Genomic DNA, 72,089 nt, shown 5'->3' with positions numbered 1-72,089 from the left:
GATAAATTGGACGGTTTAATTTATTAATTATAGTCCATTAAGTAATTCTAAGTTCCTGCGTATCATCTCTCACGCTCTACCAGAGTATAGAAGTATTTCTCTTCTTCTTTTCTTTCCTTGCTTCCGCATGATTTTTTTTTTTTTTTAATAATTATATAAAATCTCGGACGTGAATTGCCTTTACCGGGCACAGAGATATTTCTACGCTCCTGTTGTCGGAAGCTGTCTGGGTCCCACAGAGATGGCCGTGATAAATCCACTCCGTCCATCGGTTTTGCAAGACCACAATAGGACAGGAATCTTAAAATCGGTGGATCCAAAATTCAGGTGGGCCATACCAAATAAGACAGAGGGAACGGAAACGTTCACCGTTGAAACCGGAGCTGACCATGACATGTATATGCCATATCCAAACTGTTCATAAAATTATTACCACTCACATAAACCGCAGTCACAAATATCATCCTATAAAAAAAACTTCCGTGGCCCCCACAAAGTTTACAATGGTGGGCCTTCAATCCCCGCTGTTTCGCGTGGTATGGCCCACATGAGTTTTGGATTTGCCTGATTTTGACGCGGATTGCGTTCTACCCCCGCCCGTCTCTAGCCCTGAACGGGCAGTTCTGTGGGAGGGCCCACCGTGATGTATCTGTTTATCCAAGCCGTCCATCCCTATTCTCATATCATTTTAACGCACGAGCACAAACATAAGGCAGATTCAACGCTCAAGTGGACCACACCGAATAATAAGCTCGGTTGCACAAAGTATTAAATGCCAGAGTCATCTGGAGTGTGGTCTATTTGAGCGTTGGATCTGCCTCATTTTTGTGCTCATGACTTAAAATGATATTAGAATAGGGATGGACGGCTTGGATAAACAGATACATCACGGTGGGCCCGCCCACAGAACTGCCGCGTCCGATTTTATGACTTTTATCCTATTGCGGCCTTGAAAAACTGATGGAAGGAGTGGATTGGTCACCGGCATCTCTATGGGCTCCACACAGCTTCCGCCAACAGAGGCACAGGCAATCCTCTTCCTGGATTCTCAATGCTTTGAGGATTGTTGTACCATACTCCGCTGACTACGGAAGATCATAAGCATGCATGCCATCGCAAGTGTGCATGTTGTACTTAGGCTCAATCAGAACCGTCCAAATTACAGGCCACAATGCATACTTGCCACGAGTCATATTAATCGACCGTCCATGTTGGACCCATGATTCCAACGGTACGAATGGAGTGATCCATGATCGCTTATCATCCGCAATTTGCAACCCAAGGGTACGTTACAATTTTCCTCAAGTATATATTTCTTTTTGTTTATATAAATTCTACTCTGCGCAAGTTAGCATAGGAAGATAAGAATGCAGATGGAAAACGAATGGGAAGGAAAGATCGGATTATTACAGTTTCTGCCATTGGGTGTGGATCTTGCTGTCACGCTCTTCTTACAATGCATGCTTTTTCTTTTTTTCGTTTTTGTTTTTTTCTTTTTCTTTTTCTTTGTCGGTTTCTTTGATTTGTTATTTTGTATGAACGATTTCGCAATAACAGAAGTCATATAATAAATATGTAGGGTACAGTTGTTACGGAAATTCGACGCCAAGGCTTATTCTGCTTTGAGGAGAACTTTGATACTCTGGCAGAGTGTGATGGTCAACACGCAGGCGCTTAGAAATTGCTTATAAGTTCCACACGTGGCATGCAAATAATTCAAATAAGCTGTCTCGATATGGACAGGTTGGTAGATATTTATTGAACAGGTCAGAATGAAAAATATCCAATGGTTGCATTCATTGTGAAGAATTCTTGTATATATAATAGTGACATACGGCCGAATAAAAAAATTGTCATCCATGTGGTGTAGGTGTATTTCGAAAAATAAAATAAAATTCTATTGTTGCTTTTTTTTTTTTTTTGAGACATCGTATTTTAGGGATAGCATGTTGCGAACTTGTTACACCTCTTGATGAAACGAGAGGCAAAAACTATCTCAAACAAAGGGATGTCATGCGCACCTCATCCCTGCAGCTCTCTAAATTTGTATAATTAGGTGTGGAGTATTATTTTTTTTTTTTTCAATTGATTCATTCTATTGAGATATTTCCTTCTGACATATGCGACAACATGTGTATCAGATGTAGGACTCATAATAATAGAAAATATCATCATTTTACATAGAGAAATAATTACTTTTGATTATTGGTATCACATTGTTGTACACGATTCGTGTTACTATGGACTAATCGCAATCCACATCCATGGTCTTGTTTTCATCAATCAGGTGTTGAGGAATCAAAGGCCACCCCTATTAAAGCAATATGATTTTAGCAGTTCCATAATTTAGTTAGTTTATATTGAGTTTATCTATTTGATTTTCTAATTACAATGGTAAATGGGATGATTTACTCTTGTAATTATGTGGTGAAATCACTTATATTTGACTGCAATGATAATTTTATTACATTATTTGTTTTATTAAGAAATTACTGAAAAAATACTAATTTTATAAGGTGAAGATGTTATGATTATCATATACTTTATCTACTTTCTTTACAAGTATATGACTCTTGAATTAGGAGTTATAATTCTTGTTTAACCAAATATCTGAAAATGTTAATAATGGCTTATTTACCTTGCATTTCATTGGAAATTAAATTAAAAACCAAACAGGTCTTTGATGCAATTTACATGCCCAATTTCTGACTGTAGAGGTATTAAGTGTGATGCCTTGCAAAAATACTAAGTAACTCACCTTTTTCTTTTTCATTGGATTCCTGTCTTATCATCATCTGTATCGTATAATCATCCTTTACATGATTGTGGGCCCAGAACTTGGACGGTTGAATTTGAATGACATGCCTGCTGCGTGTGCCACATCAGAGTGCATGGGTATGACATGTCACTCTCCAGCAGAGTATCAAAGTCCTCTCTTTGTTTCTCGCTTAGCTTTTCAGCATTTATAAGCTTTCAAAGCACGCTGTTTTCTTGTTTCGGAGTTATTTGATACTCTGGCAGTGTATGGCCTTTGATACGCAGGCACTTGCAAACGAGTAAATGTGGTCGATGTCAACTCAAACTAGACCGACTAAATTATGGAATCTACCATCACTTGAGTGCATCATTCAGCACATTCTGCCAAGAGCATTGAAGTTCTTCTCTTCCTTTCTAAATGAGGTCTGGGCGAATAGTCTTCACCTTAGGTTTGCTCCTTATTGGTGAGGGTTCAATTCTCCTCCTTGGCTTTACCTGATACAGGTGGTTGTGGGTGATTACGTGTGTATCCGCAGGGATTAGTCTCACTTCAAAAAGAGGTGGGGATGCCCTATCTTCAAAAAAAAAAAAAAAACTTTAAATGTTAGAATAATAAGCAATCACCGATGCCATGTTTTTGAAACTTCCAATGAGTTTTAAAAAGAAGGATGATTTATCGAGGGGAGTCTGGTGTATGATGGACCGATTCACATTGGCAGATTTCAATATGCTGATGGCAATTTTGTGTTCAAAATTGGTGGGCCTCAATTACGAAATGGCTGAGCTCAAAGTCGCTTTGATCAGACGGTCAGAACCATTCAACTGTTTTGCTCATTTTATATAGGCCAATCATTTGATTTTCGGATTATGAAAAACCTATATGGGCCCCAGTAGATGAGGGGTCTTCTTTGCATTGCAACATGCGACCAATGTAAATGGGCTCATTTTAATTTTTGCATAACTAATCTTATCGCCCTAAATGAGAGAGGAAAAGAGAAGTCGAAAACTGTATGTTTGTTTCAGTAAGGATAAGGCAGTTATTTGGCTTAAAACATAGCTTTATTCTAAATTACAAAAATCTTCTTTTAATTGCTTTAAAATCCTTGTCATGTATGCTCATGGTAGGGGTTACATGGGTTGGGCTAGGCTCGGGCCAAGATTGTCCCTAGCCGGGCCCTTGTCCTCTAAGCACCATCTGACGGCCCTATCAAGTTAAAAGAGTGAAATGATGGAAGGTTTCAAATGGGTCAATCTAAGAAATTTTGGGAGTACATCCTCCATCCATAACAAGCCCCACAATACACATGATTTTGATCATTGAAACATTTGTGGCACAACCAACGCATGTATTTTGCACAGGGCAGGTCGTGGAGTACTTATTAACTATTCATTCTTTTTGTATAGGAGTGAGTCACTTAATAATTACACCAAGCAACATTAGCATAATCTGGACGCCTTGGCCTAGATTTTTAAGCTTGGTATCAGCCTTCGGATCAGGTGTTTGAGCCCAAGCCATTATCCTTGAAAGCTAGCCCACAGCCCAAACTACTTCCAATTCTACCCCATTATTCACTTTACTAAACAAGCATGTACCGGAGAGTTACGATAGAATGCACCATGATACATTCATCCAACGGTACAATGTAATCATCTTTATGACAGTACACGGCATGTATGGGATGATACTGTGTATTAATAATTTCTTATACAAACGCAGTACCAGAACGACTCATACCTCCCAAAAGGACTTCAATGGTGCTTCAAAAAGGACATCAACCCACCTTATAGGGAAGCGGATTGCGTGGTGACCACCCTGGTATGGTGTGTTGACGTCACCAAGTTCTGGTGCCCCACCATGATGTATGTATTATATCTACACCGCCCATCCATTTTGCACGATTATATAAGGGTATGGCCCCATAGGTAGATCCAAAGCTCAAGTGGACCATACCACAAAAAGACGCCTACCATTGAAAAGTTTTTCAGGGCCACGGAAGTTTTGGACCAAGCTGATATTTGTGTTTTCCCTTCATCCAGGTTTGCGTGACCCTATAAACAGGTTGGATGGCAAATGAATATCATGGTGGGCCCTAAGAAGGTATCAATGGTGGGTACCATTGTCCCACTACGTTATGTGGTGTGGTTTATTTGAGCTTAGATATGCCTTATTTTTAGGTGGATTCTATAAAATGATCTCTCGAAATGGATGGACTGTGTGAATATAATACATACATCATGGTGGGACCCACAAAAGTTGGTGACATCAACGCACCACATAATTCACTTCCACCTTATTGGGACCCGTCTTAATAAACTCAAAAAATGTGACAATGAATTTGAATTATATTTAGGAACTTGTTTTGGACTGTCCACATGCAGCGAGCTATTTGGTATGAATAGTACTATTGTAGCTGATGGACAGGGTGACTTTAGGCACTTTAAGCTGTTTTCTCCGGATTCAGAAAATAAGGTTAGGACACAGATTGTGTGGTGAAGAGCTTACCCCCACCTAATCTGTTTTTGTACAATAGTTAAGAATTATTGATGGTATCGAGCTGGAACAACCTATTTTATGTGGTGAAATGACGTGGCGAGATAGTAACTGGTGGCATTATGTTGTTGGAAATTTACCGCCCTATCAATCTAATCTCAACGCATTATTTCGCCGCCCTTGGTGAGGTGGGTCATGCCCAGTCCATACCCAGTAGGTAAAGAAAACAAAAACTGGTACCATTTGGGAGGGGAACACGGATTTCCAGCTAAAGCAGCTTTAGCAGGAAGTTCCTGTGCAGGGATGCTGTGATGTTTGTGTGAAATCCACTCCGTCCATCCGTTTTGCGAACTCATTTTAGACATGCAATTAAATATAAGGTGGATTCAAAACTCAAGTGGGCCACACGAGAAGAAACAGTGGAGATTTAGTGAGCACCGTTGAAGCATTCTTATGGCCATAAAATTTATGTATCAGGCTAATTTTTAATTGTTTTCACTTAATTTTAGTGGGAATGACCTTATAAACGGTTTGGATGGCATATAAACATCAAGGTAGAGCCCAGGTAGGATACAACCATAGGAATTTCTTTAGCCAATTTTCCTTCTCGTGCATCAACTCATCTTTGGTTGCATGTCCTAAAATGATCTCACAAAGATCATGGTGGGCCTCACCTAGCATCCTTGCCCAGGAGGAATCTGCATCCTCCCGAGGGTAAACTGAGTGGCTAGGATTGTCCCATCACCCAAAGGAAGGTCTGGATCATCTGAAGGTGTACGTTCGTAGGATAGAGACATCTGATACTCAAGTAGCAGGAAAGATAAAACTCTACAAGATAAGGTTGAACTCTTGATTGGTGGGAAGCCGATTGGCTGGTGTACCACATACCACCTTACATGGCTGATGTGTTGACGTCACCAAGTTCTGTGAGTCCCATTACGATGCATGTGATGTATCCAAACAGTACATCCATTTGGTGAGGTTTTTTTGTTTTGTTTTTTTTTTTTTTTCCAAGAGTTAGCTTGTTAGTACACATCCATTTGGTGAGCTTATTCTAAGGCTAGAGCTAAAACATAAGACAGATCTAAAGATCAAGTGGACCACACGGTAAAAATCAACAAGGATTGAACATCTACCATTGAAACCCTTTTGGAGCCATAGAAGTTTTTGATCAATATAATATTTGTTTTTCCTTTTCATCCATGTCTGTGTGACTTCATGGACATCTTTCATCCCCACCGCTATTTGTAGTGTGGTCCAAGTGAGCTATGGATATGACTCACTTTTGGGCTGATTATCTAAAATGAACTCCCAAAATTGATGAAGAGCGTAGCTATAATAAATACATCATTGCGAGGCCATGTAACTTTGATGCTCTTTGAATGGTTGGTGCAACTCAGAGCTCAAGGAGGTCAGCACATATTCTTTGCAAGACCTTGTTGAAACGGGGTATCTTTCACTCAGTCTACCACTTGAGCTATGGTTTTGGGTGTACAAACAAGCTAACAAAAAAGACAAAAAAAGGCTAGCCAACGCATGTTCTTTGCACAACACATACAGGGGTATACCAGCCAATCCGCTACTAAATGGTGTAGACTCTATGCTAGATTATAACATTGTACTTCAAATAGTAAAAAAGTTATATTATTTGCTTGCTATAAATGGAAATTTTTTATTTTTTTATATTCTTTACTTGTTATAAATAAAATTTTTTTATTTTCTTATATTTGAGTTAACATTTTAATTATTCCACATTTTCACTAACCTTATCTATTGCCTTAATTGGAGTATGCGATGACATGCCCAGTCAAATTGCAGCGAACAAGAATCTCCCGTTTGTGACGGTCAGAGAAACCGGATTCAATGATGAAAAGTGTGTAACAAGGACAAAGCAGCGATGGGACTGAAAGACTATGGGAAGTAAAACAATCAGGTACCTACCCGGGTTACTTTCCCTAAAGCGGGGGAAACACCTTTTAAGCTACATGGAATTGTCTGACATGGATTGCAGGGTGACCCTGCCACTACCATCCTCCAAGGTGTCAGTATACACACTCCAAGTTAGCCACCCCCGCTAGGAATCGATACCATGACCTCGAGTGTTGCAACAAGGTGTCTCCAGTCAGTCTGCCAGTTGAGCTATGGATCTGGGTGTAAGGTGATACATACATGAGTGAAGAGAAAAACACAAATAAAACTTGTTAATCTCTATTATTTCTCGCAGTGGGTATGGGCTCAATGGTAAAGAGAATGAGAGTGCATTTCAAAACTGAGGTAATGGATTCCAACTCATGATCCTTTTGAAAAAGAAAAAAACAGCTATAAACCGCTGGTATGAACGCATACATGAGTCCTGCCACCACAGAGGTAAGTGGTGGTACGGTCATCATGTAATCCGCACCCGGGGTTGACAGTCCACGAATGCCACCCCATTTTGGGCATTGAATCCAGAATTCAAGATTACTCAACAAGCTCATATAAATTATACCCATATGTATAAGTTCACATGATATGGCCCTCCTAAGTTTCTGAATACCGTGACTTTGGTTAATGATGTACATTAGATGAATGAATGCGAAAGTGTATAAAAACCTGGGGGGTGGATTTGTATATAAAATTAAGGGTGAGCATTCCATCCCAGCCATTTCTTATCGTTTAGCCTACTTAAGTTTTGGATGATCATGATTCATTGATTCAATGTTTAAATATAGGGCATTCTACCTGATGGATCGAATGGATCTTTCATAAAATGGGGCATCCTACGTGATGGATTGAATGGATCCCATGAAAGATCCATGCCCGTGGCTTTATATTTGTGAAAGTAATATGTTTTTTTTTTGGGTTAGCTTCTTAGTTAGGGTGTACATCAGGCCGAACTAGGCTCAACCCGGCCCGGCCCGGTCACCAGCCAAACCAGCCTGAACCTAGCCTGGCCCGGTCACCGGGCCAACATGTCCAACCCAAACCTGGCCTGGTCAGCATTTGGGCGAGTTCGAGCTAGTTTTAGACCCACGTTTGGATAGCTTGGACTGCTGTAAATAATTAGGGTAATTGGATAAGAATTTAGGAATATATATATATATAGGCTGAGTCAGGCCAGGTCGAGTCGGGTTTCGGACTGAACTGGAACTTATCCTAACTCGGCCGAAGAAAATGACCCGTCCCGACCCGAACTTAGTTCCAGGTCGGGTCGAGTCGAGCAAGTTAATCGAGCTAGCCCAATTCGTGTGCAGTCCTATTCTTAGTACGCACTCATGTGAAAGTAATATTATATATATTCACCAAGTACTTTTAGATGATATGGTTTACATGAGTTTGCTAATTTTTAGGTTATCCCATAACTCGAAGGGGACCCATCAAATGCATAGTGTTAATGCTTGACACACATCACGGTGGGACCCACACAGCTTGACATCCCTTGAGGTTGACCTCGTATGATGAGTTCTCAAAAAATTCACATGAGCTCCATGTGAACAAGTGTACAGCTAAGCATTGTATATGTATATATATCCGAATGCAATGCCCAGCCATGCACTCATGGAAATTTTTTGAGAAATCATCACGTGATGTGATTCCATAAATTTGAATGGGTTCATGTGATACAGCATGATCATGAAATCACGTACAACTCAACTTTTACTTGGATCTAAATTTTTGGTGAGCCATGAAAAATAAAAATAATTTCTTCCTTTGATTTGTATCTCTTTATACTGTGGTACACTAGAGTTTTAGATCAAGCATTTCATGTGATTGCCCATCACATGGGCCATTCGAATTAGACAGCCAAGACATGTGTGCAAAAGTGATATGAGAGCATGCTTATATACACATGCGCACGAGGGAGAGTGAAGCGGATTCCCTGGTAGGCGCGCACACACAGAATCCGCTTCACCCTCCCTCGTGCTCAGTAGACATTTGAACCAGGATGCATCAGCACATGGATTTTGAAGGACTGGAATAGTCTAAGACCACCTCTTTGGGGCTCACGACACAGTATTTATTAAATCCACCCGTCCGTCAGGTCTTATAATCAATTATAGGTGCTGGAGCCAAAATTCAGACAGATCCACAACTTAAGTGGGCCACAGTAAGGGGAAATAGGTGGATTAGCCAATACCTATAGGTTTGGGTTTGGGGCACCATGGCGTGTATCTTTGATCAAACCTGTTCAACAGGTGTGAGTAGCCATGTGAAGGGAATAAAAAAATCATCTTGGTGCAAAACTCAGGTGGGCCACAGCAAGTGAGTTTAGAGGTTTAAGGGTGATTTTAAGTTGTTACCATTAGTGGGGCACTCCCGTAATTTTTATCAGGTCGATATTTTGAATGTACGGTGAACATAGGGGTTAACACATGATGGACGGAGTAGATTTTTCATATACAGCATGTTGGGCCCAGAGAGCCATAGAGTGAGTAGTTCACCTGAGATATAAGACTTCTTCAATCCAACTGGTTGGACTATATAAGTTACCGTACCGTTCACCTTGCAAGTAACTTCCAAACTATCTTGTTGTGTGTACAGTATCCATACTGTCCAATAGGTTGGCCCCACCATGGTAATGAGTTTATATAAAAATCAGTCCCATCCATTGATATAGTGGGCCACATCATATAAAACAATATATAGCCACAGATGAATAACAACAAAATACAAATGCAGTGCACCTAATGAGTGGATGAGTCTGATTCTTGTGTTGTGATGATCCTCAGGGTGAATGGATGGGGCTGATTCTCTGTGCCGTGGTGATTCTTAGGGTGAGGCAGCCTATTGGATGGGTTAGATCTTCCATACAAATGACAGTTTGGAAATTATCCACTGGTTGGGGATAGCTTATCCTCAAGGACTCGGTCGTAGACTATCCCTTGGATGGATGAGATTTTTTTATTTTGACAGGCCCAAGCCCGGACCATTGAAACCCCTAGCTAGCCTGTTCACCTTAAGGCCTGAAATCAGACCCGGCCCAAATCAGCCAAATTTGGAAGGAGATTGCGATATCGGTCTAGGCATGGGGTCTATGGGCTCCAATGTGATGTATGGGTTTTATCCATTCCATTCCATTCATTTTTTCAGATTATTTGAGAGTATGAGCCCAAAAATAATACAGATCCAAGGCTCAAGTGGACCCTATAGGAAGCATCGGTGATAATGATGCCCTCTATTGAAACCTTCTTTGGGCCCTCTATGATGTTTATTTTCCATCCAACCTGTTCATAAGATTAAAAAAACATGGATGAACGGGAAAAAGCAAGTTTCATATTGATCAAAAACTTCTGTAGCTCTGAAGAAGTTTTTAATGGTGGGATTTTAATCCCCACTTTGTGGTTCACTTGAGCCTTGGATCTACCTCATTTTCTTGTTTTGCATTCAAATGATCTGGAAAAATGGGCGAACGGAGTAGATAAAACCATCCATCACGGTGGGGCCCACGGAGCCCCTTACTGGACCGATTTGAGTCCAGGCGGGGCAGGACGCAACCCGCTTCCTCAAAAATTGGATCCATGTCCAATTACTGGGCCTGTAAGTCCAATGGGCAAGCCCAGTCCACTGGCAAAATCGAGAGACTGGCCGTTTCAACCGGAGATACATGTCACGAATGCCGTATCCGAATTCATCAGGTGGGCCCCAATGGTCCATGTTTTCTGAAAATTACACAAGTCATCGGGTGGGCCAAAACGGCGGGTTGAATCCGGACCGTTGGAAAGTGCCTTATTCAAAATTTTTTATAGAGTTGCCATGTAGGTGGCCCACTTGATGACTAAACAGCTTGATTCTCCTAATGGGCCCAACTGATCTTACCCACAAATGTTCTTCCTAATGGGACAATCCTGATCCTTCAATTGATGGGCCGCAACAGACGGTTAAGATTAAAAATATGCGGCAGCGAAAAAAATACAGCGGATGCCTACATTCAACTTGAAAGGGCCAAGGACTGGAAGGCCTGGATCTTCCAACATGGGAGACTCTTTGGGCATGGTCCATCCATGGTGGGCCCTGACACACCTTCCCTCGCGGCGGGAGTGCACCAACTTGTCTAGATTGTGGGACATCTGAGCCGTCCGTAACGTGATCCTCAACACGAAGATGGATGGTCCGCTTATCATGCCACTCGATAGCGGGTCCCACATTATCATGGCTTAGATGTCACACACGCGAGCTAGATAGGCACGTGTAAAGGTGTGTGGGACATATGTTAAGGGATAAAAAATATCTAAAGAAGATATGAACTGAAAGTCTGAAACCCAATATCATATGACTGACTGTACCTTATCCATTGTAACTCTCTCTCTCTCTCTCTCTCTCTCTCTCTCTCCGTATATAGATTTTCTACTCAAATTTCTCACATTACGACTTCCTAAGAAATGCTTCTGCAAGCTCTGCCAATGGATCTTCTAAACCCCACCAAAACCCTGAAACAGTCCCCACGTCTTCTTCAATCAGCACCGTTCAATTCTCCACCTCTCTTCCTCAACACCCATCATCTCCCCACTCTCACTCTCAGTAGCCGCAGTAGGAATAAGAGATATCTCCTTTTCAGGATTGGGTGCAAGCTCAAAACCTCCAAAGATAGGCAAAACAAGCCAATGCCCAAGAAGATAACCGTCCCCGATGCCGCCCCTTCAGTTTCCGAAGGGAATGAAGGCAGTCCCCCCGAATTCAGAATATCTGATGGAATTTCCTTCGTGGGTTTCTTTAGAAAGATGCCTAGAAGGATTCTATCAGGTCTCTCCAACCTCCCTTTGGCTATTGGAGAGATGTTCACCATTGCAGGCCTTATGGCTTTGGGTATGTTTCTCTTCTTCTTCTTCTACTTCTACTTTTCTTTCCTTTTGTTTCCATGGGTTTGATAAAAGAGAAGAAGACTACGACAATTGAATTGTGTTTTCTCTAGAACTAAGAAGAACTTAGCTTGACAAAATGAATGAATTTGGGTTGCTCTTGAATGTTTATGAAAGTTCTTCTTTTTAAAAGTTGGCTTGAATACATCCCAATGTACTGCAATGAGATACGTTTTTGCATTCTAGCCGTTGGATTTGAATTTTTATTAATGACCCAAACTGTTTATTTGATAGGCCTCCCCTTGAATGGGGGACACCCGAAATATATATATAAACTCGGATTTGAATTATTTTCAATCCATTTATTATTCAAAGGTTACGCGGTTCATATTCAAAGCCAAACAGCGAAAGTATCAAAGGGTTGAAATAATCCAACTGAGAGCTTTTATTTGTTGATTTTGCACCATAGAAGTTAAATCTTGTTGTATAAATGGTCTGGATCATTGGAAGATGCCCAGATTCAAAGACTGAATTCCTGACATATCATATTGCAATAAATCCGGATGGAATGGAGCAAACCTCCTCATTTTAAATGTTTTCTAGGGAATTCATTTATTTGGTTTGGTTTTGAGAAAGAAATTGAGAAAGCATTGGTTTTTCTCTTTCTTTTTCTCTTTTCATGTTATGGAAATTGAATTGTGCAAAAGAAGTGATTCGGGCTCTACTTAAGAGTGTTTGGATGACCGTTTCTTGACATGTTTTGATCAACCAAATTGCCACAGAAGCTGCTTGGTCTAAGATCTGATCAATCCAATCGTTTAAATTGTCTTTATTGGTGATTTAGACCAAATCAACTGTCTAAAGATCAATTCGATGGGATCAACGATCAACTTAAATTCTGAGGCCCATGGGATCAATCGTATGACCATCAATTTCATAGGGTGAGTTTATTTAATTAGTCTATAAGGCAAGATAGAATCGTGATTTGGTTAATAATTCTCTTTTGTATTTTCATCACTTTCTTGGTAGGCCAGTTTTGGGGCACCAAACAATGTCCGAATGACATGGAATTGGTTCCGTTTGATTGCCCATTAATTTAGCTTTCAAACAAGCCCAAGATCATGCAACTTTGTTTGAGTGAATTGTGGTCCATCTACATAAGGCCCATATGATAGTGATGGGATCTAGGTGTGGTTTGGTCATTTTATGTTTATGAAATAAAAGTTCGGTTTTCAGGTTTCTTTCTGTTATTCTATTTGGTAGAAGATTTGGAGAGGGGGTTGACCACGGTTCTAGCATTCAACTACAGTATTGTTGGGTTCTTTCTCACAATTTCCTTCTTCTTTTCTTTGATCTATTTGCATCTGCTTTTAGGTTTTGCATTAGTTGGTATTAAAGCAAGTTCCGCTCTTGGGAAATTGAAAAACAAGGTTGTTTTTTTTTTTTTTCTTTTCTTTTCTTTTCCTCCTAACTTCCCTATTCATTAAATCTTCCCTATATCCTTTTTCCTTCTTTCTTCCCATCCCAAAATCCTAATATTTTGTCTCTTTTCTTTGTTTACAAACCCATCAAATCCCTTTTTCTACCCTAAAACCCATCCCAAACTGCAAAAGCCTTAGATGTGGAGCTCAAGCCTAAAGTTCGACCCACATTCTTTCATGTTCTTTCTTAGAGTTGTCATGAACAAGAAGATGTTCACATGTCTCATATAATTATTTCTATTTGAACTCCATGCCCATCAATATTCGTCACATTATTCTTATTTGGGTTACTTTGATTGTCACGGTCATCCTTCATATCACATGTAACCATCTTCATAGGCTCCTTATGGCGTTTCCTTTCAACAACCGTCCCAATGTTATGAAAGATAACAACCACATGTCGGCTACTCAAAAGCATCCTCTTGCTTGGAAATGTCAAAAACGGCTAAGAATGTTTAGGAGATGTGGGAAGAGAATTTGTTGAAACTCAAGAAGGATACGAAAACATTGAAGGTAGATATTGCAAAAGAATTCAAGGAACTCAAGGAGGTGGTGAGAGCTTGCTTCAAGCGCCCCTTAGCTGGACGGGAAAAGTGCTATGGACTTCAATCCATTGTCTCTAGAGTTCCCAAGAAAGACACGTTTGAAGCAAGTGTGGTGGCTTGAGAGGAATCCACTGTTGGCTTGTTCGATGGATCTATGGATGCACCTACTGATGGATCAATGGCCCGATTGGAGGAAGCACCAATGAAATCGGACGATCAACCATCAAATGACACTGTAGAAGATATTGAAGGATCAATAGCTATGGATGATTTAATGGTCAAAGAGATGGATACTGCTATGATCTTAGTGTCAAACTCTATGGAAGTCGACAACATGGTACTGTCTCGATGTCAATCAAGGTACAAAGGTCGGAAGGCCACAATGGACGCTTAAAACATGGAGGACCACCAAGAAGTGAAAGAAGAGATGTCATGTATTTCAGTGTTGTATTATGCACAGGCTGTCCGTCTGGCGTGTAGGTCTCCACAGGCAACTGCCATTGAAGCTGAAGAAAACGCGCTACAAATGAGGATCTTCTCAAGAGATTCAAACCATCAGTTTAAACTCGAGGACGAGTTCTTTTCAAAATCGAGGGGAATTGATGCAACCAAATGGCCACAAAAGCTGGTTGATCTAAGATTTGATCAATCCAAAGAACTTAGTATTTTGCATTATGTTTCCTAAGAAGTTAGTATTTTTCATTCTTAAGGATTCGAGCAATTTAGTTGCAATGGATTCGGAATCGATGAGATAAAAAAAGAGAGGAAGTTTGCAACTCTAAAGATGATGCGTTGGACTTTGAGTTCCTTTCCATCCCTTGCCATCAAATTGGATTATTTGGATTAGTTTAATGAATTGGAATTAATGAAATTGTAATTTCCTTTCTCAACATTCAGATTGAGGGTATTGGTTCCAAAACTGCAATTGTGTTACTTTTGAAATTGTAGTTTTGATGGCTACTTCTTTAATATGAAGAACTGGAAACATCATTAACTTGATCATTTCCTTGTGATTAAACTGAATGTTTGCAATTCAATTCACACGTTCTTCCAAAAACATTGTTAAATTTATGTTGTTGTTGAACAAGCCCGATCTCCTCTTTCATTTTGTGAAATAAACCATTCACAAGAACCTCTTGTTTCTATTTTCCCATTTTCTATTTTTTTTGAGGGATAATGAGAATGTTATTGAAAGCAGGGGAAAAAGCAACTGCAAGGTGGGGCATCATCCCATTAACAAAAAAAGAAAAGAAAAGAAAAGAAAAACCTACAAGATCCCCAAAACAACTCAATAGCTCTATTTGCAAATTCTTTGAGTACATTGGGCCATTTAATGACCAAACACTTGGCCTTCAGGAAGAACACTCCTAATGATGCATACCAGAGTGGATTTCAGAAAAAAAAAAAAACTATATATTATCCGATAATTTATAAACTAATTGATGGATTTAAACTCATTTGAAGTTGGAAATGGGCCAGCCAATTTTCATTCTGGTTTTGGTAGATCGAACTTCAAAGTTTTTCCAAGCCTTTTGGCCCTGTATCTGTATGGTACTTGTGTTTTTCCATAGCTTGTGTAAGTAGATACTTTCGATTAAAGAATGGATTGTTCTGTTTTCTTTCATTTTTATTTTTATTTGAATATTCAGGCACATTCATAGATCAGGGCGAGGCCCCAGATTTCTATTTCCAGAAGTATCCAGAAGAAAATCCAGTCCTAGGATTTTTCACTTGGAGATGGGTTCTTGGGCTCGGCTTCGACCACATGTTTTCCTCTCCTGTCTTCCTTGGAATGTTGGTTCTTCTCGCTGCATCGCTCATGGCCTGTACTTACACGACACAGATACCTCTGGTTAAAGTTGCAAGAAGGTCCACTCCCCTCTGCAAAATCTCATGTCTTCAGATGGAAGTGAATCAATGAAGCTTTAGTTAACAAGACTCAATCGGTATATGCAGATGGTCTTTCTTGCATTCAGCTGATGTTATTCGCAAGCAGGAATTCTCGGACTCTCTGCCGCGGGCTTCAATTCAAGATTTGGGTGTTATTTTGATGGGTGCAGGATATGAGGTATAGAGTCATGCATTTATGGTTTATGCTATATATCTGCATACCCATGTTGCTTGTATGTATTTGCACACAGTTTTTGGTGGTTAGCAATCCTGCTGTTCTGCATGTTGATTGGAGGTGTCATGGTCTATTGACCGTTTATTTACATGACCGACTGTTTAATTACATACACTTTGTATTTTGGGCTTCAATCTCCAAAGTTGAAAATGGGCCCCTTTATTTATTTCTGTAGGGATTTGCTAACGTCCCCACCTTCATGGGGATGTTAGCAACGTCTGCAAACCTTTTTAATGACACATGGGAAACCCAATTGTCTATTTGAACTGTTCACTCTTTCATACAACTAAGGGAAACCTATGGTGCAAAAATCATGCCCATTGGATGATCCTAAGCATCCGATCAGTAGCATGGAAAATGGACAGTCAAGATTGAGCAGAAAAACAAAATAGGTCCAATCATCATCTCAAATCATCTGTCTGATGGATCCTACTTTGTATTGCTTATGATTCCAAATTAGCACTTTTGTTTGATGATTATTACCATTTGATTAAATCAGATGGTTGCTCATTCATAGGGTTAGGATCATCGGATCGGCATGATTTTTGCACCATGGCTTGCTTCCAATGGAACTATTGAATAAATGGTCATTAAAAAGGCTTGGGATGTCGCTAATGTGCCCATGAAGGTGGAGATGTTAGCAAAACCCATTTCTGTAAATAGTTCTTGTGTTCTCCTTACTCATTCAACCCATCTTTGCGCTAGAGTCATTCAGTCATTTGTTGTTTCCGTGCAAAATTCTTGCTCATCATCCATCATTTGAGTTATGTAGGTGTTCTTAAAAGGGCCATCCTTGTATGCCTTCAAGGGGCTGGCTGGTCGATTTGCCCCCATTGGAGTACATTTGGCGATGTTGCTGATAATGGGAGGAGCAACTCTCAGTGCTGTGGGAAGCTTTCGAGGTTCAGTGACTGTTCCTCAAGGACTGAATTTCGTTGTGGGGGATGTACTGGGTCCAAGTGGCTTCCTTTCTACTCCTACACCGGCTTTTGACACTGAAGTCCATGTTAACAGATTCTACATGGACTATTATGATAGTGGAGAGGTAAAAACTGTTTGAATTTTTAGTTGTTTGGTTCATCTTCAATCAATCATTTAAGTTATTAATACTATATATAAGCGAGTAGTGTTTGCAAATTTTTACCCCAGCAATTAGTTTCCGAATGTCAGATAACTTTGAATATTTTAAGGACTATAGGAGACATTTTAGATGAAGTTACGGGTATTTTAGGAACATAAATACATGTCTTGTTTCCGTTGTACGGTTGAGATTTCACCTGGAATAAGCCACTCAATGGCTTAGATTTTGTCACAAAACGGGACAATTTTACCTGTGCAATTAGCTTGATGCAGGACATGAGAAGGGATTTTGCAAAATGATAGGGGCATTTCAGTAAATTAAACCTTTTCCTTAATGCTCGTTGGGAGTCTGTGCGACAAAGGTCATGTAGGCCCACCATGATGGCTATGTTGAGCTCCTCTTTGTTCATTTCTTGTGCTGGATCATCATGGACATTAGCCCAAGAACAAGGCAGAACTAACCTTGAATGGGCCACAGTAACAAAATACAAGGGATGGGTTAACCAAAGCCGCCCAACCCATAACACCCCCCCCCCCCCCCCCCCTCTCTCTGCTTGTATTCTTGAGTGCCACCCAGCACATTCCCTCAAATTTCTCTCCCCTTTTCTCTTGCTCAATCACTCTCCCTCTCTCCATGTTTATTGCACGTGTTGTATTATCTATAGTTGTATCTATTTTTGCTTTCTTTTCTCTCATTGTTTGTTACATGTTAAGGTGTCGCAATTCCACACTGATCTTTCACTGTTCAACTTGGACGGGAAAGAAGTCATGAGGAAAACAATCAGTGTAAATGACCCACTAAGATATGGAGGGATCACAATATACCAGACGGATTGGAGTATCTCAGCCCTTCAAATACTAAAGGATGGTGAAGGTCCTTACAATCTGGCTATGGCACCTTTGAAGGTGAATGGAGACAAGAAGCTTTACGGGACATTCCTACCAGTTGGAGACACCGATTCTTCTGATGTGAAGGGAATGTATGTTTCATACTCTTATATAAATGTGCGCACGTGCTTGTGCATATGTGTGCTTGCACATGCATTCATGTGGTTGTGTGGGTGTAGTCATTGTTTGCTAGGATGCATTTAAGACGGGTTGGATCAGGTTGAGGGTCAACCCAAACCCAATCCAACCTCAAGAGGACCCAGCCCACAACTTGACCTAACCTGACCCAAAATCCAACCCAAGATGTCCAACCCAAACCCAACCTGAATTCCTTTATACTTGACCCTACCTTACCTGACCCTTCCCAAGCACAGGTGATTTTTCCCAACCTGACAAGACCGGACCCAAATTTGCTCAACCTGAACTCGACCCAAGTACCTTGATAACCAAACCCAATCTGACCCAACCTGAACTCAGATTTGGTCAATCGGGCTGAGGCCTGAATTCGAGTTGACCCAAACCCAAGTTTCAGCCCTCTTACATATGCATGTTTGTATTCTTTTTTATTATCCATCTGAGGAATTTCTGTGGGTTGAAATGTTTATTTCTTTGGCAAGTCAGATCGATGCTTGCACGTGATCTGCAGTCCATTATCTTGTACGATCAAGAGGGGAAATTTGCTGGAGTCCGCCGGCCTAGTTCAAAACTTCCAATCGAAATCGATTCCGTAAAAATTGTGATCGAAGATGCAATTGGTAGTAGCGGCCTTAATTTGAAGGTAACAACCCAATGTGTCTCGGTCAAGGATTGATAACACCTTCAAACAAATAGATCAACCATGTAATAGTACTTAGTTAAGAGGTTTGTTTGCTTAAGTCCACATGCTTGTAAAGGCAGGTCACGTACATACCAGCACATGTGCCATTGTGGCAAGCAAACATGAGGACTAAGCTTTTCATCATGTGTCCCACTATATAATTTCCATGGCCTGGAAAACAGGCTGGTCCACTTGTCAGTTGGACCACAATGTTAGAAATAGGTGGATGGCTTGGAAAACCTGCTTAAAGTTTTTTCAACCGTCCACTTTTTTCTTGCAAGTTGTGGGCCACCTAATGAGCTGACTGTTCTGATTATCGTGACCAAGAATCGAAATGATCAGACAGACTTGATGGACAGCTTTGGGTCGAGATGCCTTATACATGTGTGTGAGCTTAGTGTAGCTCCTTAGTTAATATAGAACTAACTCTTCCCACTGATCAGACGGACCCAGGTGTGCCGATTGTATATGCCGGATTTGGAGCTTTGATGCTCACTACTTGCATCAGTTATTTATCTCATTCGCAGGTAATACAGTTCTCCCCAAAAAAAAAAAGAAAAAAGAAAAAAGAAAAAAAGAAGAAGTTGTTTATGTATCTAACATTTGATTCGTTACACTGGTTTTTTAAAGATATGGGCCCTGCAAGATGGAACAACTTTGGTCATTGGAGGGAAGACTAATCGGGCGAAGCTTGAGTTTCCAGAAGAGATGAATCACCTACTCGATAAGGTTCCAGAAATAGTAGGCTCTGGGGACCCCCTCAACGGCTTGATTGGTCAACCAATAACAATAGATTCATCTCTTCCCGAGCAGTCCGAAAGCATCACTGGCGAGTTTTAGAGGCATTGTGATGCAAAGAAATTTCAGCAGTGGAGATAGTTGAGAGCTCGTGTTTGAAAAGACAGTTGGCCATATGACATGTTGCAATCATCGCTGCTTCATTTCAGGTAATTTTCAACTTGGTTTATTCAAACATGAGTCATTTCTCAGTCACCCAAGAACTTCCAAGAGCAGAACCTGCACTTACGACTACAACTTATCGGGAAAAACTGGTGAGGGATTGCTTTAAAACTACACAGATTATTCTCTTCCTTTGGTACGTAGATCTTGGTTCCACTGATTCTGTATATCCATTGTACATTTGGTATACTCCAAGGATCATGTCACTTAAATGGTTTCAATTTTCAATTTAATATCATTGGTTTTAGGAAACACGAGCAGTGTTGTAAAATATTATAGAACCCAAAACTGCTGCTTGAACTGTTGTGATAGCTGAGGCATACCCTCTTCATTCACATTCATCGCTTCCCTTTTGATCATCCATCATACCATGTGACATATAGTCAAGGCATAGGATCATGAATATGCAACTTGAAGTTTGACTGATTTTAACCTGATACGGCCGTATTTGACAGCTTTGATATGTTCGACCAATTTTGATTGTTTGATCAATGATTTTATCAATGTTTGACCAGTTTGGCTTTGTTTTGAGGGGTTAGAGGGCATTCCTTGACCATCCATCTTCATTTAAGGTGCATATTTGCAGAATTTTAAACTGCATTTGTCAGTTTCAGGTTGTTCTCCACATTTCAGAGGTTACATGGTAGCTGGGTTTGATGGGCATGTAAAGAGAATCTCTAGGGATGATAGTTAAGAAGCTACAAGCAGGTATGGCATGTGTGGAGAGAGGAAGCAGTTTGCAAGAAGTGGATAGATGGGTGGAAACACAATTTTAAGAGGGTTATTTGATATTCTAGTAAAGTATTTCACCTGAAAACATTAGGGCATCAGCTATTGCATCCGGGTCCTTCCAAATAGCCAAAAACATCTATATCATGATATATCAGGGGCTTGACTGTTGGTGGGGGATACCCGAAACTCTCAGATTGAAGTATTTCAATCATTTGATTATTTGAAGGGTATGAAAACCTTCCATATTCAAATGATCGGAGGTACAATATGTCTAAATGTAAGAGATTTTACTTTTTGGTAAAGGGATTATCATATAAATGGTCAAGTTGTTTGGAAGATGACCCAGACCCAAAGTCTGAAGTCCCAATGTATCTCATATCAATGCAACAAGATGCATTTTAGGAAACAGAACTTTGGTTTGTTTGCGGGCTACTCGCATCAACATTTTAAAATGACAAAAATACTTTTATGGAGCAGATAAAAATATATATCATTGATGAGGATTAGTGGGTTAAATGTCAACCATTGGTTGTAAATGCTCGTACTTATATTTGCATTCTCTTACATTACTTAAGTGATGTAATGGAGTAACTTTGCTAGATAGATAGATAGATAGATGGAGGTTTGGTTTTTTTTTTTTTTTTTAGAGATATGATATAGTGTTTGGGCAAGACTGCCCGGTACCATTCAGGTTTTCAGTTGGTAAGTGGGGTCCATTTCTTATTGATCCAAATTGTTGGTAACATGGTTCATGCACCAAAATCTCATTGATGGGACAATGCTAAATCTTTCAACAGGTGTCTGACAAAGAAATGGTCTGGAAAGAAAATACATCAGTTCCAATTCAACAGACAGGCCAAATATTATATGGCCAGGATTTTCCAATCTGGGTGATGTTTTGGTTCATGGCCCGTCTACCTTCAGTCCCATAATATCAACACTCTGCATCCCCACTTATAAATGCTAAAGGCTATAAGGTACTGTACAACCTTTACCCTGGCCGCTTTGTAGATACCTAGTTCTTTTATTACACTCGCTGCAAGAGTTACGATTCTGACTCTGGCTTCGGTGGTAGACTATCAGGATTTTCAACACTCGGTCAAGGGAGTACCCATAGGTGGAGAAATCCCACGACGGCGTGAGTGTGTGGGGGTGTGTTTAAAAAAAAAAAAAAAGTTATGATCCAGCCCGAATTCTTCCTTCTACCTTGTTAACCTTGTTACTGTGCTAGTTATGCAGGTCCATTGTTTAAGAAGGTAGACCATTTGCATGAATACCCACCGTTGAAAACTTCTTGGGGGCCACTAGAATGTTTATTTTCCATACAAACTGTTGATGAGGTCACAAAGATCTGGATGAAGGGACCACACAAATATCAGCTTGATCCAAAACTTTCGTGACCCACAAGAAGTTTTTAATGCTCAATCACCACTGTTTCCTATGGTGTGGTCCACCTGAGATTTCGGTCTGCTTCATTTTTGGAATTATGCCCTAAAATGAGCTGAGAAAACAGATGGACAGCGTGGATGTAAGAAACATATATCACGGTGGGCCCCACAGTCAGGAATCCACTGAAGCTGCGCCCCTCACAGATGCTATAAAATACAATAATATTGGTGTTGATAGGGATTAAATAATATGACAGTAGCATTGACTAACCTCACAAACAATAACGGTAGAAACAAGCAAGTCATCCACGGTAGTGGAAGGGGTGTATGAACTTGGACTCATGTTCTACGTTTTTTTTTATTTAAATCTAAATACTCGTGGCCCACCTATCTGATTTTGGATTAAAATATTAATCTTTCTACTTTTTTCGCATTTGAATTCAAAATAACCTAAACAATTGTCCAGGCTTAGAATATCGATGTGGGACCAACTGGCCCATTTCAATTGGGAGAACTGATCACATGCAGGCAAGGTACCACAGTGCCATCTTCCCCGTTCCCTGCCTGATATACCACTTCTCTAGGACATCAGTACCATGAAAAAATGTGGGCCCCACGATGTAGATCACCCGGGACAAAAAAAGTACCATTCCAGTCATCAGGTGGGCTGACACCTTTGGAATTAATGGATATCGCATGGTCTGACTTAACATATATTTGTTGCCCACCTATTAGGCAGATAAGCTTGATTTTTGACAAGGGTTATCTTCATGGTGGGAGCCACCGTTTTCACGGTGCTGATTTCTATACAAGTGGGGTGTTGGTGTGAAAGATTGTACGGTACCACATGGTGTGATACGGTTGCCTGTACGTGATCAGGTTCAAGTTGATCTTCGGAATCGTTGACTCCTGTTACACCAGTATATGCATTAATGACGCGGGGTCGTTTCGCCTCCGTCGCGACTAAAGATCCAGTGTGTGTCGTGGCCCACTGGGGCAGACTCTTATGATCGTAACAGCCCGTGTTTTGGAAACTATGCTATCTGGGCCACCTAAGAAATTTACATTCAAGCTGAACGGATGATTGTGACGATTACTATGTAGATGAGATTAGAGCAGTGAAAATAAAATTCTCAATGGTTCGTATTTAACTCCAAAAATCAAAGGCCAGGATTATCAATGAAGCGTGATGATTGGACAATGGCTTATTTACAGTAGTGAAAGTAATATGTACGGTTCAAACCATGGTATTTACGGACGTGCAATCATTGTGTAATAAAGATGTTAATCCCATATAATTACAATTCAATACCATTTTATTACACGTGCGACGTTGGCATGTTTGGTAGTGGCTCACCTCTTCAACCGCTTGGAAAGTGGGGCCCGCCAGTTCCTACCTGCAAAATAGTCTCATTTGTAAGGCGTGTTCATATGTACAAAGGTCCACCCTCGGCCGAAAAAGCAACAAGATCGAGAAGTAGGTTCACATCGTCATCTCGATCACCTATCCCCTCAAGCACCGCACCATACACGCGGAACACGTGCATATATGGCACATGTGAGGGATCTGAACCGTGCATATGGTGAATCTCATCATGAAGAACATCTGACGCCTAAAATCAGTCCTTGCATCACATCAACTGGGCCACCCTTATGTGTAAACGATGGATAGTTTTATAGAAGCTATACAGATGTCCAAATTCAATGATCCATGTTTATCCTCTATAAGCACACCAGCCTATTTTGATCCACGTAATGTACAAGATGGGGCTCACCTCAATTCACGGTTCAGATTTGAAAACAGATGTTCCAGACTCGCACATGCGCCACGTGTGAAAAAAGGTGCATGGGGCATAAATCAACGATCATACTTAAATATGGGCTTGCAGAGTCGATTACACAATCACCCATTCCCAAATCTGTTTTGTTTGCATGTACTAAAAAGAAAAATGATATTTCCACCCTACCTTCTTACAGCTATAGCCACATGAAGACAGAAGATAGGCTAAAGAAAAAGGCGTGAATTTCCGTGTTTTTGCAAGCAACCCATAGCTAGGTCATTCTCAGTTGAATAGATAGAAAGCACAAGAATATTAGCCAGATCAAAAACTTATATGATCCCACAACTGTTTCAACGTTGGATGTTCAATTTCCACTGTTTCTTATCATGTGGCCTGTTTTAGAATTAGATTTGCCTTATTTTTTGGTTCATGCCTCAAAATGAGCTCACTAAAGAGATGGTCTGGAGGTGGATTTGCCATGAAACGTCCATGGGCTCATAAATGTTTGAACCGTGAGCGTGTAATGGTGAAATTGGATTATGTACTGAGCAACGCAATAAGTTTTATCATATTGAGTAAGCTTCGTTTGGCCCACTGTGAATGTATGTGGTTAATCTTCACTGTTTATCTATTTTTCAAGGTCATTTTAAGGGTAGAACCCAAAACTAAAGCATATCTAGGGTTGTACGAGTTAGCTTGGTTAGCTTACTCGACTCGACTCAAATAAGCTTGACGTGAAACTGAGTTCGAGCCGAATTGAGCTGATTTTTTGAGCTCAGAAAAAATTTCAAACTGAGTTCGAGCTGACTCAACTCAGATCGAACTCAACTCGAATCGAACTCGGATCGAACCAATTCAGTGACTCGGTTACTTTGATATTGATGTTGCTCATCAATGTTTGATGAAATGACTCGACGAAGTGTGGCCGGTGGCAAGGAAGGTGTGTATATGAAACAAATACTCTTTTTTTTTTCTTGATTTTTATGTTACTTGGAAAGTGTTTAATGAAATACATGTAAAACCACTACTGTAATTCTATATACAGTAAGATTTTGAAGGTGCAGTCCATATGTTTGTGAAAATGTTGCACAGGCGAACTCAGCTTGAATTAGCCGAGCTGGCCAGTCAGGCTCGAGGACCGAGCTGAGCCGAGTTTGACCTAGCGTCAACAAGTGGCTGAGCCAAGTCGAGCTATGCCCAGCTCGACTCAGTTCAACTCGTGTATACCTCTAAGCATATCGATAACTCAAGTGGACTAAACCATAGGAAACAGTGGGAATAATGAGTTCCACAGTAGAAACCTTTGTAGGGCTTACAATAATGTTTATTTGTCATCCAAACTTATTCATAAGATCACATAAATATGAATGAAAGGAAAACAGAAATATTACCTAAGTGCTCCCAAGAATTTTTAATGGCAGGTGATCAATTCACACTATTTTATATGGTGTGGCCCGCGCTTTAGACATGCTTCCTTTTTGGGTTCAAGCCTTAAAATTATGGGATGATGTTATATAAATCCCCACGTATTGGTTGAATTTCAACAAAGAGCGTACATTTAAATAGTTTCCTGAAACCCGCCGAATAAGGACAAAAACCACATTTCCTTGTCTTGGACTAACTGCTGTTACAGAATTCCATCAGTTGGCTTCGATAAAGACAATTTCCCCCCTCTTAAACCTTATCCTTGGCAACGGATGTGGAATGCAGTTGATTGTTGGACTATTGCATGGGCTCCATAATGATGCATGTGTTTAATTCGCATTGTTCATCTTTCCGTGGATAATGATTTTAAGGTATGATATAAAGAAAATTAAATTTCTAAATCTCACTTGGACCCTAAATGATATATCAATGACAATTAAATTCTACTATTAAAAAATATTAGATACACTTTAATTGTTTTTTGCCATCCAACTTGTTAATTAGGTGACGTGGACCTAAATGAAGGGGCCCATTATAATTACTTTTTTTCCATCCAACGTGTTTGACTCACAACAGGTTATCAAGTGTAGGCATTTAATTCCTTCAATTTCCTGTGATGTGGTTCAGAAATTTGAATCTGCCTCATATTTTAAGCCATACCCTAAAATGATATGGCAAAATAGATGGATAGTATAAATAGTGGGGCCCACAACTATTAAAGCTCCAACGTGTGTTGGAGGGTCACTACCACACGTCATGGTGTGGGCCCTGGGAAGTTTCAACGGTGGGTGCCATTATCTCCACGTTCCTCTAATGTGGTCCACTTAAAATCTGCCTCGCTTTCCAAGTGTATTCCACTAGAGTTCAGATTTGCCATATTTTTTTGTTCATGCCGTAGACGGCATGGATATACGTAAAGGGGGCTCTACAACGCCCAACACATTACAAACCACCTAATTCTCATCCTTCAATGGGTTTTATGAAACACATCAGTCAGTGGATGACATCTTTGAACTCCACTGTTTTTACATTGGGGAAGCCCCTGAGTTTGCATTTATCAGGTTTCCGAGCTATTAAGTAGCCTTCCACAAGGCGACGATGCTTATTGACGGAGTGGATTTAGCAAAACACACTTACATACCAACACTAAACATTTCTATTTTATTCATTAAACTAAATATTCAATATTTAACATCCACTCACCCATACACTAGACATAAAAACATCTATATTTAACATCCACTCTATAAATTCGGTAGATGATTTTAAGGTAGAAGCCCTGCAAGGAGTCAGATCGAAGGGTATAATCCCTAAAAGGGGACAGATCTGATGCTTGAGTAGACCACACCATAAGAAGCAGTGATGACAACGACGGCCACCGTGATATCTATTTGCTGTATAACCTGTACATAAGGTTAGGCAGACCTGGATGAAGGGAAAACATAAATAATAGCTTGATCCAAACCTTCCGGTGGTCCCTAAGAGGTTTTTAATGGTAAATGTTGGGGGAAAAAATAGAATAAGTCCAGAGACTCGGTTATGGAATGGGCCAACTCTACTGACACCGCTCGGGGATCTGAGGCAACAAGTCCGACTGAGGCAAGTAAACTAAACGCCTAAATGAGAGACTTATCTCGGACTGAAGGAAATGAATCCCGACTGATACTTACAAAGTCATGAGCCACAAAGCGGAGTATATAAGATGTATAAAGTTGACTCGGTAAACGAGACAACAACATCCGAAGAGGCTGATTAAGGTCTGAAGCTCAGAAGACACCTAACCCACTATAAAACCGACCCATACTTAGGTCGGTTACAGAGTCGGCTACCGGATTAAGAGAGGATATTGATTACAGATCGGTTCCATTTCATCCGACAAAGGGCAAACTGTTTTATCCTTGTAGCTAACTGAGACTCACTCATCACTAGAGTTGGTTAGGACTCAGCCAAACAAGGTAAAGATGATGTAAATGAAAATATCGTCTTGAAAATCTAGTGAAAGGATCCCCGATCCCGAAGATTTCGGGATCAGGTGGAGTCCAAAAATGGATTAATATCAAATCTCCAAGATACCATGAGAAGAATCCTAGCACGATGGGACCCTCTCATTCCTATAAATACAAGAGACCTTCAAGGTGAAAGGCATGCAGAAAACTCTCCTAAAAACTCTCTAGTACAACCCTATCACTGACTTTAGCATCGGAGGGTCCCCGACTCTAGCCAGGGTCTCCTTTGTCTCCTTCTTGTGTAGGTGATAGGACGGAGGAGGATACACCAATTTTTTGCATCAACAGATTGGCGTCGTCTGAGGGAAACGATACGAAAAGTCATTTTCCAAGCCCTATCGAAAAGCTTCAAACAGATTTTCAATGGCGAGAACTAGAAGAACCACTTAAAACGAGCCTAATGAGGTCGCTGTCACTGGACCTCCAGCAATAGAAGGCCCGCCAGGTACGAACGGAGCCCAGAATCGACCCGATAATCGACAAGGTTCTGCAGCCTGTCCAACAACCTTTGTTTCGACTAGGCATACTTAATGGAATCGAGGGAACGGTCGGTTAGACAAGGAGGTCCAAGAACTCAAGACCGATTTGAACTATATGAAGCAGATGTTAGAGCAGACCATCGCCAGCAAGTTTCGCCTCAAAGTGATGGCGGTTGGGCGAATGCCCCACAACAATTCGCCGATCCTCAGCTTGTTGCTCCTCGATCTACCCCTCAGCAGAGTCAGCATCAAGGTCCGACCGAGTCTGCACCCCCTCACTCTGTGACTGCCCCACTGCCTGCCACCGATCTTCGACATGAAATAGATTGGAGAAGGCGCAGCAGGCCTCCGGTTGAGGGTACGCTCGATAGTGACGAACCTTGGAAAGCTAATCTTCAGGATTTCAAGAGGGAAGTATAGGAAGAGATCACTGATATGAGGCAAAACCGAAATATGGGTCAGATGAGACCCGAGGCAAAGGCATCCCTATTTACAGAAGAAATCATGCAAGCTCGATTACCGGAGCGATTCCGTCTACCCCAGATTACGCCCTTCACCGGCAAAACCGATCCAACCAAGCATATCAAGTCCTTTTGAATGTATATGGAATTGCACGATGCCTCGGACATCATTATGTGCCGAGCTTTCTCCCTTACGTTAGCCGACGTGGCTCGGCTTTGGTTCAAACAATTGAAACCAAAGTCCATTAGCTCGTTTTCAGAGCTCAGCGATGCCATTCTCACCAATTTCATCGGGGGGAAGAAAAAATTGAAACTATCTGCCTATATGAACAACATAGTTCAGAAAGAATGAGAGCTACTAAAAGATTATATCAAATGCTTCAACTTTGAATCGCTTCAAGTTCGGAAACGTTCGGACGAAACAACACTTAACTCAATTATGCAAGGCGTTAGAGACAAGCCGTTTCTGACTTCCTTGGATAAGAACCCGCCTACTACTTTCGCAGAATTCATGGCTCGGTCGGATAAATATGCGGACGTCGAAGAAACTCGAATCCTACGTGAGGTCGCTCAAAACGCGAAGATCTCAGCCAAAGAGTCAGCGAAGAAAGAAGTTGACTCGGCTAGTGGAAAGAAACGTAAAGACGATCGGTCTCGCGATGAATGTAGATCAGGTAAGCGGCCTGACCACAAATTCTCAACTTATACCCCGCTCAATAAACCACAGGAGCAAGTTTTGATGGAGATTAAAGGCGAAGGGTTTGTCAACTGGCCGGATAAACCTGAAGCAATCCGAACCGACGAAATAAGAACAAATACTGCCATTACCATCGCGATCATGGGCATAATACGAGTGACTGTTATCACTTGAAAGAAGAAATCGAGAGACTCATCCGAGAAGGCCGTATCAGAGAGCATGTCAAAGGAACCGAGATGATGGAAGAACGTTCGGGGGATAACCAACCCAGGGAGAAAATCTGGACCATTGTCGGTGGCCCTCGAGGTGGGGGCAACTCAAACAATGCTCGAAAAAATCACGCCAGAAGCATCAGTCGACTCGAGTCTGAAATCCTGATTTTGGTTCGACCTTCGAAAGAGAAGAAAATGGAGAAGTATTGCATATCGACCGATGAAGACGCTAGGGGCATTCATCATCCGCATGATGACGCACTAATTGTCACCCTTACTATAGCGAACCGCAAGTATTCCGCATTCTTGTTGTTATAGGGTCGTTCGCAGACGTACTGTTCACTCAAGCGTTCAACAAAATGGGTGTCGAATAATCGGCGTTGCGTCTAGTTCATACCCCACTGATCGGATTTTCTAGTGGACAAATACTCCCTAAAAGAGTCATCTTGTTGCTACTCACAACTGAAAACTCTCCACATCAGGCAACAGTAATGGTCAACTTTCTGATAGTCAACTAACCATCAGTATACAACGATATACTCGGCCGACCCTCTTTATGTCTTCTCCAAGCTGTAGTATCAACGTACCATCTCTCCATGAAATTTCTGACTGAATCAAGAGTAGGAGTCATCAAAGGCGACCAACAGGACGCAAGGCGCTGCTATGCGATGGCTGTAAAGACTCCACTCGAGGTAACCATGATTAAATCGTTGGACCCTCGGGCTGGGACTCACAAGCGAGGACAACCAGTAGAAGACCTTATCTCGGTACCTCTGGTTAATACAGACGAGTCTAAAACAGTTTAAATTGGCTCGTCTCTATGGTCGCCCCTTAAAGATAAGCCGATATCCCTACTCCGACGATATGCTGATGTGTTCCCATGGAGCTATGAAGACATGCCTGCGATCAATCCCTCGGTGATGACTCATCGCCTCAACATCGATCCGACCTACCGACTGATTTGACAGAAGCGACGACCGCTCAGCCCCAAAAGGTACTCCATCATTGAAGAAGAGGTTAGCAAGCTTCTCAAGACTAAATTCATCGAGGAGATATACTATCCGGAATGGGTAGCCAATGTTGTACTCATTAAGAAAGCCAACGGAAAGTGGCGAGTCTGTATTGACTATACCGACTTAAAAAAAGCATGCCCAAAGGACAGCTTCCCTCTTCCAAGGATCGATCAGTTGGTGGATAGCACGACAGGATATGAACTTCTCAGTTTTATAGATGCTTATTCTAGATACAATCAAATTGTAATGCATTAGTCAGATAAATCTAAGACTACCTTTGTCACTGACAAAGGACTTTACTGTTATCGTGTGTGCCATTTGGTTTAAAGAATGCGGGAGTGACTTACCAACGATTGGTAGACAAAATGTTTGCTCGGCAGATCGGCTGAACCATCGAAGTATACATTGACGACATGCTCGTCAAAAGTATACACGCGGCAAATCATATTGCCGACTTAGAAGAGATGTTTCTTATCCTTCGCAAATACCAGATGAAGTTGAACCCGAGTAAGTATGCCTTTGGGGTAAGCTCAGGTAAGTTTCTCAGATTCCTGGTCAGCTAGTGAGGGATCAAAGCGAATCTAAAAAAAATCAAAGCATTGCTCGACATGGAATCCCCGAAAATAATTAAAGATATACAAAGGCTGACTGGATGAGTAACCGCACTCAACCGCTTCCTCTCCCGAGCTACCGATAAGTTCTTCTCATTCTTCAAACAACTGAAGGGACGACAAACTGTAGATTGGACGGAAGAGTGTGAAGCAGCGTTCCAGCAGTTGAAGTCGTATCTCGGATCTCCACCTCTCTTATCAAAACCCGAGCATGGGGAAGCTTTGCTGTTGTACCTGACAGTCTCCAATGCAGCCGTAAGTTCGGCTTTGATATGCGAGCATGAAGGAAAATAATTGCTGGTGTATTACGTCAGCAAAACATTATTACCGGCAAGAACCAGATATCTGCCTCTGGAGAAGGTGGCCCTAGTCCTAATTGTCTCCTCACGACGACTTCAGCCATACTTTCAAGCTCACACTATCATTGTCATGACCGATCTCCCACTGCGTCAGATCCTTCAAAAATCAGAAGCATCCGGCCAACTAACGAAGTGGGTGATCGAGCTCAGTGAGTTTGACAGTCAATACAAGTCGAGGGTAGTAGTTAAAGGCCAGGCTGTAGCCGACTTCATAGATGAAGTTACACCGCAAGCCGATTCACCTATCGAGTCTGCAGATCAGTCAACCAACCAGACGATAACTACTTCTCCCGAGTCATCGCCCGACCCAACCATCTGGAAGCTTTATATCGATGGCTCATCCAACTCTTAAGTCAAGCGAGGCATGAGTCATCTTGGAAACTCCCGATCAAACCTACATGCAATATGCCTTAAGACTTGGATTTCAAGCCTCGAACAATACAACATAATACGAAGTCTTGTTGCTTGGCCACTGACTAGCAGCCGGCCTGGTATTACTCGTCTCAACGTATTCAGCAACTCACAGTTGGTAGTCAATCAGGTCACTAGCATGTATCAAATACGTAAAGAGCAACTAAAAGCATATATGAAGAAAGCTAAAAAGTTGATCGATGATTTTCGACTATATATTGTCACTTGGATCCCTCGAACAGAGAACGCTAAGGCCAACTTATGGGCGAAACTTGCTTCTGCCAATGAAGACGATATACCCAGGTCCGTTCCAATCGAGTACGTCGCTAAGCCAAGTATCGATGACCCGCTTGGCCTGACTGTACATTCGATTGACTCGGAACCCACTTGGCTCGACCCCGATCGTCCAATATCTCGACGGTGGAGAGTTACCTAAGGATTGTGCCAAGGCCCGACGGTTGAAGATCCGAGCCTCTCGTTACACCATACTTGATAGGGTGTTGTATAAGAAAGGATTTTTCGCTCCCTTGCTACGCTGCCTAAATCATGATGAGGCCGATTATGTATTGTGGGAGATCCACGAAGGGATTTGCGGAAATCACTCGGGAGGACGATTACTCGCACATAAGGTCCTACAACAAGGGTACTACTGGCCGACTATTCAGCACGATGCTCGCAAGCTCGTCCAAAATTGTGACAAATGTCAATGATTTGCGGTTGTTCCAAGACAGCCACCCGAGGAGCTGACCCCTATGGTCGGGCCTTGGCCTTTCACACAGTGGGGAATCGACATTATTGGACTACTCCCTTTGGGGAAAGGTCAAATCAAATTTGCTGTTGTTGCGGTAAATTACTTCACAAAGTGGGCCAAAGCCGAGCCATTGGCCAGGATAATTGAACAAAAGATCACGGACTTTGTCTGGAAAAACATCGTCTACCGATTCGGGATACCTCGCACAATTGTTACCGACAACGGGAAATAGTTCGACAACAGGTAGTATCGAGAGATGTGCAATAATCTCAGAATTAGAAATGTCTACTCGTCCCCCCATCAACCTCAAATGAATAGACAGGTTGAGGCAGTCAACAAGGTTATTAAACAACACCTCCGAACCAAACTCGACCGAGCTAAAGTAGCATGGTTCGAAGAGCTTCCTAAAATATTATGGGCATACAGAACCACCACTTGAAACGCCATGGGAGCAACTCCCTTCTCCCTTGCATATGGATCAGAGGCCGTCACCCCGGTCGAGATCGAACTGCCTTGAGCTCGGGTCAGCTCGTTTAATGAGTAAGATAATGAAGAACTATTAGCTTTCGGACTCAACCTCTTGGAAGAACAAAGGAAAGAGCTCAGTTGCGGATGATGGCTCGGCAATGACAGGTAGCTCGGTTCTACAATGCCCGAGTCATGGTTAGACGCTTCCGTGTAGGAGACATGGTTCTTCAAAAAATGTTCCTAAACACCAAGGAAGTTGGTGCGGGTACACTGGGATCCAATTAGGAAGGTCTCTATGTAGTCTTGAGCACCATCCGACCCGAAACGTATCGGTTAGAGGATCTAATCGGGCAGTTACTTCCCCATCCTTAGAATGTTGAACATCTAAAAATCTATTATCCCTAAGTCGACTGTTGAGCAATTGGAAAGATTCGATCAAGCAAAAAATAAGAAACATGTAAATTGAGTTAAATGAATAAGAAAACTGAGTGTATTCATTCATCAATATGAGTTTTACATCAGATTACATTCGTTTCTACTTTGAAATTACATTGATGGAATAACAAAGATAAAGGCGAAGAGAGTCGGCCACGACACACGATGTCGATGCTCTCGAGCCTACCTTGAAGCTTGGTGTGCTTGAAGTGCCTGAAGTTTGGTGTGCATGAAGTGCTTTGTAATCCAAGATTAGGCTCCAAGGTTCATCAGGAGCTAACACAGGAGGTGGCTCGGACTCAGCTGCTGCCGCCACTTAGAGCAACCTCTGGCGCTGCCTCAAGAGTAGCCTCAGAAGCGACCTTAGGATCAACCGCAGCATCAGCAGACCCAGCTGCCTCGGCCTCCGGACCTTAGGCACTCTTATCAAATCCCGAGAGATCAAGGTCGGGGAAAGATTGCTTCATCAGTTCCATACACTTGATGTAACCATCCTCATACAAGCGATCCTGCTCCTCCAAATGCTCTCGGGACTCAAGAAAGGCCTTTACAGCCTAGACCTTGGCCTGTTCAATGACAGCCTTAGTCTCGGTCCTCAGCCAAGACAACTTCTCTTCCGAAGAAGGTAGGGCCTGATGATTTAACCAACTCTCCTCCCAGGCCTCTTGCAATTGCGAGGCTAAATGAGCACCTTCAGCCCTGGCTTCGTCAACGACGTTCCTGGTGAGCCCTAAGTCGCCGGTTATTATATTGAGCCGAGTCACGGCAGCAGCGAGTTATGCTTCTGCCTCCGCTGCCCATTTTTGAGTATCGACTAGATCCGAGCTAGCCTTGAGCACACAAGGAGTGAACTGCAAAAGGAAAACGTAAGGTCAGATTGAGCTCGAAGGAATCGGTAGGACAAATGCGAAGTTCAAGTCTTACCTCAAGAAGTATCTTCACCACATGGGAGAGAGTCCGCCTCTGGAGAGCTTTGAAGAGGGCAACGAACTCTTTTTCGCTCCCATGAAAAATTGCCCAGGGGATCATGTCTAACATGGTCCATTGTAAGAATGACGTCTCCTGTTGAGTCGTCTCCCCTCCTGAGGGCTCCCCTCTCCTCTGCTCCCTCGCCTGCTCCAGAACTTGCTCGGCAATAGGTCTTGGCTTAGGAGCCATCTGAGGCTCGGGAGCCACCACGTCCGCCACTTCCGCCCCCTCCTCCGAATCAGGGACTATCACAATCGGGATGGCTGGGGCAGCTTGCCCCTTAGCCTTCGAAACTGTCTTCGGCTTCTTTGGAGGCTGAGGCTCTGACCTCGGACGGGCCTTCATCTTGGAAGGCGGGCAGAGAAAGGGCCGGGCCTTAGCCATCTCTGCATCAGAAGGGGCAAGACGAATTAAACAAAATTCAAAGGGAATGCAACAAGATAACTAGAAAGTACCTGTTAAGGCCGAGTCCAAACCTGAGTCAAAAGGACGCTCTGGCTGGAGAAGTCTCTTCCAAGACCATTGCTCCAGACTCAGTGCCTTCAGATCCTTAATCCGAGCTAAAGCGTCGGCTCCAAGTTTCGGCCTTTGCTCAGGGATATCTGCGAAACGCATTCAATCATACTCAAAGACACAATAGTGCAAAGAGATAAAGAAAGAAGTATATGCTGAGTCACCTGCTTGGGAGAACACTCGAGGAACACGAGACTCGATGGGCCCTAGCTCGGCAGTCTCCCAGTAGTTACTCGCCCAGAACAATCTATCCCTCGAATGCTTGTTGGAGGTAGGAGAGTCGGTTATCAAAGGTCCGCTCTTATTCCGCCAAGCACATAAAAAGTATTAGTCAGACTGTTGCGGGTTCGGCCGTACTTGAAATAGATGGAGGAACTCATCGATAGTCAGTGGGGGCTGCTCTGTCTCAGCCCACAATATCGAGCATCCGAACAAGTTTCTCCACCCGTTCGGAACTATCTGCCCAAGCGCTATCCGGAGTCGGGAAAGTAGATCCCGAGCTATTCCCTGGAGAGGTAGACGCAAGCCACACTATAGAGCAACTTGGAAAATAACGATCATCCCAGCAGGAGGGCGGTCGAGTAATTCACTCAGAAGAGGGAGGCGAATAATGATCGAGTCCGGGATATGGTATTCGGCCCTAATCCTGTCCAACTCCGCCTTGGTTAAAACTGAGGGAACCGGATCCTTTTGCTCGTCTCCAACCTCCCCTCCCTCGGCCGTCGACTCAGCAGCCTTTGCTGATCTCCGGGTGGAGACCGACTCACTGGCTCCTTCGGTCTCCTCATCCTCCTCCTTCGTTTATTCCCCAGGAGGATTAGGCCTGCCAAGGGCAGTCGCCAGTGACGCCCCTCCGCAAGAGGGACCTGCAGATACAGGGTGCTCTGCCGAGAATCCAGCCACCCTTTCGGAGTGCTGGAAAGCCGCATTGGCGACTGCGACCATCTCTGTCAGCAATGAAGGTGATTCCGAGACGTCCTAGAGACGCTTCGCTTCACATTCATCATCGAAAACTCTCCCCGGGGGCTTGAGGAGCCGTGCATTGCCATTAAAATTGAAAATGAATGGGAGGGAGAGAGTTTGAAACTCACCGGAGATAGCAAGAAAGAGGCGGACGTGGAAGCGGAAAGTGAAAACGAAAATGACGAAAAACGCAAAATCAGTGAAAACGGAGATTCGGGAAGAGGAAAATGCGAACTCGAAAATGGGAGAGGAGCGTCCCGCTCCTCCTTTTATAGCCCTGCCACGTGGCAAGGGCATTTAAGGAGGAGTCAAATCGACGGCCGCTTTGACTCCCCCGCCCAATACGTGGCGCATACCGAATGACGCAGACGCTACCATCGCCACGCGTCCAACACTCATAAGTTGAAAGAATGCTCTGATGGCTTCCTGCTCGTGTGGCCTCGATCAACAAACTAACGCGTATTCTGGACGACGCATGACTCATGCAGGCATTAAATGTTCCATCAAAACATCGGCCCCAGTTCAAGCCGACTTAACAACCCTTTACTTCTTAGCAATCAACATGGTTGACGCAAGGAGTAAGGGAGCTTACTGTTGGGGAAAAAATAGAACAAGTCCAGAGACTCGATTATGGAATGGGCCAACTCTACTAACACCGCCCGGGAATTCGAGGCAATAAGTCCGACCGAAGCAAGTAAACTAAACGTCTAAAGGAAAGACTTATCTTGGACTGCAGGAAATGAATCGCAACCGAGACTTACAAAGTCATGAGTCACAAGGCGGAGTATATAAGATGCATAAAGTTGACTCGGTAAATGAGACAACAACATCCAAAGAGGCTAGTTAAGGCCCGAAGCTCAGAAGCCACCCGACCAACCATAAAATCGACCCATATTTAAGTCGGTTACAGAGTCGGCTACCGGATTAAGAGAGGATATTGATTACAGATCGGTTCCATTTCATCCGACAAAGGGCAAACTGTTTTATCCTTGTAGCTAACTGAGACTCATCACTAGAGTTGGTTAGGACCGAGCCAAGCAAGGTAAAGACGGTGTAAATGAAAATACCGTCCCGAAAATCTAGTGAAAGGATCTACGATCCTGAAGATTTCGAGATCGGGTGGAGTTCAAAAACGGATTAATATCAAATCTCTAAGATACCAGGAGAAGAATCCTGGCACGATGTAACCCTCCCATTCCTATAAATACAGGAGACTTTCAAGGTGAAAGGTACGCAGGAAACTCTCCTAAAAACTCTATAGTACAACACTATCACTGACTTTAGCATCGGAGGGTCCCCGGCTCTAGCCAGGGTTTTCTCTGTCTCTTTTTTGTGCAAGTGATAGGACGGAGGAGGACGCACCAGTTTTTTGCATCAATAATAGACATTCGATCTCTATTGTTTTTTGTGGTGTGGTCCTTAGATCTGTCTCCTTTTTAGGCTCATACCGTGAAATGATATGTCGCAATAGATGACCGGCAAGGTAAGTCCCAAAGAACCCCTGCCACGGCCGCCAGCGTGGGTACCTACCCTCTCCGCGCCCATTTAGTAAATCGGAATCATGTAACAAGGAAATAAAAATAAACAAATATGGTCATGATGGTAGTGACAGATCGACCGTTAGACTGCGGCTTATCCATTGTGGGGCCACCTCCTGGCCAGATGAATGCAAACCCAGATAAGATTTTTTGCATGGAAAAAAGTGAGAGACAAGTGTCATAAGTTAGGATTTGTCAACCAATCCTATTTTTAGATTGTAATTTACTGATAATGGGTTCAACGGTAGTAGGTACAATTTGACTTAATAATCCAAGTGTTCCATTTCTAAATGTCCGTGTATCAAGCGTCATAAGCTGCCAGAGTATAAAAACTCCCCACTAGAACTTTCCCAACACGTGTCAAAAAAAAAAAGCATGATGTTATAGGTGGCAAAGTCACAGAGGGTGAGTGAGTCGCACGAAATGAAAGCATCGGGAGAAGATTAGGTGCGGCCCCGGCCTCACCCAAGGTGGTGCGCTCTTATCCTGGGGCCGACCTTGATGTATGTATTCTATATCCACACTGTTCATACGTTTTTCTGGATCACTTTAGGGCATTGCTGAGAAAATGAAGGAGATCAAAATCTTAGTCAGGCTATGCTATAGGAAACAGTAGTGATTGAACGCTGTATAGTATTAAAAATTTCCTATGGCCCATCATGTAGTTTAAATGCTGTTTATTTTCCATCCAACATGTTGATAATTCCACATAAACCTCGTTGAGGGGAAAAAGCAAATATCAGATTGATTCAAAAGTTATTTGGCACAAAAAGTTTTAAATGTCATCAACCACTGTTTCCTTTGGGATGGTCCACCTGAGATTTGGATCTATTTTATTTTTAGGTTAATGAATTAAAATTATTTGATAAAACTGATGGACAGAATGGATATAATATAAATATATGAATTTGGGCCCCACAGGAAGGACCGCACCGTCTTGGGTAAGGCCGGCGACGCACTTAATCCACCTCCAAATCACCCACTGCATGTAGGCTACGACACATTCGGTCGGACGCGGATTAGATACTGAGTTGAGTAGCGAGTCGGCTACTGAAGTGACGTCACCAAGTTATGTGGGCTATTATGTGTTGTAATCACCCTGGCCATGCATTTTGTGATATTATTTTAAGGCATGAGCCAGAGAATGAGACCGATAAAAAGATGTAGTGAGCCCATCGTAGAAAACAGTGGGAAGAGTAGTGATTCCCACCTTTGAAACTATCTTGAGGCTCATTATAATTTTTATTTGAAATTTAACCTGTTCAAAAGTTAAAAAAGACCTGAAATAAGGTAAAACGCAAATATCAACTTAATCTATAACTTTTGTGGCCTTTAGAAGTTTTTAATAGTGGGCATCACTGGAGCTTTGGATTTGAATATTGCTCTAAAATGAACTCTATAAATGGATGGAAGGTGTGGAAACAAAACATACATTATGGTGAAGCCCACGGAACTTAGTGATGCTACTTCGGTAGCAAGTCTCACTACGCAACCTGTCACTACCTAATCCGCGCTCGACAAGGACAGTATCCAAATTGCTACTGAAGTGACGTAACCAAGCTCCATGGACCCCACCATGATGTATGTGTTGTATCCATATCGTCCAACCAATTTTAGAGATCATTTTATGGCATTACAAAGAGAATGAGATAGATCTAAATTTCAAGTGGACCCCATTATAGAAACTAGGGGGGATAGTGACATCCACCGTTCAAAACTTCTTAGGGCCACAGTAGTTTCCGATGAAGCTGATTTTATTTTTTTTCACTTCATCTATCTCCATGTTAACTTATGAATAGGATGAATCTCAAAAATACATCACTATGGGCCCTCATCTATCTCCATGTTAACTTATGAATAGGATGAATCTCAAAAATACATCACTATGGGCCCTATAAATGTTTCAAGGGTGGGTTTGACGGCTCCCACGATTTTCTATGGACTCATCTCTACAAATGGTTGGACGATATGGATACAACACTTGCATAATAATGAGATCTACATAGCTTGGTGACGTATGGTGACATCACTTCAGTCACGATTTTGCCATTGAACTTGTCATTAACCAATCCGCGGCTGACCTACCTGACCAAATGAGGCAAATAATGTATGTTTTGTATCTACACCTTTCATCCATTTGTAGGAATCATTTTAGGGCAATATCCAAAGGAGTTGAATCCAAAGCTCCAGTGGACCCCATCACAGAAAACAATGGGGATAGTGACGCTCACCATTAAAAACTTCTAAAGGCCAAGAAAGTTTTAGATCAAGCTCATATTTGTGTTTTACCTTATTACATATCTTTTTAAACTTTTGAATAAATTAGATTTCAAATAAAATTATGATGGGCCTTAGGATAGTTTCAATGGTGGGAATCACTCTTCCCACTTTTCTGTGATGGGTCCACTATATCCTTTTATCTGCCTCATTCTTTAGCTCATGCCCTAAAATAATATCTCAAAATGGATGGACGGTGTGTACATCATAGTGGAGCCTAAAGAACTTTGTGATGTCACTTCAGTAGCCGACTTGCTGCTCAACCCGTCAGTATCTAATCCGCGTCCGTCCTTGTCAGCATCCAACCCGCGCCCCTTCAGGCTTTCGCATGAAGTTCTTGTACTGGGATGTTAGGTGGGGCCTACCGTGATGTTAGTGAGAAATCCAACCCATCCATCCATTTTAAGAGATCATTTCATGACATGAGACTAAAAATGAGGTGGATCCAAAACTCAAATAGTCCTTACAAGAGGAAAAAGTGAAGAAAGAGTTTCCTACCGTTGAAACTTTCTTGGAATCCAAATTCATGTTTATATGCCATCCAAACCGTTTATAAGGTCATTACCACTGGGATGAAGTGAAAACGTACAAAACTTATCCTGATACGAAACTTTTGTGGCCATGAAAATGTTTCAACGGTAGTCACTGAATCCGCACTGTTTCCTCTCGTGCGGCCTAATTGAGTTTTGAATACACCTCATTTTCAGGCGTATGTTCTTAAATGAGCTCAAAAAACGTATGAACGGGGTAGATTTCTCAGGAAAAAAAAAAAACGCACTGGCCCCACCAAGCATCCGGCAGATATGGAAACGAGGGAAGCACACTGCCTGCAACCGAGGGTTGTAGAGGATTCTTGCAACCCCAACCATCGTGGTACCCACTATTATTTTTGTATTATATCCACTCCGTCCATTCGTTTCACCATATTAGGGAGGTCCAAAAGTCAAATGGTCCACACCACAAGAAACAGTGTATATTGAATGGTAACCGTTGAAACCTTCTAGTAGGCCACAGAAGTTTTGGATCAGGATGAATGAATGATATTAACGTTATGAACGGATTGGATGGATATAAACATCAAGGTGGGCCTTAGAGAGATTTCAACAATGGGCGTTTCCATCTCCACTGTTTCCTCTGGCCCACCTGAGTTGTGGATCTCCTTCCTGTTTATGCCCATAACCTAAAATGAGATGTAGAAACGAGTGGACGGAGTAGATATAACAAAAACATCAGATTGGGCCCCACAATGCTTGCGGTTGTAGGCAATTCGTGTCCAAAAAAAAAAAAAAAAAACCTTGTCTCACTCGCGTATCTCTTGACTTGCATTAGCAATGAAAACGCTGAGGGGCAAAATGGGAATGGGAGAAAATAGAGATGGTATCATGTTAGTCGGTGAACACAAGTGACAAATTTTCAGAATTTGAGGTCTTTATCGCTGAAAATAAATTAATAAATATATTTAAAATTAAAATATATATTTACTATTTTTAGGTTTTTTATTTTACTTTTTTCGCGATATTTTGAAAATAGCGAGATTATATCGTTTGTTGTATAGATTACCGATATGTTTTAATAAATGCAGTCGATATTTATGCTGAAAGTCCGGAAACAGTTATTTAAGAGAAGGAAACAACGCATACAAAGCGAGAGAGACCAGAGAGAGAGAGAGAGAGAGAATGGGGAGATTGGGAGAGATGATATGGGAAGAATCAAAGAAGATGTGGGAGATAGCAGGCCCCGCCATTCTGACATCTGTATTACAATTCTCAATTGGGTTTGTGACAGTCGCTTTTGTTGGTCACTTGGGTTTTATAGAGCTTGCTGCTGTTGCTGTTTCTCAGAATATCGTTGAAGGATTTGCTTTTGGCTTTCTGGTAACCTCTCTCTCTCTCTCTCTCTCTCTCTCTCTCTCTCATTCTTCATTATTCGAATTGCCTAGTGTATAAAAGCACCGACCTGGGCACTGTGCATACGTAGAGAAGCTCTATGGGCCCGCCATGATGTATGTGTTTTATCCACGCCGTCCATTCTTTCTTCCCAGTCATTTTAAGGCAAGTATACCCAAAGCTCAAAGGAAACAGCAGGGATAATGATTATCCCGTTGAAATCTTGCTAGGCCCCACAGTCATGTTTATTTGCCATTCAACCATAAGGTCACGCAGACATGGATGAATGGAAAACACAAATATCAGCTTCATCCTAAATTTCTGTGGGCCCCAAGAAGTTTTTAGTGGTAGACACCATTGTTTCATGTGGTTTGGTCTACTTGAGATTTGGATCTGCCTCAGCTCATGCCCTTAAAAAAATCTGAAAAAACTTTCCACGCTTTAGTGTACAAGGTAATCCATTTATGCTGGATGTAAGCTGCCCGTTTGGTGGACCCCACCGAGTAGAGATGGCCTCAGGCAGGCTGTTTATGGGCCGGGATACCTTGCTGGGAATAAGCTTTGGAATTGAAATATTAGGGTCACACCTAGAGCTGTACACGAGCAGAGTTAGCTCTGTAACTCGCTCAACTCGACTTGACTCAGAAATACTCGACTCGACTCGGCTCGAAATAAGTTCAAGCCGAGCATGAGCTGTTTTTTGGCGCTCGAATTGAGTTCGAGCCGGCTCGACTCGAATAGTACTCGAAATCGACTCGACTCGGCTTGACCAGACTCGACTCGGTACTCGACTAGGGGTATATATACCCCACTTGTTTTCCCACTTGTTTTGAAATATGTTATAGTTCACGCGCCTTCGAGTGCAGCGTAGAAACACAAGGATCAAAGAACGGAAGGAATCCATGGACTACCATTTCAAAACAAGTGGGAAAACATCGAACGATTTCAAAAGGAGTAAAAAAGAAAGCGATGGAGTAACTCATCAACCGTACACGTGGCAGGTTGTACAGAAATAAGAACTGTACCCATTCCTATAACCATTTGATTTTCCTGTTCTACCTTGGATGACTTATCTTACTATGACCGTCCATTTTGATAGGAAATGATTGGATGGTTGTCATTGCTCGATCGGTGTGATTTTAAGGGACCCACAATTTGGATGGTCAGGATGACTCTGTGTGTGTGTGTGTGTGTGTGTGTGTGTATCAGTTTCACATGCAGAAATTAATCCCTACTGCGTTTTAAACGGTGAAAACTAACATAGAAAGAACTCAAGACGGTGTCGTAGCTGGCGGAGTATCGAGCTTATCTGCTCCCTACCGAGATCGAACACAGCTTGATCCTGCTCCCTGTCGAAAACTCTACTCGAACTCGGCTCAATATTTGCTCGAACTCGGACGAGCCAAGCACGAGTTGGGCATCCGAGCTCGAAGGCCGAGCTGAGCCGAGTACAAGCTAGGACTCAGGCAGTGCGAGCCGAGCACGAGTTGGGCAATAATTGGCTCGGCTTGACTCATGTATAGCTCTAGGACTCACACCTAGACCTAATTACACGTTTGAGAGCTTAGATTTGTAGTCCCTGATTTGAAATTTTGGATTCTCATTCTATTTGGCAGTGTGGGTTTTCAATTTCATGAATTTGAGAAATTATATTTGTGAGCTTGAATTTTAACTCTCTAATTCTTGAAATTATTTTATAATATATTCTCAGGATAAAGAATATGACAAATTATATGGTCTCAAATATTCTAAACATGAGATATGTGCATGACGTAATATAGATCATTGTACCGAACCCATTATAAGATAGTCTCGTCTAAAAATAATTGAAATAAAATGTGAATTCACTAATTTCATAATTGAAATAAAATTCTATATTTCTTTTTCAATGATTGTTAACATATATTGAAGCCCACATCGTGATGAAATAGCTTTAATTAATTAATTTATTTATTTATTTCTATCATCCATCATCATGGTATGAATACAAGCACAGATACTTTGGATGGAACTGTCAAATGGGCCACATCCTAGAAAGTAATCCACATCGCCCTCAGGGCGGACGGTCCAAATTTAGATTATAATGCGAACCTGTTCAGATTGGGCCGGGGCTTTCAGATTGGATGAATTACTCGGGTGTGGATTCAGTCAGGTCGGGACCTGATCGAGTTCTGTCAAGTTGTGACCGTGGGGCCCGCCTTGATGTATGTGTTGTATATCCACACCTTCCATCTATTTTTCCAGCTCGTATTAAGATGGGCCCAAAACTGAAGCAGATCCAAATATCAGGTGGACCACACCACAGGAAACAAGGGTGATTGAACGCTCACCATTAAAAACTTCCTAGGGCCAACGTAATGTTAATGTGCCATCCAACCCATTGATAAGGTCAAACAAACTTGGATGAAGGGAAAAAACAAATATCACCTTGATTCAAAAGGGAAAATACAAATATCACCTTGATTCAAAACTTTTTGGCCCATAAGAAGTTTATAATGGTCAATCACTACCGTTTCCTGTGGTGTGGTCCACCTGAGATTTGGATCCGCTTCAGTTTTGGGCCCAAGTCCTAAAACAAGCAGGAAAAAAAAAAAAAAACAGATGGATGGCATGGATATACAACAAATACATCAAGGTGGGCCCCACGGTCACGACCTGACTGAACTCAGTCAGGTTCCGACCTGATTGAATCCACGCCCGGATTACTCAACTGAATTGCAGTATTAAATCATGGGAAATTATCACATCCACACCTAAATATCATACGTTTGAGCTGTGTGGGGCCCACCCATGATGTGTACGTGGAATCCAAACCATGTATCTTGTGCAACTCCTCATGGGAACTGTACATCATAACAATGATTCCTATTAAAAACTCATTTGGGACACACCACAGGAAGAAATGGACAGTCATGCCTACAGCGTATACATTCAATTGCTGTAGCCCACCTAAAATTTGGAATGGCTTCAGTTACAGTGTGTCTCTTAATCCTGGCGAGGCGCACCTGATGACTGGGTTGGATGACATATGCAGAACGTGGTGGACCCTACATTCCACCGGGAAGTCTCTATGGTGGACATCCCCTCCCTAATGTCCCCCATTGATCCCGATAGTATGGCCTACCTGAGTTACGAATCAAGCTGAAATCTGGCATCTCGGCCTAAAATTGGGGGATGCATTATCGATGGTTTGAATGGCACTCACACATCATGGTGGGCCCCACACAGCTCTAATGTCTGAAGGCTTATGATCAACTCATATAAATTCATCCTAATGTATGTGAATGCTTAGAAGAAAATAATTCACACTAACTAATTAGAACTCAGAAAATAAGATTACCAGAATTCTTCTGTAATGTTGCATCAACATGGGATTTTTCTATCAGTTCTCATCATCCATCTTATCTGATCCAGCGTCGAATTTGAATTTCATGGCTCTCATGAATTCGAACTTTCATGTTTGATCTTTGTGCTTGATTTTTACCTAACTCAAATATAAAACAGAATTCTTAATTAAGCTTAATTGGCCAACTAATCCTAAAAGCAGAACCAAATTTGATCATTTGATCAGAATTCAACTACAGAAAACATAAAATGCTACTAGAAGCTGGTGCTATATTAGTGGTAATGATCAGACAGTTCATCGATTACTCACCATTCCTGTGTAGCTAGGGATGGGAAGTGCAGTGGAGACACTATGCGGTCAAGCTGTTGGCGCTGGACAAATACACATGCTTGGTATTTATTTGCAAAGATCATGGATCCTAACTGGACTCACAGCATTGGCTCTTACGCCCGTTTACATATTCACGTCCCCTATCTTAAAGTTCCTCCATCAGTCTGATGAAATATCAGAAGTTGCGGGCAGGTTTTGCATATGGGTGATTCCACAACTGTTCGCTTATGCAATGAACTTCCCACTACAAAAGTTCTTCCAGTCTCAGACCAGAGTCTGGGTCATGGCTGCCATTGCCGCGGCTGCCTTGGCCTTACATGTTCTGTTGAATTGGCTTTTGGTGACCAAGCTTGAATATGGCTTGGCTGGAGCTGCTATAGCGGGAAACATTTCGTGGTGGGTCATCAATCTGGCTCAGCTGGTCTATCTAGTATCTGGGTATTTCCCCAATGCGTGGACCGGCTTTTCCTTGTTGGCGCTTCGATCATTGACTGCCTTTGTTAAGCTATCGCTAGCATCAGCGATAATGTTATGGTTAGTACTCCAGTCCTAGTTCTACTAAAACCCATGTAAGAGTAGGGCTGTCAATGGGCTAGCCCGGATTTTGAACTGGCTCAGCAGGCCTATTTCAAATTTTAATTTTGCTTGGTCTGGACCATAGTGACTCGATTGAAAGTCGGCTGAGTCAACTTGACTCAGCTGGCTTTTGGACTGAGTTGTGCTGTCGGTAGAATTAGAATGTACTAGATTTGGACATCGACTCAGTTGACTTGCCCTTTATTAATTGTATACAGATACTTTAATCATTTATTAATAATATGAATATTATTAGTATATTAATTAGATATCGAGATGAGTCAAGTAAAGACTCATCTGAGTCTTCAAGTCGACTCACCCTGGCTGGACATTGAGTCAGAGTCCAGACTTCAAGCTTTTGAACTATGGTCTGGATCCAACCCATTGACAGACTTACTTTAGAGTCTCTGTGTAAATATCTCTTTGCTTAGATATGGTGAGTTTGGTTACAGCTTGGAGCTCTGGTACTATACTGCAGTGATCCTTCTAGTGGGTTCCTTGAAAACTAAACCAGAAATAGATGTTGATGCTGTTTCTATCTGGTGAGCTACTCATACATTTCCAACCCATTGCATTCAATGTGATTTTTTTTAGTGGTTCTTGAATTCTTCCAGACCCAAATTCACCTTTCTAATACTTTTTTTCTTTTTTCCTTTTAATTTACTTTGTTAGTATGAACTTGGAGGTGTGGACATTGATGGTTGCAATCGGTTTCAATGCGGCTGTCAGGTTGGTGATCTCTCTCTTTCATTGTGGTTTGGGTCAGTTGTAATGATTTAGATATTGTTTGGATGCACCCCAAATCACAATTGGATTGGATATCCTTGGCGATTTTCAAATGAGCATCCAAAGGGCTATCAATTTGCTGATTTCTGGATTGACATCGAAAAGAGCTGCATTTCCACTTTCGAACGACTAGCTTCCTCAAAAGGCAAGAACACCCAAACATTCTATTCTTATCTAATTTCAATTTCCTTGCAGCGTGCGTGTCTCGAATGAACTAGGGGCTGGCCATCCAAAAGCAGCAAAGTTTTCAGTAGTGGTGACTGTTTCTACATCAGTATTGCTTGGAATTCTCTTCACAGCTGCAATTCTCATCGCCAGGAGTGAATTCCCAAAGGTGTTCACAGACAAACCAGTGGTCATAAGAGAAACAATCAAGCTCGGGTATCTTCTGGCGGCCACAATTTTTCTCAACAGCATTCAACCTGTTCTACATGGTAACTTTTCTGGCACGGCTTTAGAAATCATATCAGAAACAGAGCTCCACTGGATGGGATTAAGCATTTATGAAACGTATGATCTTCAGCCCATTGATATGCTCAATATACCCAGTGTCTCACAGTTTTTTCACATTGGGGCGCATGGTTCAGTGGTCCGGCTCATTGGTCTAATGCGTCCCACCAAGGATTGAACATACCCCAAAAATCTCATTGATTGGAAGATCCTAGCCACACCAATCTTGGGCCTTTTTCTTTCTTTGCGTTACTAGTATACGTGGACCAACATACAATGCAATGGGCAATGGCCCCCTGTGGGAGAACGGGAACAAACTGGGCAAGGGTGGAGGGACACTCACTCACACCATAAACAATGGCATACCGTTGGAGAATATATTATGGAGGTATATTTGTTGCTCTTGCGATTTGAACACTTGACCTTCAGTTGCTCTAAAAGCTCGAGCCGTTAGAGGATGGTGTATCAATGTATATCGAGGGAGTTAAACAGCAAAGATTAGAGATTCCTTGCTGCCATCTGATGCTGTCAAATACTTTCATTTGCAGGTGTAGCAATAGGTGCAGGTTGGCAATCCTTAGTTGCCTTGGTAAATGTAGGATGCTACTATGTCTTTGGATTGCCATTGGGCGCCTTACTTGGATACAGGTTCAAGCTTGGAGTTGTGGTAAGAATCGATACAGAGACATTTGCTGCTGCAATCATGAAATAGATGGTAACCATGACCTGTTTCTTGATAACATGCAGGGCATTTGGTCCGGAATGCTAGCAGGGACCCTGTTGCAAACGATCATCTTGACCTGGATCACGTACCGAACTAACTGGCAGAAGGAGGTATCATAAAATCCAAAGTTCGTTTTCTTATAATGTATGATAAAAATGCAGAGTAAAAATTGGTACCCACCTAGATATTTTGTAGCCCCACCTGCATATTACGTGCAGACACCCAACCAGTACACGAGGTGGGCTCCACCATGGAGATGACCTGATACAAAAATCAGGCTAGTCCACTAATCAGAACAACAAATGTGGTGATGAATGTGCCTAGTTTTAGTTTAAAATGCCGGTCGTGTTAGAATAAGGGGGGCCTGGTGATGATTGGACCAGCCTGATTTTTCTTTTTGGTCATCGTCATGGGAGGAGCCGGCCGAGCCGTATGGGTTGCTCAGATGTCCAACATGTGCCATTTTGGCGCATGTGCAGTGTGTAAACTACATGGGGGAATAGCATTAGCAAACCTCTTTCAACTGACTAGTCACCTTCATTAGTTGAAATGGTTATATCTTTATGTTAGCAAGGTTGGTGACGGTTGTCAATGGTAATTGCGAAGTTGGTATTAGTTCTACATTATCTGAGACTCCGTAAATCATGCCGAGGTCCGACAACGATACTATATATAGAGAAGCTCAGAGTCCTGTTAGCGCAAATTACAGATTTTACAATTTCTGTAAAAATAATTAAACCGAAAATATAAGGACAGGCTGAAGCACGTGTGATCACACTGTCCTTAAAAGCGTTATTTTCCCCTTCTCAAAAAGATTGAGAATGCTAATAGGTTTCAGACAAACAACTTCTAGGATACGACAAGCCTGGGTGTGGATCTGCGTTCAGCAAATACGAAGAACTACGAATGGAACTCTGTACACGAATTTTTTGCAGATAAATAAAAGAAAAAAAAAATCTCATATTTAGAAAGAGAATTATAAAAATTTAGACCACTGCATTGGTCTGTTTCTTGAGGTCTTCTGTCTAAGGTTCATATGAAGCTTGCTGACTGATCAGAGTACACTGTTGCATTTCTTGTTGATTCGTAAGTGAGTATGGTTGGAGTGTTGGTGATGGTCTGTTGAACCATCCAAGCACTATTTATATAGGCTATGGTGGCTGACTGTTTTGGTCTAGGGTCATAAACCAATATGACCGTTTTATGACTGTTGGTGAGAAACTAACCACACTGCCTCACACGCCCATGCCCTTGCACCGAGCCCGAGCCGGTGACCGAGCGCGTGCACGAACACACAAATCCCAATACTCCATGGATCAACCAAAGAAATATAAAGGTACTCCACACCTCACATATAAACACTATTTTTTCTGATCTCCTTTCCGATAGGGAACTATTCCCAAAAATGCCAAAACACAAGTTGTTTAAAACAAAAGATTTATATATATTTATATTTTTATTTATTTAAAATATTTTTAATCAATATTTTTCACAACAAGTCCTCATGTAACTCTTCTATGATTCAGATATGCAATTTATCTGTTTCTTGTATCATATCCCTTATAACATATATGATTCAATGCAGTCTTTTCAAGCTGAGGAGCGTCTCCAAACATGGGGCGGGCAATCCGAGCATCAACGACAACCACACAATGTGAATGGATTCATAGAGAACTGAGAAGGAATGTGCAAGGCAGATAACCTACAAGCAGTGTAAAATAGAAGAATGATACATGATTTCTTACTCTTTAAGTGAAGAAAATTTTGGAGCTCAAAATGCACCTTTACATGCTGCACCTGCTCCAACTTGATGCGTCATGCGTGTTTAGGGCGTTCAAGCCACATGTAAGGTGGGCCACACCACACATTAGGTGGGCCACGTGTACTCTGGAGGTCTTTAAACCATAGTTTAAAAACTCGAAAACTCGACTTGAGCCTCTCTCGAGCTGGGTCGGGTTGACTCAAAGATTGATACGAAATTAATAATTAAATTAAGATTATTTATAAATATTTTAAATAATTATATAGATATAAAAGTAAAGAATAATGAAAGATGTGCAAACATGAATACATGGCTGAGAAGACTCACTTCGAGTCATGTTGAGATGAGTCATTGAGTTGGCTCGGCGAATCAAACCAAGTCGTGCTGGCAATCAAGTTTCATAGTGACTCGGCTTGAAATCTTGTCAAGTTGAGTTGACTCGGCCAAAAGTTTCAAATTAAGTCGTTGAGTTTTAGAACTATTCTTTAAACCATTCACTTTTTGCTTACAAGGGTGGCCCACTTTACAAACTGGCCAGCCTGATTTTTATGCTGGCTCATTTTCAGTTGGTCCATCTTTTGCATGGTTCATAAATCTCAGACTCCTGTCAGGTTGGCATGTGTACTGTGTGTGAAGGGACCAGCAAACCTAAGACTTTTGTTCTAATGTCCTTGAAACAAGTAAAGGAACAAATAATAATAAGAACCTTTGATCATTTTACTTCCTCCACGGATGCATGTTGAGAGATACGTAAACAGTAGGAGAGAATTGAGGCAGTGTTTGGATGCTTAGTTGAATTGAATTGCAATAAATCAATTCAATCGTAGAGTAAATGAACAAAGTGGGACTATCTATCAAGGCCCCAAATTGCTGTTACTAACTTACAATCATGGTTTTAAGACTCCCATGCGAGTCGATTCAGACCCGGTAAGAACTCTTAGTCAATGCCATGAGTGAACCGAATCAAGTTGGGTGAGTCCCAACTCGATTCAGGTCTGAATGAATCAATCCAAGTTGCTGATTTTTATTTTTATTTTTACAATGGTTACTATTGTTTCTAGTTAGGAACCAAAATTAGTGATATATTCAAAAATCTATGACATAAGAAGATGGTGAGCAGATATTGACATCAATGCTAGGGAAAGAAACCACTCACCTATTTGCTTGGATAATGAATTAAAGTGCTTTCCTTTTGCATTTTTCATCCAACTTTATCATTTAAAATGACAAGTTGGATTGAAAATTAATTTCCGAACATTTGAGATTTTAAACAAAGAAAAACATAGGAGGTTTTCTCAGTTGCTGAGGAAAGCAAATGGGATTTCCTACTCTACTTACATAATTTACACAGAGTAACAGTAAATGTCGCATCAAAATAAAATCGTTTGCTTCACCTAATATACCTGCAATCCAAGGAGGTTCTAACTGATTATTTTTCTTTATCTTTTTCTTCTCCAAAGAAATATCTCGAGCATTTCCGGTCCAAGCTATTACTTTTTGGAGGGTACCTACTCATACCTTATTGGATGGGGTGCATTGTAAAAGGAGTGAGTTATCAGAACAAGGGGTGCATTGTAAAAAGATAAAAACTTTGATACGCTGGCAGAGTGGCATGGTTGATACACGGGCACTTAGAATTACTTAGATACTGATAGGTGGGTCGTAAGTACTTTTTTCCCCCTTTGGGCTATGAACCAAAACCTCTTATCTTTAAATTATTTATATGAATTTCCGTTCTTTTTTTTCTTTTTTTTATTACCCCCACTACGGGTGTGTGCGTGTGTAAAAAAAAAAAGGTAACAGATTAACGGATTAGGTGTGGCCCTATCCTCACCCAAGACAGTCACACCCTTGCTGCGAGGCCCACATCATGCATGGATTCTATATCCATGCTGTCTATCCATTTTTTCATATCATTTTAGGACGAACCCAAAAAAAAAGCAGATCAAAGTCTCAGGTGGACGGGTCGTCACTCTTACTCCAGTGGTAGACTCTCAAGAGTTTCAACACCTGGTTGAGGGTTCTGAGTACCCACAGATGGAAATCCCACCATGGCTTGAGTGTGTGGTTGTGTGTGTGCACGTGTTAAAAAAAAAAAAAAAAAGTCTCAGGCAGACCATGTCATGGGAAATAGTGGAGATTAACCATTAATAACTTGAGTGTGTGGTTGTGTGTGTGCACGTGTTAAAAAAAAAAAAAAAAAGTCTCAGGCAGACCATGTCATGGGAAATAGTGGAGATTAACCATTAATAACTTATAATAGGCTGCAAAAGTTTTGGATGAAGTTTATATTTGTGTTTTCCCTACATTCAGGTTCATGTGACCTTATAAACAAGTTGTATGGCAAATAAACATTATGAAAATATTACGGTGGACCATAAGAAAATTTAATGGCAAGATGTTCAATCATTATTGCTTCGAATTGTATGGTCCACATAAGATTTTGATATGCTTTATTTTTATGCATGTAACTTAAAATGATCTGGTAAAATGGATGCATGATGTGGATATAAAACAATTATATTAAAGTGGGGCCCATGATAAGAGATGCATTGCCTTGGGTGGAGTTGGAGCCGCATTTAATATACTCTTCTCAGAAAATAAGTTATTCTTTTTATTTCTTCAAAAAATTCTACATAAATTGGGCTTTTGTCAAGAAAAAGATAGAATAGAAGAAAAAGAAATAGCTAAAAATGAGATACTTATGATCGTTTTCGTGAGTCGCTTAATGCCGAAAACGAATGCAAATACAACTTCACAACATCATAAATTCTAGGCCTATTTTTGAATAGGCAAATTGTATCCAAATAAGATGATTCTAAATCCATCTGAAAGTTTATCAATTTATATTTCCAATGAGTACAAGATCACTCTAATTCGACCCAAAACGAAGGAGTTGTGACATTTCAAAGTCGAGTAAAATTTCAGAACTCTAAGGCAATCACGTGAGCGCAACTAAAGTCATTAAAAACTCTGGGCCTACTTTTAAATAGTTAAATGAGATCATTCTAAATTCATTTGAAATTTCATCAAATTACTTTTCAAACAAGCACAAAATCATCCCAATCGAAGCTGTAACAAGGAATTATAATCGTTTTTGCGTGATTGCTCGATAATGGAAACGAGTGTACTCTAGCGCGATTGTGCGAACTCACTCTCATTCCCAGCATGGAGCTATCACGGCCTTGTGCACTCCTCAGGTGGCGTTGACATATTTTGATCCAAAACTTTTGTGGCGTACAACAAGTTTTTAATGGTCAATCATTATTGTTTCCTTTGATATAGTCTATCCAATATCCTGTGCCATTTTTTGTCTCATGCCCTAAACTGAACTTGAAAAAAAGATGGACAAATCGATGTAGGATACATACATCAAGGTGGACCCCACATAAGGACCACACAATGGAAATCGGATTGCGTACTGAGTTACTCAGTACGCTCTTATCGTACTGAGTAAACTCTGTTGGGCCCACCGTGAATGTATCTGGTCTATCCACGCAGTTCACCCATTTTTTCATCTTATTTTAGGGGTTGAGACCAAAATTTAAGCATACCCAAAGATTAAGTAGACCATACCATAGGAAACAGTTGGAATAATGATTTCCACCGTTGAAACCTTTATAGGGCCCACAGTGATGTTTATTTCTCATCCAACCAGTTCATAAGATCACACATACATGGATGAAGGGAAAACACAAATACAAGCTTGATCCAAAACTTCTATTGCCCCCAAGAAAGTTTCAATGGTAGATGTTCAATTCACACTATTTCCTGTGGTGTGGTCCAATTGAGGTTTAGATATACTTAATTTTCGGTCTAAAGCCCTAAAATTATCCGGTAAAATGTATGGATGGAGTGGATAAAATATAAAAGTCACAGTGGACCCACAGAGTTTACTTAGTATACTTAGCGTACTGAGTTACTCAGTACGCAATCCGCTTCCCACACAATGTTAGGGGAGCGGATCTGCGCCCTTACTGTAGGGCTTACGTTATCATGTATATTCTGGATCCAAGCCATCCATTCATTTTTTTCATAACATTTTCGGGCATTATCCAAAAAATAGAGTAGATCCAATTATCAATTGGACCATACCATAGGAAACAGTGGTGATTGACCAGTAATAAGCCATGAAAGTTTTGGATCAAGTTGATATTTATTTTTTCCCTTTGTCCATACTTACATGACCTAATCAACTGATTGTATGCAAATAAACACTATAAAAACATTAATATTCCCCTAAAGAAGTTTTTAATGGTAGTGAGTTCAATCATCACAATTTCCTATGGTATGGTCAACCTAGTAATTGTATTTGATTAATTTTTTGTATAATGCCATAAAATGATATGAAAAAATCGGCTGGACAGCGTGGATACCTAATAAATACATGAAGGTGAAGCCCCACAATAAGGACCGGATCGTCTTTGGTGAGCCCCGGGTCTCACCTAATCTGCTCCCTGTTGGGTGAGTCCGGTGCAGCACCGAATCCGCCCCCACTATTCACGGATCAGATGTTAAGATCTGTTCAACCAATCTTTTGTTTTTTGTTTTTAAGAATATAATAAACCGATGGTGGTTCCAGCAGTAGGTTGACTTTGACTTACGCGGTTTGGGTAGATCCTCGGATACACCGACTTCGATGAATCTCTCTCTGTAGGGCCCACTATGCTGTATGTGCCTTACATCCACACCGTCTATCTATTTTTACTGTAGAAACAGTCGTGATTGAATCCCCACCGTTAAAAACTTTATGGGGACCACCGAAATGTTTATTTGCCATCCAACCTATTGATAAGGTCAACAAGACCTAGGTGAAGAGATCACAGAAATATCAGCTTGATCCAAAACTTTTGTGGCCCACGAAAATTTTTTAATAGTTGATTACCACTGTTTGCGTATTATGGTCTACCTGAGGTTTAGATCTACTTCATTTTTGGAATCTTGCCCTAAAATGAGTTTTCAAAACGGATGGACGGCGTTGATATAAGGCATATAAATCAAGGTGGGCCCCACTGTCAGGTATCCCACCAACCTCGGTAGATCTGGGGATGCACCGAAGCCGCGACCATATTTCACCTGTTCCATTTCCAAATGCCTATGTATCAAGCGTCATACACAGTCAAGAGTATAAAAACTCCCTAGAGAAACCTTCCCAACTCGTGTCAAAATTTTAGACAGCTACACACGATGTCACACGTGGCAAAGTCACGTAGAGCCAGATAGAACCATGAAAGGGACAAATAAACCAGTGCATGTAGACCTCATTAGATTCCACAGGTCAGAGCCTGCAACCGAGGGTTGCAGGGGATTTCTGCAAACCAAGCACTGTGGGACCCACTATGATGTTTCTCTTATATCCACTCCGTCCGTTCGTTTCATCATCTCATTTTAGATAAAATCATGGGGGAGATACACTCAAGTGGTTTACACGACAAGACAAATGGATATTGAATGGTAACCGTTGAAACCATCTAGTGGGACACAGAGCTGTGGGCGCAGGATGATATATATATATATATATTCCATTGATTCAGGTGCTATTAACCTTATGAACGGATTGGATGGAATATAACCATTACGGTGGGCCTCAGAAAGTTTTAAGCAATGGGCGTTTTCATTTCCACTATTTCTTCTTGCCCACTTGAGTCATGGATCTTATGCTCATTTCCTAAAATGAGAGGGTGAAACGAATGGACGGAGGGATATAACACAAATATCACGGTGGGCTCCACAATGCTCGGGTTTGGAGGAATCCCCTGCAAACCTGCGGTTGCAGGCAATCCGCGTCGAACAAAAAAAAGAGAGAGAGAACTTGTCTCACCCGCATTACTATGCGTTTCCTTGACGCGGATTGGGTACTACGGGAGCTGATTAGCTGTTACCCGACTAACAACTTCGTGGGTGTTACCCTAACCATGTGGGGCCCACATTTATAATTTTTTTTAATATCCACACCGTCCATCTATTTTTTTCATCTCATTTTAGGACATAAAACCTTGAGAACATACAAATCTCAGTTGGACCACACTACTAGAAATAATAATGAATGACCATTAAAAGCTTTTTATAGGCCACAAAAGTTTTGGACTAATCTGATATTTGTATTTTCCCTTCATCCGAATCTTCCTGACATTATCAACGGCTTGGATGGAAAATGAACTTCACGAAAACCTTACTACGGCCCTTTGGTATTTGTAATGGTGAGGCACTCAATCACCACTTTTTACTGTGGTGTGATCCACCTTATATTTTCACCTGCTTAATTTTTGGTATCCCATACTAAAATGATCTGTAGAAACGGATGGACGGCGTGGATATACAATGCATCATCAAGGTGGGCCCGTGGTACTGGTAGGGGTAAGGTGTTACTCTCCCAAGTACTACCCCCACCAGGTAACAACTTAGTGGGTGGACTCTTGCCGTGGGGCCCACCTCGATCTTAGAAATAAGACGCACACGCATAGAGAGGGAGGGAAGATGGGTGTCGATCGAGAGAGAATGAGAGGGAGAATGATGAGGTTGAGAGAGATGAGCTGGGAAGAATCAAAGAAAATGTGGAAGATAGCAGGTCCTGCCATTCTGACATCTGTATTACAATTCTCAATTGGGTTTGTGACAGTAGCCTTTGTGGGCCACTTGGGTTATGTAGAGCTTGCTGCTGTTGCCGTTGTTCAGAATATCGTTGAAGGCTTTGCTTTTGGCCTTCTGGTAATGTCTCTCTCACTCTCTCTTTCTTCTTCATTATCATACACTTTTCTTAATGCAAGCTAGCTACTCGAATTGCCTAGTGTATAACAGCACCGACGTGGGCATTCTGTATACGTAGAGAAGCTCTTTGTGCCCTACCATGATGTATCTGTTTTATCCACGCCGTTCATTCATTTTGTCCAAACATTTTAGTGCATGAACCCAAAATTAAATCATATCCAAAGCTCAAGTGGACCACACTACATGAAACAGGTGGGGATAATGACGTCCCGTTGAAACCGTCGTAAGTCCTATGGTGATATTTATTTGTCATCTAACCTATTGATAAGGTCATAAAAACCTGGATGGATGAAGGGAAAACACAAATATCAGTTTGTTCCAAAACTTCTGTAGCTCTTAAGAAGTTTTCGACGTGTGCATTTAATTCCCACTGTTTCATATGGTGTGGTCCACTTGAGCATTGGATCTGTATCAACTTATGGCCTAAAATAATCCAGAAAAATGGATGAATAGCGTGAATCAAACAGATAATATCAAGGTGGGCCCACAGAAATTTTCTATGCATAAAAGGTACAAACATCCATATGCTGTGTTCTACTCCACCCAATCCGAATCCTTCTTTAGCGAACAAGGCAACCCATTTACGCTGGATCTAAGCTGTCCGTTAGGTGGATCCTATCATGTAGAGATGCCCTCAGCCGGGCTGTCGACGAGCCGGGCTACCCTGCCTAGGCCTAATTGCACGTTTGAGGGCCTTTGATTTGTAGTCCTTGATTTGAAATTCTGGAAGTATCGCAGCATGGGTTTTTGATTTCTTGAATTTGAGAAACTATATATGCTTGCGGGCTTGAATTTTAGCTTTTGAATTCTTGAAATTATTACAAAATATATTCTTGAGATAATGAGTATGATGAATTAAATGATCTCAGATATTCTAAACATGACATGTGTGCGACGAATATTGATCTTTGTCTCAGATAGCTTGGCTTAAATATAAAACAATTATAAACTTTTACTAGTTTATAGAAGTAGGTTCATTAATTTTATAATTGAAATATATATATATATATGTTGATGTCAAAATCTGGGCAGCTCTCCACTTTGTCTTCCGAACTTCGAATTCCTTCAACGTCTCAAGCCTGCACACTGGGAATAAGCAAAGGAGACCCTGGCTAAGCCGGGGGACCCTCCAATGCCTAAGTCAGGTCAAGGGAATCTGGGTCTAAGTTATAGAATAGTGAGAGAGCACAAGATATTGCATACTTGTAGCAATGGAGTCTCATTGTATTTATGCCTGACTATCGGACAGTCTAGGTCTATTAATCTCGGCACGATTTACTCAATCAGTAGAATTTTTGGATCGTGGAGATATTGTTTGTAATCTAGGGATCGTGTGGTGCGTCGTGCATCTCTGCGGGCGACGTTATCGGTCACGTCTGCTTAAGGCAGTTTCTTATTTCAACACCTGGAGCACCCACCTTATAATCCGGCCTCGGCTCGGTTCTTCTGGCCGACGAGGTTCCAACCAATGCGTTTACAAGCCTTCACTAATTTGTACCGTATTCCGGGTCCGAGCCGAGCTCCGGCCTGAACTAAGGGGCTTGGCCTTTTGTCTTTCAGGCTTTCCAAAAGCCTTCCTTTTGGGGTCTGAGGAGGGGCATCAGACCTATCTCGTCAAATCGGGTTTTCTGTAACTGATGTTAATGGTCGAGTTATCTGTTTCATGTCTGACAGTAGAGAAACAATCTGGCAGATCCGATCGGAGCGTTACACCTCCTATCTTGGTCTCGGATCGTTCTGAGCCGATCTGATCGCTAGCCTCGAAGTAGGGGCACCTTTGTGACTCATCGGTGAATCCTTTAGTTGCGCGCATCACATTGGATGGTTGCATGTCCGATTGGATCAATATGATGTTTGCCCTCGGAATTATAAGGGACTCAGATCTTCCCATAACAATATATATATATATATATATATATATATATATATATATATATATATATATATATATATATATCTTTTTCAGTGATTGTTAACATATATTATAGCCTACGTCATAATTTTATGGCCTTAAAATTTTAGTACTGTGAATGCCCTCCCGACATGTGTGCATTAGGATGACACAACGGTAATGCTTTCACTCCTTTTGTGCAGTCCTGTATTGGGGGTGATGGCGTCAAGGTGTATCCCATTTGTTTAAATCACTTAGGTTTCCTTGGTTGTGTAATACTTTTCCCAAGGTGGCCTAGAATGGTATTTTCGAAGGTTTGAAGTTGCCACTAGCTGATTTGGTGGGATGATGGTCCAAGGTCAGGTAGAGCCATAAATTTGCCTAGTAGGGTTAAAAAGTCTTGAAACTCTAGGGCGTGAAGGACTCTTTGGTTGGCCTGTGACCCTAGAAATATGGATAAGGGTCTTGATCACGAGGGAAGAAGGGGTTACACAGACTCTCGCTCTCATTACGTGTGGTATTTTCTTTAAGAGGCATGCAATTTTCAGGACATTCTTATATTTGGAGAAAATGTTAGTCAAATAGCCATGCTTGGCATAGCCCTACCAGAGGGCCGAGTAGCCGAAAAGGAAGGAAAATAAGTGGATCCTATCCTTACTTCGCAAAGTCAAAAAACATGAGGTATAAGGACAACGACATAAGATATAAACAATGAAAGTAAATACAATAAAAGACAGAGAAAACAAGCAGTAGGGTTAGCTATAAATGGAATGTGTGAAGTGGACGTGTGTTTTAGCTTGACTAAGATGTGAGAAAGTGAAAAGGGAAGACGACACCTTTTTTTAGTCCAAAGGAATAGCCAGGTGTCCCTAATACTAACTCCACTTTTGAATTGGCTTGTTTTGATGTATTTGGCCTGGATGTGTCAGAACCTAGGCAAGGGTACAATTGCTTCGAGGTGTCCTAAGTGGTAGAGTTTCCTCGTTTGGGGGACAAGGCGCTTGCTAGAGTTACCTCGTTTGGGGACAATGGTTCATCTGACAGGTGGACACAATTTTATGAGGATAAGGGCAGAAGGGTGAACCCTGGGATCGTTTACCTAAATGTTCACGTTGAGGAGCCTGGAGTTGGTGATCTCAGGATTGGGTTTGGTAGCCTAATAGGGTACGAGCTGGTGGTTTTGTATTTAAACTTACTCGGTTTTCCAACATTGGTCAAGGAAATTAGGTGTGGGTTTATTAAGATTTCGTCAATTGGTACAAAAGTAGTGTCTTTAAAATTTAGGTGTGATGCCTATAAGTATCCATCGTCATAGTATGAATGCAAGTGAAAACAAATAACTGTATAAATAAATGTCAATACACGAGAAGATGATTGTTTTGATGGTTGGAGATGAAAGTCCTAATTTTTCAACCACCTCCGAATTGAATTTCAAAATTTTCAGGTGCCAAATGATACTACTTTTACAAATCTTAAAATTTAAATCCTAACCATCTAAAATCTAGGATTTTGAGTGGGTGCAAAACTACCCTAAACTTTGAGCCCGTTTATTTATTGGCTTGGGCTTGGGCTATGTCTAATAGGCCCCTAGCCTAGTCCGGCCTGATCTGACGTTTTTCTTGGTTTCAAGGCATTTTTGTCATATATTATTCATGGTGGGGGCACTCTTCCAGAACAGCTCAGATCTTGCGCAGGAGTGAGTGGCCAAGCTTGCTTGTGGGCTGGACTGGGCCTCTGGATGTGTATAATTGTTTTAATACGGGCTTGGGCCTATTTATTTCGCTCATCATGATCCTCGTCTAGGCCCAGCCTTACATTTTACTCTGCAGACCAGGCCTTGATACACCTCTGCCTAGCATGTGGACGGGCAGACATGCATCAGAAATTAGGGTGCCAATGGGCGTAACTGGGTTACGCCGATTCAGCCCATTTCCAGCCCACCTAACTCCACGGCGGCCCAACACGATGTTGGCCATTAATTTCCAAATCAAAGCCCATGGATTGTCCTGTAAAGCCCACGTTTCCTGGGCCTTACGAAGCCCACAAGCTACCCAGACCATTAACGGTCCTGCTGGTCTGCTGGTCGGCCGAGTCGTTCCAAGCCATCCGTTGGTTTCCAATATTGCGTGGTGGACGCGGATTGCGTCCTACCCGGCCAGTCCTTAGCCATGAACAGGCAGTTGTGTGGGCGGCCCCACTGTGATGCATCTGTTTATCCACGCCACCCATCCCTTCTCTCGTATCATTTTAAGGTATGTGCACAAAAATGAAGTAGATCCAACGCTGAAGTGGGCCACACCAAAGATCCAAAGATGACTCTTGTATTTAATGCAACTTGGTGGGGGCCCTTGTGCATTTAATGCAATCCAAGCTTATTATTTGGTGTGGTTCACTTGAGCGTTGGATCTGCCTCATTCTTGTGCACAACCTTAAAATGATATATGAGAGCAGGAATGGACGGCGTGGATAAACAGATACATCACGGTGGGCGGGGGTAGGACGCAATCCGCCTCCGTGTTTGGGAATGGCTTTCATCACAAGTTGTACAAGTTGGACTATTGATAATGACATCCAACACGTCTAAAAGGTTGGTCCCACCATGAATATTATCTACCGTGAAATTCAAGCTGATCCACTCAAATATCGTGCCACACTTATACTTTGGATGGCAGCTGTCAAATGAGCCACATACTAGAAAATAATCCACATCACCTTCAGGGCGGACGGTCCAGATTTGGATTGCAGTGCAAACCCGTTCAGATTGGGCCGGGACCTTGAGGGTGGGTGCGTTTGGATGGATTACTCGGGTGCGGATTCAGTCCGTCGGGACCTGATCAACTTCGGTAAGGTCATGACTGTGGGGCCCACCTTGACGTATGTGTTGTATATCCATGCTGTCCATCCTTTTTCTCAGCTCATTTTAGGGCATGGGCCCAAAAACTAAGTAGATCCAAATCTCAGGTGGACCACGCCCCATGAAAAAGTGGTGATTGAACGTCCACCATTACAAATTTTCTAGGGCCCACCGTAATGTTTATTTCCATCAAACCTGTTGATATTGTCAGAGCTGGTTGAAGGAAAAATACAAATATCAGCCTGATCCAAAGCAAGCTTTTGACCCTACAAAAAGTTTTTAATGGTCAATCACCACTATTTCCTATGATGTGGTCCACCTGACATTTGGATCTGCTTCATTTTTCGGCCCACATTCTCAAATGAGCGAGAAAAACAGATGGACGGCGTGGATATACAACACATACATCAAGGTGGGCCTCACTGTCACGATATGACGGAACTCGGTCAAGTCCCAACCCGATTGAATCCGCGCCGGACTACTCAACTGGATTGGAGTAGTAAACAATGGAAAATTATCACATCCGTACGAAAATATCTCATGTTCGAGCTGTGTGGGGCCCACCCATGATGTGTACGTGGAATCCAAACCATGCATCTTGTGCAAATCCTCATGGGAACCGTACATCATCAGAAATTCAGAATCATTCCTGTCAAAAACTCAGGTGGGACACACCACAGGGAGAAATGCACAGTCATGCCTACAGCCTATACATTTGTCAACCTAAAATTTGGAATGGCTTCAGTTATAGTGTATCCCTTAATCCCAGTAAGTCACACCGGATGACTGGGTTGGATGACATATGCAGAACATGGTGGACCCCACATTCCAACTAGAAATCTCTATGGTGGAGGTCCCCTCCCTAATGTCCTCCATTCTTCTCTATGGAATGGCCCACCTGAGTTACGGATAAGGCTGGAATCTGGCATCTTGACCTAACATTGCTGGACAAATTATGGACGGTTTTGATGGCATTCACACATCACAGTGGACCCCACACAGGTTTAATCTCTGGACACTCATGATCAACTCCTTTAAATTCTTCCTAAGGGATGCGAATGCTTAGAAGAAAATAATTCACACAAACTGGTTAGAACTTAAAAAATAAGATTACCAGAGTTCTTATGTAATGTTGCTTCAACATGGGACTTCTCTACCAGTTTTCGTCATCCGTCTTATCTGATCCAGCGTTGAATTTGAATTTCATGGCTCTTGTGAGTTCCCAACTTTCATGTTTGATCTTTGTGCTTGAGTTTTATCTAACTCAAATATAAAACAGAATTCTTAATTAAGTCGTAATTGGCCAACTAAGCCTAAAAGCATAACCAAATTCCATCATTTGATCAGAATTCAACTACAGAAATATAAAATGCTACAAGAAGCTGGTGCAATATTAGTGGTAATGATCAGATTACTCACCGTTCCTGTGTAGCTAGGGATGGGAAGTGCCCTGGAGACGCTATGCGGTCAAGCTGTTGGCGCCAGACAAATACACATGCTTGGTATTTATTTGCAAAGATCATGGATCATAACTGGATTCACAGCATTGGCTCTTACACCCATTTACGTATTCACGTCGCCTATCTTAAAGCTCCTCCGTCAGGCCGATGAAATATCGGAAGTTGCAGGCAGGTATTGCATATGGGTGATCCCGCAATTGTTCGCTTATGCAGTGAATTTCCCATTACAGAAGTTCTTTCAGTCTCAGACCAGAGTCTGGGTTATGGCTGGCATTGCGGCAGCTGCCTTGGCCTTACATGTTCTGTTGAATTGGGTTTTGGTGACCAAGCTTGGATATGGCTTGGGTGGAGCTGCTATAGCTGGGAACATTTCATGGTGGGTTGTCAATCTGGCTCAGCTGGTCTATCTGGTATCTGGGTATTTCCCCAATGCGTGGACCGGCTTTTCCTTGTCTGCATTTCGATCATTGGCTGCCTTTGTTAATCTATCACTAGCATCAGCGATCATGTTATGGTCAGTACTCATGTCCCAGTTCCACTAAAACCCATGTAAGAGTAGTGCTGTCAATGGGCTAGCCTGGATTTTGAACTGGCTCAACAGGCCTATTTCAAATTTTAATTTTGCTTGGTCTGGACCATAGTGACTCGACTTGAAAGTCGGCCGAGTCAACTTGACTCAGCTGGCTTTTGGACTGAGTTGTCCTGTATAATTGGAATGTACTAGATTTGGACATCGACTCAGTTGACTCGCCCTTGATTAATTGTATACAGATACTTTAATCATTTATTAATAATATGGGTCTATCTATTGGATATCGAGATGAGTCAAGTAATGATTCGTTGGAGTTTTCAAGTCGACTCACCCCGGCTGGACATCGAGTCGAGTCCAGACTTCGAGCTTTTGAACTATGGATCTGGATCCAACCCATTGGCAGACTTGTTTTACCGTATCTGTGTTAATATCCTTCTACTTAGACATGGTCAGTTTGGTTACAGCTTGGAGTTATGGTACTATACTGCAGTGATCCTTTTAGTGGGTTCCTTGAAAACTAAACCAGAAATAGCCGTTGATGCAGTCTCTATCTGGTAAGCTACTCATACATTTCCAACCTGTCGCATTCGCTGTGATATTTTTTTAGTGGTTCTTGAATTCTTCCAGACCCAAATTCACCTTTTTAATCCTTGTTTTCGGTAGTATGAACTTGGAGCTGTGGACACTAATGGTTGCAATCGGTTTCAATGCGGCTGTCAGGTTGGTGATCTCTCTCTTTGATTGTGGTTTGGGTCAGTTGTAGTGATTAAGATATTGTTTGGATGCAACCCAAATCACAATTGGATTGGATATCCTTTGCAATTTTCAAATGAGCATCCGAAGGACTATCAGTTTGCCAATTTCTGGATTGACATTCAAAAGAGTTGCATTTCCACTGTTGAATGACTAGCTTCCGCAAAGGGCAAGAACACTGATGTAGAGCGGGTCGCGGACAGTTTCATGGCCAAGATGGATCAGAAAAGGCCCGGTCGACGACAGAAGTGATCTGGACCGTCAGACTTTAGATCGGGCATATCTGGCAATCCAGAATGAGTTATCTGACATAAAATATATGATTTTGGGGTAGAACGAGCTACTTTAGCCAGCCAACCCCACTACGCCGGGTTATGCAACCCGGAATTGCAAAAAACCCCTGGATCGACGGTCGTTTCCCTGTCTTAATTTCATTTTTACTATAAATAGTAAGTTTTAGTTTGATTATAACTCTTCATCCGTCGGGCTTTAGGAGTTGCACCCAACATGAAAAGAGCTTAGAATAATTAGGAGAACGGTTTGGTGAAGCCAAATAGGACACTATTTTTGGCCGAAAACCTTGCGCACTAGTAGACATCACGACCGTCTATAAATAATAAATTTACTATTTATCGTAAGTCGCGGATTCTAGGAGTTGTAGTTGTAGTTTGATTCTAATATCTTTCCCATTGCTTAGTACCCCTATTTAAAGGGATGTGAGCTCGTTTTTATGCATCAATTAATCAATTTCGAATTTATTAGAATTTATTTCTATTTTCTGCTTTCTTTCCTCATGGATTCGAGCAGTCTTTGTGAGGAGTCCAGAGACGCTCCGTGGATTCGGAGTAGTTATTCTCATCACGTTCATCCCTGCGTCAAACACCCAAACACTTTATTCTTATCTAATTTCAATTTCCTTGCAGCGTGCGTGTCTCGAATGAACTAGGGGCTGGCCGTCCAAAAGTGGCAGAGTTTTCAGTAGTAGTGGCTGTTTCTATGTCGGCATTGTTTGGAATTCTCTTCACAGCTGCAGTACTCATTGCCAGGAACCATTTCCCAAAGCTGTTCACTGATAAACCAGAGGTCATAAGAGAAACAATCAAGCTCGGGTATCTTCTGGCGGCCACGATTTTTCTCAACAGCATTCAACCTGTTCTACATGGTAACTTTTCCAGCATGGCTCTAGAACTCATATCAGAAACAATCTCCAACAGATGGGATTAAACATTTGTGAAATGTATGATCTTCAGCCCATTGATATACTCAATAAACTCGACATCTCACAGTTTTTTCAAGTTGGGGCGAATGGTTCACTAGTCCAGATCATTGGCCTAACCCGTCCCAAAAATCTCATTGATTGGGAAATCCTAGCCACACCAATCTTGGGCTTTTTTCTTTCTGTTGCTAGTTTGTGGACCGACATACAATGCAATGCGCCACTTCACATGAACAAACTGAAAACCATTTCAAATCCAGAAGTCGAGGGTCCTATAATTTGTCACAAGCATTAGAAATTCCTTGCTGCCATCTGATGCAGTCCAATACTTCCATTTACAGAAATTAATCCTTGCTGCCATCTGATGCAGTCCAATACTTCCATTTACAGAAATTAATCCTTGCTGCCATCTGATGCAGTCAAATACTTCCATTTGCAGGTGTAGCAATAGGTGCAGGTTGGCAATCCTTAGTTGCCTTTGTAAATGTAGGATGCTACTATCTCTTTGGATTGCCGATTGGCGCCTTACTTGGATACAAGTTCAAGCTTGGAGTTCAGGTAAGAATCGATACAGAGAAATTCACAGCTACAATCATGAAATCAATGGTAGCCATGACTCGTTCCTTGATAATCATGCAGGGCATTTGGTCCGGAATGCTAGCTGGGACCCTGTTGCAAACAATCATCTTGATGTCGATCACATACCGAACTAACTGGCAGAAGGAGGTATCATAACATGCACAGTAATTTATTTTCTTGTGATAAAATGCTACAGTACTGAGTAAAAATTGATGGGAGAATACCGGCCTAGGGGTTTTGTAGCCCAACACGCATGTTGCGTGCAGACACCTGACCAGTGCACAAGGTGGGCTCCACCATGGAGCTGACCTGATATAAAAATCAAGCTAGTCCATTAATCAGAACCACAAATGTGGTGATGAATGTGCCTAGTTTTAGTTTAAAATGCCGGTCGTGCTCAAATAAGGGTGAGCTGCTGATGATTGGAATTTATCTGTTTCTCGTATCATATCTATTAGAACATATATGATTCAATGCAGGCTTTTCAAGCTGAGGAGCGTCTCCAAACATGGGGCGGGCAATCCGAGCCTCAACGATCTTGATGGCAATCACACGATGTGGATGGATTCATAGAGAACTGAGAAGGAATGTACGAGGCAGATAACCTACAAGCAGTGTAAAATAGAAGAATGATACATGAATTCTTACTCTTTAGGGAAGAAAATTTTGGAGCTCAAAATGCACCTTTACATGCTGCACATGTTCCAACTTAATGAGTGTTTAGGGCGTTCAAGCCACAGGTAAGGTGGGCCACACCACGCAGATATGCATGTGCACAAAAGATCAGTCTGGTCCACTCATTAGGTGGGCCACTTGTGTACTTTGGAGGTCTTTAAACTATAGTTTAAAAACTCAAAAACTCATTCATAGGTTCGTACGAGTCTTTATTTGACTCGACTCGAGATTAATTAGTAAATCAAGATTATTTATAAATATTTTAAATAATTATATATAGATAAATTTTAAAAATAAAATGAAAAGATGTGCAAACATGTAATACTTGGCTTAGGTTCACCCAATTGAGAAGACTCACTTCGAGTCTTGTTGAGTCGTCGAGTTGACTCGGACAAATTTCGAATTGACTCATTTTAGAACTACTCTCTTTTGCGTTGGGTGGCCCACTTAATGAACTGACCAGCCTGATTTTTGTGCTGGGTCATTTTCGATTAGTCCACTTTTAGAATGGTTCAGATACCTCAGACTCAGTTTGGCATGTGTACTATGTGTAAAGGTGCGTGTGGGGCCGGCAAACCTTGGAAATTTTGTTCTACAGTCCATTATATTTCAAATTTTGCTGTAAAGGAACAAATAATGATAAGAAACGTTTGATTCTTTTGCCTTCTCCTATGGATGCATGTTGAGAGATACAAGAACAGTAGGAAGGCAAAGGCCTGCTGACCAGAAGGAGAGAATCAAGGTGGCGTTTGGATGCTTGGTTAAATTCAATTCAATACAAGAGTAACTGCACAATGTGGGGCTATTCATAATGGGTGACAGGCCCCCAAATTGCTGTTACTTACTATCATGGTTTTAAGACTCCGATGCGACTCATCCGAGTCAACTCAGACTTGGTAGGACCCTATCTAGTCAATGCCATGAGTCAACCCCAGTCAGCCCCAACTTGACTCAGGACTGAATGAGCAAGTCCGAGTTGCCGAGTCCTTTAACAATGGTTACTATCATTTCAAGACAGAATCAAAACTAGCATTTTTTTGTTTCATCACTATGAATCAAAATGGCGTCGCATGCACGTTCTTGTTTCCACTAAAATAAGTTGAACGGATCGCAATTCACTTTGGTGGAGCACCCAAACGTGCCTCTAGTGTTGGTTTCCATTTTCCAGTTAGAAAGCTCACAACAACTCAAACTGAGTACTAGACACTGCAAATTTCCATCAAGTAACATTCTCCACTTCAGTTCTCCATTCAACAAATGCAGTGAGTTTCAGTTTGTCCCTCCCTTGATCTGCATCATAAGGTAACATATAAACTGTTTAATATTTCCGTAGTCCAAAATCTGTGGTAGTGTTTGGTTGGCACATTGTAATTAGAAATGTCAATGGGGGACAATCTATGGCTTGGGTTCGCGGTCCATGGTCGAATCGTGACTCACCCAAGTCGGAGTGAGTCATATGGGACTCGTCAATCTTGGTCTACTCGGCTCAGTCAAGACCGACCCTATTACAATTAAATGGGTCAGTTAGGTCGAGCCTGGGGTTGATGAATTTTAAGTGGGTCAGGTTACGCCATAAGGCAATGGGTTGTTGGCCGGGTTCAGGCCAGAATTCTTTATCCGGGGCTTGGGTTGAACCTAACCTGACCTGAACAAAACCCATTACCACCTCTAAATTCATAGATTTAGATGACTTCATCAGGCAAATATACACAATCCCTGATATGAGGTTTCTCTACTAGGTTTGCTAAGTATAAGATCCTCAATTGGCTGCGTGGACAACCTGGTCCACTTTTCAGGTTGTGCCCCACTTTGTGTTGGGCAATCCTACCGATTTGATTTCTGGCCTTCTATGTGGATGGTTAAGTAGAGAAATACAACTAGACCAAAACATTTTTGCCCATCAAGATGTCATATCTAAACCTTGCAAAAGGTGGGCCACCATCGATACACTGGCATTTGGATATAATTCTATGCAACATGGTTCGGCAACAAATCGATATTCACGAGTCAGAGATTATAATCTTTCAATTGGGTCCACTTCCTATGCAATGGTACAAAAGATTTGATATTTTTATGATGAGTCGGTGATTTATCACGAGTAAGTATGATTGTTGTGTTTATTATAAGACACTGGACGATGGACAAATCCATTATATTGGTACTATATATAGATAATATGCTTATCATCAGTCATAGCATATCTGAGATTGATTTGTTAAAGACCTAGATATCAAGGATATTTAAAATGAAAGATATAGAGGTTGTAAGGAAGATTCTCGGCATAGATATTCATAGAGAAAGACAGAGGAATAGGTTGCGATTATCACATGTTGAATACCTTGAAAATATATTGATAAAGTTTGGTATAGACAAAGCGAAACCAGTTAGCACACCCTATGCTACCTACTTTAAGCTTTTTCCAAAACAATATCTTACTAAGATGAAGAAAAGAAACTGATGTAGTGTGTGCCCTATTCGAGCATTGTTAGTAGTTTGATGTATGTTATAGCCTTTACGAGACCTGATATTTCACATGTAGTGGGTGTTGTGAGTAAATACATGGCTAACCTTGGAAAGCAATATTGGGAGGAAGTAAAATGGTTACTTTAGTATATATTTGAAGTAAAATAGACTACATCTTGATGCTTGAGAAGCCAGAAGACAAGTTGATAGACTATGTGGATGTCAATTACACGGGAAATGTGGATAACGGGAGATCAACTTCTGGCTACCCATTTATACTAGCGAGTGATACGATCAGTTGGATGTTGAAGCTTCAGTTTATAATAGCTCTTTCCTCAATCGAAGCTGAGTATATGACAGTGACGAAGACATTCAAAGAAGCTGTATTAGTTGAGAGAGATGATAAATCAGCTTGGGCTTCAGCAAGAAGTTGTGTCAGTTAATTGTAACAACGAAAGTGTGATTAATTTGGCGAAGAACTTGTTTATCACTCTTGTACTATACATATTGATGTTCGTCATCATTTTATCCAACATGTGCTTGATGAAGACGGAATGACTCTTGAGAAGATCCGCGCAAGTGTGAATCCAGTAAACATGCTTACGAATGTGGTTCCTATAGAGAAATTTAAGTTTTGTGCAACTTCTCTGGGCTTGGCGGAGACTTAATGAAGGCGAAGTGTACATAAGAAGCAACGACGATGGTGTAACTATAATGGAGGCAATTAGAGATGGAGCTTGGAGTTGTGGTTTGTGAAGATTGAATACATGGTGGAGATTGTTGTTTGATGTCTTAAATCTGTCTATAATCGAGTCTGTCGATGTGATCGACAGACCAATCAATCCAATTAAGAAAATTTCGATTTTTAGTCTTCGATCAATAGATAGTTTTTAGGTCCAAATCAATATGATCGAAGGTGGCTTCGATCCTATTGATGGGCATCGATGGCACTCGATATGATCGAAGCTCCCATTGACCGACTTGCACAATTTTGTGGAATTGCGCATTTTGTTTCTTATTTCAATTTTTAACATATTAAATAGTTTCTAATTGATGATTAGAGTAAGAAAAATGTGTCTAAGGCATTTGGGAAGCAAAGGGAGTTCAAAGCTAGGGTTTTTGTGATATTTGGATTGTATTCTCGATCAATAAACTCTTATAGCTCTTGTAGACATTGATTTCATAATAGATTTGTTATCGCTTTGTGCCGTGGTTTTTTCCCATGAAGATTTTTCCACATAAAATCTCGTGTTCTGCTTGTGCTTGATTTGATTAATCTCTTGTTGTTTAATTATAACTCGGGGTTGTTTCTGTGTGTCCTTCCCAACACCCCCAAAACACACACATGCTATTGTTTAGACGCTTTGGATAACCCCATTGGCATGATTTTAGTATCATAGCTTCCTCCTGGTGACATGAATGAATGAATGGCTCGTATAGACTAAACTTCCCTACATGGAAGTGTTAGTAAATCTCTCTCTCTCTCTCTCTCTCTCTCTCTCTCTCTCTCTCTCTCTCTCTCTCTCTCTCTCTCTATATATATATATATATATATATATATATATATATGAAAAGGTACTTTGAGGTTGACCTCATGGGAAGCTTCCCATGAGGTTGAGCTCTATAGGCTCGGCCATGATGTGTGGTGGACATCCATCCATTAAAGGGACTCACCCTTTCAGGATGAGCCATAGGCCCAAAAATCCGGCCAATTCATAACTTAGGGTCTATTTGTTAACGCTGAATTTTTGCACTTAACACAGAATTGAGAAAATGTTATATGTTTAGTGGTGTTTATTAATGCGTCGTTAATGTAGAAGAAGGAAAGCGCTAAGTGATTTTTCACTGAATTCTTTTCATGAATAGAGTCTAGCTTGACTGTGTATGACGCTTGAGTGGAGTCTACTGAATGGATATTGAATGGTAACCGTTGAAACCATCTAGTGGGACACAAAGCTATGGGCGCAGGATGATATTTTTTTTTTTCCATTGATTCAGGTGCTATTAACCTTATGAACGGATTGGATGGAATATAACCATCACGGTGGGCCTCGGAAAGTTTTAAGCAATGGGCGTTTTCATTTCCACTATTTCTTCTTGCCCACTTGAGTCATGGATCTCCATCTTTTTATGCCCATTTCCTGAAATGAGAGGGTGAAACGAATGGACGGAGTGGATGTAACACAAATATCACGGTGGGCGCCACAATGCTCGGGTTTGGAGGAATCCCCTGCAAACCTGCGGTTGCAGGCAATCCGCGTCGAACTAAAAAAGAGATAACTTGTCTCACCCGTCTCACTCTGCGTTTCCTTGACGCTGCGTTTCCTTGACGCGGATCGGGCACTACGGGAGCAGATTAGCTGTTACCCGACTAACAGCTTCGTGGGTGTTACCCTAACCATGTGGGGCCCACATTGATATTTTTTTGTATATCCACACCGTCCATCTATTTTTTTCGTCTCATTTTAGGACACTATCTCAAACCTTGAGAACATACAAATCTCAGTTGGACCACACTACTAGAAATAATAATGAATGACCATTAAAAACTTTTTATAGGCCACAAAAGTTTTGGATCAAGCTGATATTTGTATTTTCCCTTCATCCGAATCTTACTGACATTATCAACGGGTTGGATGGAAAATGAACTTCACAAAAACCTTACTACGGCCCTTTGGTATTTGTAATGGTGAGGCGCTCAATTACCACTCTTTCCTGTGGTGTGATACACCTTATATTTTCATCTGCTTAATTTTTGGTATCCCATACTAAAATGATCTGTAGAAACGGATGGACGGCGTGGATATATAATGTATCATCAAGGTGGGTCCCATGGTAGGGGTAACACCCACTAAGGTGTTACTCTCCCAAGTACTACCCCACCAGGTAACAACTTGGTGGGTGGACTCTTGCCGTAGGACCCACCTCGATCGAAGAAAGTAGAGGCACACGCATAAAGAGGGAGGGAAGATGCGTGTCGATCGAGAGAGAATGAGAGGGAGAATGGTGAGGTTGAGAGAGATGAGCTGGGAAGAATCAAAGAGGATTTGGGAGATAGCAGGTCCTGCCATTCTGACATCTGTACTGCAATTCTCAATTGGGTTTGTGACAGTAGCCTTTGTGGGCCACTTGGGTTATGTAGAGCTTGCTGCTGTTGCCGTTGTTCAGAATATCGTTGAAGGCTTTGCTAATGGCCTTCTGGTAATGTCTTTCTCTCTCTATATCTCTCTTCTTCATTACCATACATTTTTCTTAATACAAGCGACTCGAATTGCCTAATGTATAACAGTACCAACGTGTGCATTCTGTATACATAGAGAAGCTCTTTGAGCCCCACCATGATTTATCAGTTTTATCTAAGCCGTCCATTCATTTTACCCAAACATATTAGTACATGAGCCCAAAATTGAATCGTATCCAAAGCTCAAGGGGACCACACTACATGAAATAGGTGGGGATAATGATGTCTCGTTGAAACCGTCCTACGTCCTATGCGGTTGTGTATTTTCCATCTAACCTATTGATAAGGTCACACAAACCTGGATGAAGGGAAAACACAAATATCAGTTTGTTCCAGAACTTCTGTAGCTCTTAATAAGTTTTCGACGGTGTACGTTTAATTCCCACTG

At 41.6% G+C, this 72,089-nt stretch overlaps 5 protein-coding genes across 8 annotated transcripts in view; all 5 read left to right on the top strand.

Annotated features, from left to right (window-relative positions):
- LOC131229321 (probable galacturonosyltransferase-like 1) overlaps positions 1-2,311 on the top strand; it is a 3,837-nt gene extending 1,526 nt beyond the window's left edge. The window contains exon 2 of one of the 2 annotated variants that reach the window (XM_058225246.1): positions 2,288-2,311. The gene's annotated coding sequence lies outside the window, so the exon portion shown is untranslated. Of the gene's footprint in view, positions 1-1,579; positions 1,827-2,287 lie in introns of those variants that run through there. The other variant, XM_058225244.1, reaches the window with a different exon arrangement.
- A 9,201-nt stretch (positions 2,312-11,512) lies between these two features.
- LOC131229080 (cytochrome c biogenesis protein CCS1, chloroplastic) lies at positions 11,513-21,041 on the top strand. 3 transcript variants are annotated; one of them, XR_009163163.1, is made up of 9 exons: positions 11,513-12,031; positions 15,700-15,919; positions 16,007-16,118; positions 16,948-17,220; positions 17,970-18,235; positions 18,765-18,921; positions 19,404-19,487; positions 19,591-20,012; positions 20,535-21,041. XR_009163163.1 is itself a non-coding variant. In XM_058224943.1 (8 exons), exons 1-8 carry the CDS (start codon positions 11,608-11,610, stop codon positions 19,798-19,800), a joined length of 1,746 nt encoding a protein of 581 aa, XP_058080926.1. In that variant the 5' UTR covers positions 11,513-11,607; the 3' UTR covers positions 19,801-20,255. The 3 variants fall into 3 exon arrangements, 1 of the variants encoding a protein (XP_058080926.1); XR_009163164.1 differs by having other exon boundaries at positions 20,554-21,040; XM_058224943.1 differs by lacking the exon at positions 20,535-21,041 and having other exon boundaries at positions 19,591-20,255.
- A 20,024-nt stretch (positions 21,042-41,065) lies between these two features.
- On the top strand, positions 41,066-49,299 carry LOC131229149 (protein DETOXIFICATION 33-like). Its single transcript, XM_058225032.1, has 8 exons — positions 41,066-41,283; positions 44,964-45,505; positions 46,000-46,089; positions 46,220-46,276; positions 46,529-46,767; positions 47,332-47,450; positions 47,531-47,617; positions 49,093-49,299. The coding sequence occupies exons 1-8, from the start codon at positions 41,086-41,088 to the stop codon at positions 49,183-49,185; spliced, it is 1,425 nt and encodes a 474-aa protein (XP_058081015.1). The 5' UTR covers positions 41,066-41,085; the 3' UTR covers positions 49,186-49,299.
- A 6,432-nt stretch (positions 49,300-55,731) lies between these two features.
- LOC131229148 (protein DETOXIFICATION 33-like) lies at positions 55,732-66,020 on the top strand. Its single transcript, XM_058225031.1, has 8 exons — positions 55,732-55,977; positions 62,215-62,756; positions 63,239-63,328; positions 63,438-63,494; positions 64,451-64,689; positions 65,183-65,301; positions 65,383-65,469; positions 65,802-66,020. Exons 1-8 carry the CDS (start codon positions 55,747-55,749, stop codon positions 65,862-65,864), a joined length of 1,428 nt encoding a protein of 475 aa, XP_058081014.1. The 5' UTR covers positions 55,732-55,746; the 3' UTR covers positions 65,865-66,020.
- Positions 66,021-71,465: 5,445 nt separating this feature from the next.
- The window catches only part of LOC131229150 (protein DETOXIFICATION 33-like), a 13,896-nt gene continuing 13,272 nt past the window's right edge, over positions 71,466-72,089 (top strand). Inside the window, exon 1 of the mRNA XM_058225033.1 lies at positions 71,466-71,661. Coding sequence (XP_058081016.1) covers positions 71,482-71,661 — 180 coding nt within the window. The 5' untranslated portion in view covers positions 71,466-71,481. The remainder of the gene's footprint in view (positions 71,662-72,089) is intronic.

The sequence above is a fragment of the Magnolia sinica genome, chromosome 16, assembly GCF_029962835.1.
Source record: "Magnolia sinica isolate HGM2019 chromosome 16, MsV1, whole genome shotgun sequence".
Classification (NCBI taxonomy): Eukaryota; Viridiplantae; Streptophyta; class Magnoliopsida; order Magnoliales; family Magnoliaceae; genus Magnolia; species Magnolia sinica.
This window is presented reverse-complemented; position numbering and strand designations above follow the sequence as displayed.

Excerpts from the sequence above, each read along its gene's own strand:
- LOC131229080 (XM_058224943.1), top strand. The coding sequence starts at position 11,608 with ATGCTTCTGCAAGCTCTGCCAATGGATCTTCTAAACCCCACCAAAACC. Across the intron at positions 15,920-16,006 it reads CTGGTTAAAGTTGCAAGAAG|ATGGTCTTTCTTGCATTCAG; the intron begins GTCCACTCCCCT and ends CGGTATATGCAG. Across the intron at positions 16,119-16,947 it reads TGATGGGTGCAGGATATGAG|GTGTTCTTAAAAGGGCCATC; the intron begins GTATAGAGTCAT and ends TGAGTTATGTAG.
- LOC131229149 (XM_058225032.1), top strand. The coding sequence starts at position 41,086 with ATGGGGAGATTGGGAGAGATGATATGGGAAGAATCAAAGAAGATGTGG. Across the intron at positions 41,284-44,963 it reads GATTTGCTTTTGGCTTTCTG|CTAGGGATGGGAAGTGCAGT; the intron begins GTAACCTCTCTC and ends ATTCCTGTGTAG. Across the intron at positions 47,451-47,530 it reads GGTTCAAGCTTGGAGTTGTG|GGCATTTGGTCCGGAATGCT; the intron begins GTAAGAATCGAT and ends GATAACATGCAG.
- LOC131229148 (XM_058225031.1), top strand. The coding sequence starts at position 55,747 with ATGGGTGTCGATCGAGAGAGAATGAGAGGGAGAATGATGAGGTTGAGA. Across the intron at positions 63,329-63,437 it reads GTTGATGCAGTCTCTATCTG|TATGAACTTGGAGCTGTGGA; the intron begins GTAAGCTACTCA and ends TGTTTTCGGTAG. Across the intron at positions 64,690-65,182 it reads CATTCAACCTGTTCTACATG|GTGTAGCAATAGGTGCAGGT; the intron begins GTAACTTTTCCA and ends TTCCATTTGCAG.